The sequence below is a fragment of the Python bivittatus genome, unplaced genomic scaffold, assembly GCF_059951505.1.
Source record: "Python bivittatus isolate LINGU-HERP-01145 unplaced genomic scaffold, Pbiv_v1 ctg000680_np1212, whole genome shotgun sequence".
Lineage (NCBI taxonomy): Eukaryota > Metazoa > Chordata > Lepidosauria > Squamata > Pythonidae > Python > Python bivittatus.
In genome coordinates this window covers 7,481,760-7,533,230 of record NW_028277095.1, presented here as the reverse complement: position 1 = coordinate 7,533,230, position 51,471 = coordinate 7,481,760, and the positions used below count along the sequence as shown (strand labels likewise).

At 45.3% G+C, this 51,471-nt stretch overlaps 1 protein-coding gene across 1 annotated transcript; it reads left to right on the top strand.

Annotated features, from left to right (window-relative positions):
* Window positions 1–8,196: 8,196 nt before the first annotated feature.
* On the top strand, window positions 8,197–50,678 carry PROM2 (prominin 2). The gene is made up of 23 exons (XM_088151974.1): window positions 8,197–8,425; window positions 18,208–18,257; window positions 18,974–19,176; window positions 20,196–20,316; window positions 22,200–22,263; window positions 23,314–23,403; window positions 24,873–25,072; window positions 26,120–26,194; window positions 26,289–26,352; window positions 28,024–28,183; window positions 30,245–30,397; window positions 30,676–30,799; window positions 34,736–34,827; window positions 36,231–36,315; window positions 37,668–37,814; window positions 39,007–39,078; window positions 39,203–39,295; window positions 39,814–39,867; window positions 42,960–43,040; window positions 45,016–45,084; window positions 45,790–45,879; window positions 49,936–50,042; window positions 50,615–50,678. The coding sequence occupies exons 1-23, from the start codon at window positions 8,197–8,199 to the stop codon at window positions 50,676–50,678; spliced, it is 2,487 nt and encodes an 828-aa protein (XP_088008100.1).
* Window positions 50,679–51,471: the final 793 nt, after the last annotated feature.

Genomic DNA, 51,471 nt, shown 5'->3' with positions numbered 1-51,471 from the left:
GCTTCCTAGTGAACTCTGTTGAGGAGATTTCTGCTATTTTTGCATTTGGACGGGCAATTTTTGAAGTTGGGGACATTTTTCTTTCTCCTCTGGGAATGGCAATTCAAAGAATGTCCAGGGAGGGGAGCCCATAACGTCAAGGTAGTAGTTGCAACCAGATGATCAAGGCCTCCTTCTTTGTACATGTGTGCAATGCCAAAGTGCATACAAAAGAGGTAGGGCTGTGTTGCGTGGTTGTGACTACCATCTTGACTTTTTTGACCCCCTGCAGACACCGCTGTATCTCTGTGTGTGTGTTTGTCAGCTGGACAATGACATTTCCCTGTAGAAGTGTTGTGTGATCATTTGAACAAGCTCAGATATTTTGGTCACCTAATGCGAAGAGAGATCTCTTTGGAGAAGACCCTGATGCTGGGAAAGATTGAAGGCAAAAGGAGAAGAGGACGGCAGAGGATGAGATGGTTAGATAGCATCACTGAAGCAATGAGCATGAAACTGAGCAAACTCAGGGAGGCAGTGAAGGACAGGAAGGCCTGGCGCAATATGGTTCATGGGGTCACGAAGAGTCGGACACGACTTAACGACTAAACAACAACAACAACAACAAACAGACATTGAACCTGAAACTGCTATCGCAGTACAGCTGGCACATCTCATCATATTGTAGAGAAAAATGTGCTTCCTAGCATGTGGGAGTGCTCACCTGTCTCCTTAAGGCAGCTGCGTTTTTTTCTGGATCGTGCAGCCGTCCTCTTCCAAAGTAGCCTGATTACAGGAAAAGCCACACACGGATTAAGGACCGGCAGAAAGGCACGACTTGCTCATCCGTGTGCTCCAAAGAAGACATCTGCCTTCAAGCCCGAAGCACTCAGGGGCCATAATAGTCATCAAAAACACAACCCAGAGATGCAGACACAACATGAGACATAGATGGTCTGGGTTCTCCTCAAGTTATCTCCAAACTCTTACAGGATCTCATAAAGTCCTGCACAATCTCAGTGGAACAGATCCTCATCCTCCAGGTCGGTAGATGCCACCATTCATCACCAAGGCCCACTGTACTTTACACTGGCCCAGGAGTGTCCTCAGGCTCTGGTCAAAAACATCAAGATGGTGCCTATGACAAGTATGATGGAAGCACCACCTGTTTTTTTGTGTGTGTGTGTCACACATATATAAGCGGAGCTTCAATTGCACTGTTGTAGCCACCTTCTTGACTTTTTTCACCACACCCTGATGACCCAAAGGACATCACAAAAGAATCGTCAGACACAACGCGGGCATCAGAAAGGTGATGTTCAAAAGTGGAGTGAAGCTCTCGCGAACCTCAAGGCAACAGCCCTTGAGGAACAGAATGGCAGGGATGGATTTCATGTAAAACAAGGGACTTACAGTTCATTAAAATGTTTTTCGTGAATGGCACTAAGATTGGTCACACTATGTATGTGAACCAGCCACAACTATGTGAGTCCCTCCCACCTACTGTTTGAATGCTGGTTTCCTTTTTTGTGGTATTTTCTACCCTCACTTGCTTTCTTCCCAACAACAGGTATCTCTAGCCATAGTTAATACTCAGGACTATACTGTATAACGGTGTTTCTCAACCTTGGCAACTTTAAGAAGAATGGACTTCAACTCCCAGAATTCCCCAGCCAGCATGGCTGGCTGGGGAATTCTGGGAGTTGAAGTCCATTCATCTTAAAGTTGCTAAGGGAGTTGAAGTCCATTCATCTTAAAGTTGCTAAGGGAGTTGAAGTCCATTCATCTTAAAGTTGCTAAGGTTGAGAAACAGTGCTCTGTGAAGTAGATGGGGATCCAGAAGCTCCAACCTTAACAAAATTATTCATCTCATGGTCATCCAGATTTCTGCACCCCAGTTGTGTTAGTTCTAATCTAAATGTTGATGGACAGAAGAGAAGCAGATTCAAATGTTGAAAACATCTTTGGGATACAGATTAACGTTCTCCATCTAGAAATCCGATGGGGTAGAAGTGAATTTTGGAAACATCTGTTGAAGGTGTCTATCCCATTACATCTATATATCTCAGCAAGTTAAATCTTGGAAAATGTATATTTATGTGTCTGTCTGTCTGTCCCTGGGCAATGTCCACCTGCCTGAAGGTCAGGCTTATTGGAGGCTTCTCGGGAACTGAAGCCCTTTAGAGCTGCCCCAAATGTCAGTCTCCATGTGCTGTGAAAATCAGTGTCAGCTTCTCGGGGGGAGCTAGTTAGTGCTCGGCAGTTTCTGAACATGTGGTAGAACCTGATCAGAACATCAGTTTGGAAATAAGAAATGCAGTTTAGGCAGATGTTTATTCAATAAGGTACAATCTGTAAGTTGCATAAAATGACATTGGAATAAAGTTCTTAAATAATTTCTGGCTGGCCTGTAAAAATCTGTGGAAATTGTCCTGTAGGATAATACTGTATATGAACGTCCATATCTTAAGTGGCTTTAAAAAAAAATCCTTTTCTTCCCTTGCAATTAAGAGAAATCGTGTTTCCTAGAATTTGCATTGCCTGTTTGAAATGCTTACAGCTGTTCCTAGGTGCTACCTCACAGAGGCATCTGTAGGGGGCAGGCAGAAAAGTCAAGATGGTGGCTGCAACCACCTGATTGAACCCCTGCCCCTTACAACAACATAAAAAAGCGATGGGGCTTCATTTGCATGATTGTGGACGCCAGCCTTGACTTTTTTGACTCCCTTCCATGGATGCTCATGAAATCACCAACTTCCCCTCCCCTCCCTCAGGAAATTAACAACTTCAACCTTCAAAACTCATGCTTCTCTTGCATCCATCTCATGAGAAATGCCTTTTGATTCTTGTAACTATTTACATAATTCCCCCTCCCCTGCCTAAGACACTTATTATTATAGATTGACACCTCCACATTTTACAGCCTCCAAACTTTGCAATTTTTATTGATTCTGCTATGGAGAGAGAATCAAGCAACGGTAGCAGCTGCAATGTTTGAGAGAATGAGCATTTTTTCACTCTGGAGATTCCTGCATTGTATACATATACATATGTATATGTATATGTACATACACACATACATATACATATACATTCTATACATACATACGCCCTGGAGATTCATGCATTGTATACATATTTAGAAATCGGAGGGTGGTGACCCAGGTTTGGAACGAAAAAGTCTTTGTAAATGGTCAGAGTCCGCCACCTTTAATAAAATATGCAGATGTACAATTAAAAACTAGCTTTTGACCTGGAAAAACAAAACTCTAGGCAGGTTACCAACTTTCTCTTCATAGCTGGCAATGCTGGGAAAAATGGGAATTGGAATAGAATGGGCCAGATGTAGACATGACACAAATCCGCTGTCCCAATGGCATTGCACCACAACCCAGGGTGTGAAGCCGTTAACTGCAGGGCACCATCATGATTTGCTCTGACTTCCTGTAATGCCTTTTAATGCCAAGAATTAGGACTGGCGTTCTGAATTTGGAAAGAGGAGCCCGCCTCCAGCCCTCCTTTATTAGTAAGTTCATTAAGGTAGGATGTCTTTGAATCTCTTTTTCTCATAATGTTTCCATGATGGCCTAAGAATCGGCTTATTTGATAAACTTGTAACAGGATCTCTCATCTGCTGATGGTTCATGCGTAGAGATGTTCCTCTTTCTTTCCCCTCAGTGGACTCTCTTATACTATGATTGTGTTTGTCCAACACACTCTGATTATTGGATTGATTTATTTTCTGGGTCGCACAATACATTGAATCATACACTAACTGAACTGGTGGGGTCACACTGTACACGAGCACAATTAAAACTAATCACATTTTGCACATTGGACAAATGTACCGCTGGGACTTGGTTAATCTGCATTAAGCAATCGTAGCTCTCATGATGTCTAATTCAAAACATGATTTCAGTAGGATGTTTTCTCCAATACATGTTTAGGACCCCAGATAACAGGATCATGATACAAAGGCTTTTTTGTCAGAGGCCTTTTTTCATTCACATTTCTAGGGCAATTTATACCCCTCAGCCTTCTTTCCTCACTGATGAGGACTGCTGTTGACTCTTAATGACCACACAGATTTTTGTCCATGATGATCTGTCCCCAACCTGGTCCTTCAGGTCTTCCAGTGGTGCCCCCATCGCCGCTGCAACTGAGTCCGTCCCCCTTGCTGCTGGTCGTCTGCTTCTCCTCTTTCCTTCTCCCTTTCCCGGCATTATAGACTCCTCCGGAGAGCTAGATGTTTGCAGAAAGTGTCCAGAATATGATAGTTTGAGCCTGGTCCTTTGTGGTTTGAGTGAGAACTCTGTGTTGGTTTGTTTGATGATCCATTTATTGGTCAGGTTCTGTCTGACCATAAAGGTACTGCTTTTGATTAGTTAAAAATTATTGTTACTTGTTATTTTATTCTTATAAATTGGAGTGAAAATGCTATCATCTTGACCATCCTCGTCAATTTCTGGATTTTAATATTAGTTCTTAGGGCTAAACTGATAAATGATTTTCCTTATATCTGTTCCAATTCAATGTTACTTGCAAGAAAAATGGTGGTGTGTTTTTTCCTTTTCCTTTTAACATCTTACGTCATGTTTACATTTTGTAAATTCTTAATATATTCCTTCTTTTCTCTTTCTTTTCTGTCTTACAATAGACGCTGTTAAAAAATAAAAACACAAAAATGTAAAAAGCAGTTAAATATCCTTGTAGGGAACTCCCCCCACCCAATCATGACAATTAGCAACCAAATATTACACTCCCTTCTTTCTTTTTTTCCCTCCCTCTGTTGTAGCTGTTTCTAGCCATTAGAGGAAGCCAAAGAGCTACAGATTAAGAAAAACAGCAGTTTCTTTTAAGCTGGGTTCCAAAAATGGACCGGATGGGGAACCTCATTGATTCCTTCCCGTGCCATAGAAATAGCAGAGCAGTGAAGCAGAAACCCAAGAAGCGTTTTGCAAGGCTTCATCAAAACACGATGAGGAATCCCTGAGGATCAACCCTTTTAAGGAAGATATTGGCAACTGGGCTAGCTTGAGGATTACAACAGCCCTTTGGGGGGGAAATTAATAGGCTGCTGAAGGGTTTCAGAGTTTTGTCAACCCATGCAAAGCTTTTAGCTCCTCTTTTTCTGTCTTCCTTTAAAAAAAAAAAAAAATTTGAACCAGATATTGGATGCTTCAGTGTAGAAGTAGCAGGGATATGGTGCTGACACAGAAGGGACAAGTGAGGGCATCTTTTTTCTCCTGATTCTTAAATATCAGCATCTAAACACAATGGTAGAGAGCCAGCTTGGTGTCGCGGTGAAGGCATCAGGCTAGAAACCCAGAGACTGTTCTGTTCCTGCCTGAGGCACGATGCCAGCTGGGTGACCTTGGGCCAGTCTCTCTTTCTCAGCCCTAGGAAGCAGGCAGTGGCAAGTCCCTTCTGAAACCTTTCCAGGAAATCTTGCCAACTGCAAGATGCAGTTACGAGGAGTCAAAACCTGACTTGAAGGCGCACACACACACACACACACACACACACAATGGTAGAAAAACTCAGGAGCTTCTATCTCCAGATGTACCCAAGTGGGCGATATCACCAGGACAGACAAACGCTTTGCTACAAGCCTCCTGATTCGTAAGAACTTAACTGGCAAGTCTGTACTGGCTTTCAGGAATGTTGGCATCTCACCTGCATTTTCTGGTTTAGCTGCAGTGGCACCGGGTTTCCGTTCCTAGGATGTGGCTGGCCCATTTTGCATAGGTGGAAGACAAGATCGGAATTGTGCAAGCCCTGTGACACTCTGCGGGAGCGAAAGTTGGACTTTGAAGAAGCAGGATAGGAAGAGCGTTGACACTTTTGAATTTTGGTGTTGGAGAAGACTCCTGAGAATACCGTGGACAGCCAAGAAGACAAGCCAATGGATCATCAAACACATCAACCCAGAGTTCTCACTCGAGGCACAAATGACCAGGCTCAAATTATCCTACTTTGGACACATTGTGCAAAGACCAGCTCCCTGGAGAAGGCTCTGATGCTGGGAAGGGTGGAAGGAGGGAGAAGAAAAAGACAGCCAGCTGCAAGGGGGAGGGACTCAGTTATAGCAAGACCTGAAGGGTCTATAGATCATCCTGGAGAAGGTCTAGCTATGTGGCCTCTAAGAATCACCACCAACTTGATGGCATATAATCAGTCAATCAATCAATCAATCAATCTGAATACCTAGCTCCACTGAGAAGTCTATAATGCTGGGAAAGGTGCAAGGAAAGAGAAGAAGAGGAGGACCAGCAGCAGGGTGGGTGGACTCAGTTGCAGTGGCAATGGGGGCACCATTGGAAGACCCGAAGGACCAGGTTAGGTACAGATCATCATGGAAAAAATCTATTTGCGTGATCACGAGGAGTCGAAAACAACTTGATGACACGTGATAAATTGCTTCAGCAACAAAAGCATATGCAACCTGGAGCCCGAATTTAGAAACAGCATTATTCTAATTAAGATGTGTTTTGAGGGTTACAGTTCCAATAATTTGAACAAGCGTGTTGGGTAAAATTGCCTGCCTGTTTTGGTTTCCCTCTTTAACACGTAACATTTAATTTTGTCAACGGGTGGAAATAGGGTTAAAAACAAGAGATTTTTTAGAAGGGAATGGGATTTCTTGAATTAATTGTTGAATGATTGAGGCCAGACCATTTGATTGGTCACTAATTTTTCAGCAGGAAGACCTCATTACAGGCTCTGATAGACATTTTCCACAAAAAAGGCTGGTAGTAATTTATCCAAGGAAATCCATAAACTGTTCTACTTTTCAGTCCCAATCCCAAGCCACTTTTACACAGAGAAAAAGAGTAGTAACACCACCTTTAATGAGCTCTTGTTGGTGGCAAGCCTAAAACTTAGTTTGGAAACCCTTAAAACTGAATGTTCTTAGCGTTAGTTCAGAGGGGTGCTGGCCCAGGGCCCCACTTGGCTCCCAAGTCTCCTTTGGGGGCTTTTGTGCTCCCCTCTGATTAGAGCTGCTGTGCAAACTGACAGTGCTGCATCGCTGCCTTCCATTTTGAAGTAGGAAAGATAACAGCTGTAGAGTGAATCTTAAATCAAGCCTATCAGCGTTAAAAAAGGAGAAAAGCATTCAGCTCCACTCAAACACCAACCCTACTCGCGTATGTCATGTGGCTCCACCCACTTTGCAACCCTCAGCCCCCCCCTTTTGACCACCCAAAGGTTGCCCACCCCTGCAGTAAAAGCATCCATGTTTTGGGGCATGTGCGGAGTTCCCTCTTTTCCCCTGTGACTCTGACTTTAGCCCTTGTGGGGAGGGAGGGAGGAAGGAAGGGAGGAGGAAAAGAAGGAAGGAAGGGAGGAAGGAAGGAAGGAAGGAAAAGGGAAGGAGGGAGGGAGGGAGGAAGATGGACCTGTTTGGCAGTTTTCTGTAGGAATGCCATTCCCTATTTCCTACATGCCCCCTTTGTATAACCTGGGGGAAAAAAGCCGGAGTACCAATTTGGCATTTACTGTATGAGACGTACAGAAGTTCTGGAGACTGGCTCTCCCACTCTTTTCCACGTACTTTTCCTCTGTGGCCCCAGCGCTGCTGGGTGTGATATGGGAGATCTGAGCCATCCCAGCTCATCCCCCCCCCCCCGGTTCCTCTTCTCTCTCTCAACTGAGTCGGCTGCTGCTATATTCCTGACAACCCACTTAGCCCGTGGGACCCGTGGGGATGAGTGCAGCAGAGGGGCAGAGACACAAACTGGGGACAAGCCCTTGAATGGCTCCTGGGGAAAAACCCCAGCTTCGCTCTTTCCTCCCTTCCACCTAGCGTGGCTGCCCCACCCTGCTCCATCCCACAAGCTGGAAAGCAGCAAGAAGGGCCTTGTCATCAGGAGGCATCAAACTTGTCCGGCCGGTTTTTGTGTCTCCCCCCCCTCCCCCCATACTTCCCTGGAAGTGCTTCAGCAGGAGGCAGACTTGCTCAGCTGACGGTGGAGAAGCACCCGGCAGAAGAGGTCCTGAGCTCTCTTCTTCTTGCTGTCTTCTCCTGCGCGAGCTGGACTTGGGGCTTGGCGAAGAAGATCTACGGGCTGGAGAGGGCTGCTCATCCAATTGGCAGGAAGGAAGACAAAGGCCGTGCTGTCGCCAGGGTCCTCTGCGTGGCTGGAGCGTCTGGGGACCAGGCCCACTTGTGAACCAAAGCTAGCCTTAGACCCTGCTGGAGTCTGGGACTCTGGAATGGGACATGTGCTCCTCTTCTTCCTGGCCTTTGCCTTTGTCCACCCAGATTCGGTCCACTCACAGCAATGCTCTGCAGGAGGAAACCCTCCGTTGATTCTCCAGTTTGCCGATGTGGGTGCTGACCAGAGGATTCCTGCTCAACACCAAGCCCCCAGACCTCTGGATCCCCTCTATCACCTTGTCCAGAGTTACCTGGATGTGGTCCAACAGAACCCTTTCCCCACAGGTAAGCCACCATTCTTCTTGTTGATAAGCCCGGTATGAATGCTGTGAATTGGGGAGAAACAAATGAACATGGCTTTGTGCCCTCACGAGCGGCTTAATGAAAACAAATGGGCAAGTAAAGCTCTTCCTAGCATGGAGATAAACATTTGTCACCTGCTAGAACCTGGAAATTGCTGGTCTGAAAGGTACAAGAGGAAGATCCCTCTTCCTTCTTTGCTGGGGAGGTGACAGGGGCCAGAATGTATCTACAAACCCTTTGAGAAGCCATTTCTGTGGGCACCTTCTTGATCAGATCCAGCTTGCTAGCCAGTTCTTCCCTACCTCGGAGAAGACCATTCTAGACCAATTCCTTCTCAGACTGGCTTGTACTTTGCTCTACCTTGCTATCTTACAGTTTCCCAAATAAGCCACAAATGCCTGGGTTCAAATGTCAGGATGAGCCAAAACCTTACAGATCACATTAGGGCTGAGTGCAGTGTGTGAAATCAACCTGAGAATCCTTTGTCCGGGTGGTTTTCAAGATTTTCCTCCAAACCCCCCAAAGTGATATTTGTATTCTTTCTCCCCCAAAACACAAGCATTCTGCAGACTTCATTATAGGATTTTACCCCTAGGAAGCAGTGGGAAATTTTTAACTCATTTAAATGTAGCTAAGCTTCCTTCACTCGTTCCTAGCGCTTATCAACCATCTTTCTTTTCTTAGTTTTGACACTGGGCAGAGTTATGTGTGCAATTATAATCAAATATATATTACAAATTAATATTGCAAGTATTTAATGATATACTTTTTAAGTCATACCTAAGCCAGCGGCCTGTAATGATAGACTTGGCAGGACAGATATGGGTTAATTAATGAAATATTTCAGAATATTTAAAAAAAATATTATGTTCCCAGACAGTTTGGGAAATATATTATATTTGCACATCTAAAAGTTTTTGCAACATTTTGTGTTAAGGATAGAGCATGAGGCGTTAAATAATTCAGTCTGATTTTTTTTAATGATTGGGGGAAGAAGAAAACTTGGATCTGTATTGTATATTAATATCCATATTATATTGTGTCCACACACACAAAACAAATTATTTTTCATTCTCTTTCTATATTCCCAACATCATGGGGCTGAGGGACCATGAAAAGTGATAGCCTGGGAGCATCACCATGCTATAAGTTCTCATGTATTCATTTAACAGATGTTTTAACTGGCTTTTCAGAATAAAATAAAACCCAGCACAAAATACTTTAAAATGCAAATAATCAACATATGAAAATAATGAAGTGGGGATGGGTAATCCTTAGAAATCAGAAGGTGTGCCAGTCATCCTTGGGGAGGGCAAGGGACACCATGAGTGGGACAATCATGCCAAGTCACACACACTGAGGGGTCAAGGTTTCTGGGCTCTTTGTGAAGCAGTCCTGCTCTCCCACTCCAACTTTTCAAGGGTGCTGCCATGTTACTCACCTTTGTTATGTAACTTGTGGGGTGACCTCCATGACCTCCAGTTGCTGGAAGAGTTTCTGCAGCCAGAGGAGGCCCCAGAAATGTACTGACATGTTTTGATGAGCTGAAAGGAGTCACTGTGTCCCTCCATGAGGCAAGCAGCATTGCCTCCACAAAAGAAAGACCTTCTTGAGATAAAGTAGAGCAACCTACGATTTAGGTCTTGGTTGGAGGGACCTCTGAAGTCCTCAGAAAAGGGGATCTGAGGACCACAGGAGGTCCTGGTGTCTCAGGTTGTCTAGCTTAGATAAACATCTTAGGTAATTAACTCTGACAATAGTTGCCTTCTGCCACTCCATCTGCTACTGTCTCATCCTCATTTCCATATTGAAGTCTTACTTAAGAGTAGAACTTGCACAAGGGCTCCAGAGAGGTTTGGAGAGAAGCCCAATATCCTGCCCCAATCTTCCATTGCCCCTTCCATGGTGAACTTACAATCACAACAGAAGGTGGATCTCTGCTTTGAAGGAAGCCTCGTTCATCTCTGTCTCAGAAGAAGCAGCAGTCAAGTTTGCTCTTGGAAGCCCCTAGGAGATTGTCCTCGCCTTCCTTGAGCCAGGCTAACCTTTGGCTTCCTTCTCAGATGGGAAACTGGAGGAGGAAACATTCACAGGGAGATGCCGTATCAAGTTTGGTTTAATGAAAGGGTGGGCAACTTGGGGATGGGGCGGAGGCTGGAACTGTGCTGAAAATTTGGCGGGGGGAGGGCCAAGGCTGCAAGGCACAGGACAGTGAGGCAAAAAGGATGGGTTTGTATCATAGATATGGCCAGGGCTGGGGCCATTCACGCTAGGGAGGTCGAAAATGTCAAGATGGCAGTTGTAGCTGTGCCATCAAAGTCCTGCCCCTTCATTGTTATGGGCTGTATTGCTCTACAGCAGTGTTTCTCAACCTCAGCAACGTTAAGATGTATGGACTTCAACTCCCAGAATTCCCCAGCCAGTATCCTGCTGGCTGGGGAATTCTGGGAGTTGAAGTCCATACATCTTAACGTTCCTGAGGTTGAGAAACAATGCTGTAGAGTCATAGATGTGAGATGGGCAGCCATAGGAATCATTTCATTACAAAAATATTGCATGCATTGTGATGCCCATAAAAAGGGAGGGGCTTCAATTGCATAGTTGCAGATGCCATATCGGCTTTTTGTTCACCCCTCCCTCCATCATGGATGCTTTCTATGCCCAGGGTGGGGGCAGCATTATCACCTGTGCCTCTCCAAGGAACCTGAGATGCAACCAAGAAAGATCATCCAAGCTTCTTCTTTCTTCCATGTAACCTTGACCTTATATTCTCTTTCCATCCTCTGGAGCACCCTGAAGATGCTCTTAGCTACACCGATCTTAGGGAATCAGCTGAGATGGCCCTGCTTCCTCCTCCCCATTTCCTTTGCGCTGTCCTCCAGGGCTTTGGGCAATGGGAAGGTCCAGTTCTTCCGAAGCGGGCTCTGCTCCCGTACCCACAACTCGCTAATCGGATCTGGCTTGGAAATGTGGCTTGGAAAGAAGGATCAGCCCAATGAACGGCTGCCAGGAGTGAGCTTCCCCGGGTCATGGCGCAGCCCTGCTACCTTATCAGCTGTTAGGCAGGCTTTTTCAGTGACAGGTTTAGCACCCTTTGGAAAGAACGCTAAACTTGTGAATAAACAAGTTATTAATTTATTTTTGAAGCGTAGACGGATGCCCAATTGCGCGGATCTGACTCTGGGCAGTGCAGCTTGACAAAACAGTGGAAAATTCAGATACATTAAAATCACAACAACTACCGTTAACAGGTGACTGTGAATCGCCATATGCACAACACTTTGCCAGGTGGGATCTCCTATCATCCCTGAGAAGCTTTTGTGTGGTGCAGGGGGAGTTTGTTTATTTATTTATTTATTTATAAATCAAATTGATATCACCGCCCAACTCCCCCACAAGGAGGGACTCTGGGCGGTTCACAACCCAACAATTTAAAACCAATAAAAACATAAATAATACAGCATAAAATACAATGATTAAATATGATAAAACCCAAGCGATGGTGATATTATTTCAGCCTGTGACCAGATAATATTGGTCAAAGGTAAGACTAGGGAACCAGCCATCCCCAAAACTGACCATTCCCATCCCCACCCCATGCGTGATGACAAAACCAGGTCTTCAGTTTTTTTCTGAAGTCTAAGAGGGAGGGGGCCAAGCTCACTTCTGGCGGAAGGGTGCTCCAAAGGGCAGGGGCTGCTGCAGAGAAGGCTCGCCTCCTGGACCCCGTCAGATGAAATGCTCTTGCAGACGGGGTCCGTAGCATGCCCTCTCTGCAGGACCAGGCGGGACGGGTTGATGTAACGGGGATGAGATGGTCCTTCAGTTCCCGCTTGGCCCAATGCGCAATCTTGCCTTTGCATGCACCTTCCAGCTCTTCAGTCATGGACTGTGCAATGCACCCCTCTTGTACAATGTGCAACCACCTTTGCACATCATCAGCTGTTGGGCCTGAATATAAGGGGCTAAAACCTGGAGTCTCTGGGTCAGGCCTAGAGAGGGGGTAATCCTTGGTCGGGAGATGTATAAAGAAGAGAATCCTGGATTCCAATATGCATCCAGCATTGGCACGCACATTTCAAATGGGGCTTAGCATTTTTCTCTTTCCCTGCAACTAAGGTCGAAGTCAGATGATATGCTGAGATAGCCGGACCCTCACAGGTGTTTTTTTTTTTTGTAGAATGGAATCCATCAGTTTTTCTTGAGTCAGGTTTACCAATAACAAGCAACCAAGTCTTGCCAGCTCTTGCTTGTTGTTTTTCTAGCATTTGTTCCAAAATCAAAATATTTATCCACTCTGTTTGCCTCTCCCTCACACCCACTTCAGTCAGACTGGAAACCCCTAGGTTGTGATCACGTAACACAGGTAAGCAGGTTGGCTACAAACCTCTTGCTGTAGGTGGTGCATCAGCTGCTAAGCTGGATTTGTTTTAACCGGGGTGTGTGGGTGTGGGTGCGTAGGTGTGTGGGTGGGTTTTAGCATGTTCTGCAAACCCAGTTAGTCTCTTTAGCTAGTTAATGGTACAATGTGCTTTCTGAACCTAGAAAGTGGGTTAACTCAGGAATGTTGTGTGAATGCCACTATTCTTAGGCAGGACTTTACGGCAGCAGGTCTGAATCCAAAAGGGGGTCAGGTTTGGAAGCAAGAAAAGTCATCCATGCTCTAGCCCCAGCCGTCCCGGGACCCATCGCTCCCTCCTCCTCGGACTATTCTCTCTTTTTTGCTGTCCTGTCGTTGCAAGGAAGAGCCCCTTTCTCCCAACTCAGCATGGGAGTGAATGAAATTACAGAGGGGGTGGGAGGGGTGTCATTAACCTCCTGGGGGCCACATCTGGAATTTTGGGAGGATGTGATGGGTGCCACCACAAAATGGCTGCTGCAGGAAGCGTGGCGATTCACGCAGAGGCTGCCCTTACGGGCACGGGTAGTTCCCAAATTCTCCAGCAAACCGGGACCCAGCAGGCCAGGGGGTCTGCAGAGAGGGGGTCTGCAACACACCTACAAAATGGGCAGGGCTTGTATTGCACGGTTGTGGTCGTCATCTGGACTTTTTTGACCTCCTCTCTCCAGACAGCCCCAGGAAAGGGGTCTCTACCATGCAGTGGGAACTTGGTGAGGCCCAAAGGCCTGGAGGTGAATCAATATGATTGTGCGTCTTTGCAGCATAGGTGCTTCCTATTTCTTTGGATTTCTTTTCTTTTTGGAAAGTTACTTAAGGCAGAGAGCCAGGTAAGCTGCAGAAGAGAGATCCAGGGGCATACGGGCTCTAGTGTCACACGCTTCCCTACCCAGTCTTTCCTCTCCCCCTTGAACCTCCAATGAAGGCCATCTCTGGTGCTGGATATGGAGCGTTTCTGGACTAGAGGGCAGGGGTATTGTACATTACAACTTTTGTGGGTCCTAGGCCCTTTTGCCCCTTCATGGATCACTGCCTTGTTGTGGCGAAGGGGCTTGTGTAACTCAGTGAAGCCATGAGCTATACCGTGCAGGGCCACCCAAGACGGACAGGTCATGACAGAGAGTTCTGACAAAACGTGGTCCACTGGAGAAGAAAATGGCAACCCACTCCAGGATCCTTGCCAAGAAAACCCCATGGACAATGTTAAAAGGCTAAAAGATATGACACCGGAAGATGAGCCCCTCAGGTCGGAAGGTGTCCAATATGCTACTGGGGAAGAGCGGAGGGCAATTCCAAGTAGCTCCAGAAAGAGTGAAGCGGCTGGGCCAAAGCCGAAAGGACATTCAGCTGTGGATGTATCTGGAAGCGAAAAGAAGGTCCGATGCTGTAAAGAACAATATTGTATAGGTACCTGGAATGTAAGATCTATGAACCAAGGCAAGCTGGATGTGGTCAAACATGAGATGACAAGATTGAACATCGACATCTTGGGAATCAGCGAACTGAAATGGACAGGAATGGGTGAATTTAATTCGGGTGACCATTATATCTACTACTGTGGGCAAGAAACCCTTAGAAGAAATGGAGTTGCACTCATTGTCAATAAGAGAGTGGGAAAGGCAGTAATGGGGTACAACCTCAAAAACGACAGAATGATCTCAGTGCATATCCAAGGCAAACCATTCAATATCACAGTCATCCAAGTCTATGCCCCAACCACTGATGCTGAAGAAGCTGAAGTTGACCGCTTCTATGAAGACCTACAACACCTTCTAGAACTAGCACCAAAAAGATGTCCTTTTCATCATAGGGGATTGGAATGCTAAAGTAGGAAGTCAAGGAGTAATTGGAATAACAGGCAAGTTTGGCCTTGGAGTACAAAATGAAGCAGGGCAAAGGCTAATAGAGTCCTGTCAAGAGAACAAGCTAGTCATAGCAAACACTCTTTTCCAACAACACAAGAGACGACTCTACACATGGACATCACCAGATGGTCAATACCGAAACCAGATTGATTATATACTTTGCAGCCAAAGATGGAGAAGCTCTATACAGACAACAAAAACAAGACCAGGAGCTGACTGTGGCTCAGATCATGAGCTTCTTACTGCAAAGTTTAGGCTTAAATTGAAGAATGTAGGGAAAACCACTAGACCACTCAGGTATGACTTAGATCATATTCCTTGTGAGTACACAGTGAAGGTGATGAATAGATTTAGAGGATTAGATTTGGTAGACAGAGTGCCTGAAGAACTATGGATGGAGGTCTGTAACATTGTACAGGAGGCAGCAACTAAAACCATCCCAAGGAAAAAGAAATACAAGAAAGCAAAATGGCTGTTTGATGAGGCTTTACAAATAGCTGTGGAAAGAAGGAATGTGAACAGCAAGGGTGAAAGGGAAAGATATAAGCAACTGAATGCAGATTTCCAGAGAATAGCAAGGAGAGATAAGAAGGCCTTCTTAAATGAACAATGCAAAGAAATTGAGGAAAACAATAGAATGGGGAAGACTAGAGATCTCTTCAAGAAAATTGGAGATATCAAAGGAACGTTTAGTGCAAAGATGGGCATGATAAAGGACAAAAAAGGCAGGGACCTAACAGAAGCAGAAGAGATTAAGAAGAGGTGGCAAGAATACACAGAAGAACTATACAAGAAAGATCTTAATGTCCCCGATGTCCATGCTGGTGTGGTCACGGACCTTGAGCCAGACATCCCAGAGAGTGAAGTCAAGTGGGCCTTAGGAAGCATTGCTAACAACAAAGCTAGTGGAGATGACAGTATTCCAGCTGAGTTATTTAAAATACTAAAAGACGATGGTGTTAAAGTGCTGCACTCAATATGCCAGCAAGTTTGGAAAACGCAACAGTGGCCACGGGATTGGAAAAGGTCAGTTTATGTTCCAATTCCAAAGAAGGGCAACGCCAAAGAATGCTCAAACTATCGCACAATTGCACTCATTTCACATGCTAGCAAGGTTATGCTCAAAATCCTACAAGCTAGGCTTCAGCAGTACGTGAACCGAGAACTACCGGATGTACAAGCTGGGTTTCGAAGAGGCAGAGGAACTAGAGATCAAATCGCCAACATTCGCTGGATCATGGAGAAAGCACGAGATTCCAGAAAAATATCTACTTCTGCTTCATTGACTATGCAAAAGCCTTTGATTGTGTGGATCACAACAAACTGTGGCAAATTCTTAAAGAGATGGGAGTACCAGACCACCTTACCTGTCTCCTGAGAAATCTGTATGTGGGCCAAGAAGCAACAGTCAGAACCAGTCACGGAACAACCGATTGGTTCAAAATAGGGAAAGGAGTACGACAAGGCTGTATACTGTCACCCTGCTTATTTAACCTATATGCAGAGTACATCATGAGAAATGCCAGGCTGGAAGAATCACAAGCCGGAATTAAGATTGCAGGGAGAATCATCAACAACCTCAGATATGCGGACGATACCACCCTAATGGCAGAAAGTGAAGAAGAACTAAAGAGCCTCTTGATGAGGGTGAAAGAGGAGAGTGCAAAAGCTGGCTTGAAACTCAACATTAAAAAAACTAAGATCATGGCATCTGGACCCATCAATTCCTGGCAAATAGAAGGGGTAGAAATGGAAGCAGTAACAGACTTCATTTATTTGGGCTCCAAGATCACCGCAGACGGAGACTGCAGCCATGAAATTAAAAGATGCTTGCTCCTTGGGAGGAAAGCTACAGCAAACCTAGATAGCATATTAAAAAGCAGAGATGTCACCTTGCCGACAAAGATCCGCATAGTCAAAGCTATGGTTTTTCCAGTAGAAATGTATGGCTGTGAGAGCTGGACCATAAAGAAGGCTGAGCGCCAAAGAATTGATGCCTTTGAACTGTGGTGCTGGAGAAGTCCCCTGGACTGCTAGGAGGTCAAACCAGTCAATCTTAAAGGAAATCAACCCTGATTGTTCATTGGAAGGACTGATAATGAAGCTCAAGCTCAGATACTTTGGTCACCTAATGCGAAGAGAGGAGTCTTTGGAAAAGACCCTGATGCTGGGAAAGATGGAAGGCAAAAGGAGAAGAGGATGGCAGAGGATGAGATGGTCAGATAGCATCACTGAAGCAATGAGCATGAAACTGAGCAAACTCAGGGAGGCAGTGAAGGACAGGAAGGCCTGGCGCGATGTGGTTCATGGGTTCACGAAGAGTCGGACACGACTTAATGACTGAACAACAACAAAGGCCCTTTTGCCATCATGGGCCCCTCCTTTCCTAAAAATAATAGTATTTAAAACCATATTTTATATGATTTTCAATATGTTCTTCGTATTTCGACAGGGAAAGAGGGAGCAGTACAGTAAATAACAGATGATATGTATATTCTGTAATAGTGGTCAGTTGTGGCCCATTCATTATAATACCTGTTGTGTGTCATCACAGTTCTTAAATTTCAGAACGCACCCAACACCTGTAGGTGACAAACAAGATCAAGAGTCTGATGTTCTCATGTTGTGTGTGTCTTGCCTGTTTTTTTACGAAAAGGCCCAGAAATCAATAAAGACTTCTTAAAAGGCATGGAAATCAATGCATATTTCTTAAAAGGCAAGGAATTAAATAAAGACTTCTTAAAAGGCATGGAAATCAATCAATCAATACTTCCTAAAAGGCATGGGAATAAATAACGTCTACCTTTTGTGGCCCTCGGTGCTGTGCCTCATGGATAAGTCAGTCCTGCTAGAGGACCCAGCAGCTGATCCTGTGGTCTAGCCTGGATGCAGAACTTCCACGTGGACCTCAAGAGCCACCAAGCTACGGAAACCGAAAGAAGCCCTGAACTAGGACAACCTACCACCCCTTCAAAGATCATTATATTCAAAGTCCTACAGGAGGAAGGATACATTGCAGGCTGGATGGGTGTGTGTGTGGTTTTGTGTGTGTGTGTGTGTAAAAAAGGAGGTTTCTCTTCTTCTCCACAACGTAGAAAGATGCTGCTCTGGCTGGTTTGGTGCAAGATGCTAGACTAGCCTCAACAGGGCAGGAATCCAAAGCAAGGTATTAATTAAAGCCTAATGACAAGATTTTCAAAGCTCGTAATTATGGGGGAAGTGGAACAATTGATCCCCCAAATCAATGTCTGGGATGTGACCCTGCACAGGAAAGGGTCCTCCGCTCCTGATGTGAGGCATCCCTCCCCCAGATAATGAAGTCTAAGTTCCAGCTTATTAGATTGCAGTTTTAAACACAGACTGATTAGAGAGTTAATCCAGCTGAATTCTGTTTGACTCTTTCTGCCATCATAAATAACCGCTACTGCTCCATCTACTGTGACAATATTTAATTCTTCTGCAAAAATAATAATAACAATAATAATTGTCTTATTCCACAGAGCTGTTGAAGGATGTCCTGGCTGAGCCACCAACTGCTACAACTTCTCAGGTGAAAAAGTGGGCTGGGGCAGTGGAATTTCCCATTCTCCTTCTTCATGGGTCTGTGTTGGCCAGTGTTTGTCAACCTTGGCAACTTGAAGCTGCGTGTTGAAGTTGAAGCCCACACATCTTCAAGCTGCCAAGGTCGAGAAACGCCGGTGTTGGCTGTCACAGCTCAGCATCTACAACAGTCCTCCCTAATCTCTCCAAGTGCTGGGTTGCATCTCCCAGAATTCCTGGATAGATGTTTGGAAATTCTGCAAAATATACGTTCAGCACACCTGGGAATCTCCCAACTTGGCTGTCTAAGAATTTTATTTGCAAAAAATGACTTGGGCCTGAATGCTGGGAAACAGATGAATGGGAAATATCTGACTGTGTTGATATTTAGCAAGCATTAATAGTGGGTGTGGGCTGGGTAAGGGATAGTAATTGAGGAAATTGGCAGGAAAATATTATAATGCAAGGCCTGGAATCAGCCCTCAAATTCTATTTAATGAAGTCCTTTCTGGCAGAACTGGATGAGTATTTATCCTTCCGCTTGTCCCCTACGCTAACAAAATGCAAGGCATTTGCGTATCCTTTTTCTCCAGGATGGACTTTTTGCAATTAAAAAAAAAATAGGGATGTGATTTTAGATCCACAGCATTTAAAGAAACAGGTTGGGGAGAGGGGCAAGAGAAACCACTCTCTGAAGACCTTTTTTTCATTGTCCTTGCCCATCAGATCCTTAAGTACCAAGCAGGATATGTTGCTTGTGCTGCAATTGCGGTTCTCTATTTTGTGATGGTGCCCCTGGTCGGACTGAGCATTTGCTGCTTCCAGAAACACCGGCGCTGCGGCGGACGGATCAAGGCCTATCGTCGCTCCCTGCTCTGCCAGAGGAATCTTCTCATGGTCTGTCTGCTCTTCACCACCCTTGTGATCCTGTAAGTGAGAGGCTGGGCCAGATCCTGGCATCAGGGCCCCATGGTGGGATGCTGTTGTCCCCATAGAGATGGGGGCAACAGGAAGGTGAACCAGTACATGAATCCTACAGAGATGCTACAGCTATAAATTCAAAGCCAAGACATGCTATTCTGGATACAGGAAGAGCCAAGCTAAATAGAGGTCATGGTGTAAAGTTTGTGTATATAGTTTTTTTTAATATATTTTTGATTTTTTAACTAAATCCATGTGGATATTTATATTTTTAACTGTTTTTGAGGTTTGATTTTAATGGTGAGCCACCCAGAGTCACCCTCTGGGGGAGATGGGTGGCATATAAATTTAATGAATGAATGAATGAATGAATGAATGAATGAATGAATGAATGAATAAATAAAGCAGTGTTTCTCACACTCCGTAACTTTAAGACATGTGGACTTCAACTCCCAGAATTCCCCAGCCAGCATAGCAAGATTTTGGATGATCTCAAAAGCATGCTGGCTGGGGAATTCTGGGAGTTGAAGTCCACATGTCTTAATAGCAGCATCTTTCTTTAGGGGCTGCAGGTCGGAGACTGGAGCTACAGAGTTTGAAAATGTCCCAGGGTTTAGCTCGGCCTTAGCCGGATTTGAACCCAAAGCAACAAGATGGAGTTTCCTGTTTTGGACCTTTGAGGTCTAGGTGCTATGGGCTTCTGAAGACCAAGACTGCCATTTATTTATACAAAAAATTGTTTGCCACCTGCTTCAGAGGCAAAGATGGTTTACACTACCACCCCCCCCCCGAGCAAAACATATATATGTTAAAAATACTGGGTGATTACTCTGATTGAGGACCTCTACCCTAGAACATCTCTGACAGATGACCAACCAGCCTCTGAAGACCTCTGGCTCTGGGTCTAGGGTTTAATGGCTGTACCAGCTCCCATGCAAGGGGATCTAGTGGCATGTAGTCTCGATTTCCTACTCGTGTGTAAAACCAGTCCTCTGTTTCCTGCAACGTCTATCCCATTTTCCATCAGGGGAGGTGTTATCTGTGCTTTTGCTGCCAACCAGACGGTGAAAGAAGAGATGGACCCTGGTGCCCGAGATGCACTCAACACCTTGCAGGCTTTGAGGAACCATCTGAATGGGATTCCACGAGTGAGTTGACTCTGAAAAACCCGGGGGGGGCAATGTGTTCAAGGACACGGCACACGTTTTCCACTGCATGCCACAACTCAGGGCTGTGAAGCTGTGTTCACATCTCGTGGCTAACCAGGTCAAACGAGACTGGAAGGCACCGGGTTGGGAAAAGGGCCACTGACTGGCACTGGCAAGTACAATTTTTTTAATCAGGAAAAAAAAAATCATTTGGGAAAGTTGGGAGGATTTTTTAAAAAATGTTTTTACCCTTTGTTAAATTTTAATGGGAATATTATCGTTTCTTGTTTGAGCTGGGCTTTATAAAGTTATCTTTAGAAAATGGATGTTTTCTAAAGATAACTTTATAAAGTTATCATGCATCTTTCGTGAAAAAAAGATCTACAAATGGTCATTAAAATTGTGGATTTTCATTTGGGCTCCAACATTAAGCTGGAAACAGGCATTTGCCAGGGAGGTCAATGAAGTCAAGATGTCAGCCGCAGTAGCACAGTTTTACTCTGGATGTGTAAAAAAGGGGTGAAGTTTCAGTTGTGTAGTTGCAGCTGACATCTTGACTTTTTTGACTCCCCCCTCCCCTGCTTTGCTGATGACACCAACTTATTCAGGTTGGTTAAATTAGAAAGTGTCAAGAAAGATCTCTAAAATATTCCCCGGGATCCACCCTGGAGAATCAGGAGTCAATACTAATTGACGCAACTAGGTTAAAGCCAACAATCCTGGCCCCCTATATGGTGATCTGGTGGAAACTGACCAGGATCTGTGACCAAGTGTGACGTTGTGGTTTTGGAAAAAGCAGATTCCAGGCTGAAGATAACTGGGAAAGGGTTCAGTCGTAAAACTGAAAGGATGAAACTGCCTTGGGCTGAGTGTAATCATTCACTCCATTTATCATCAAGTAACTTCAAGGCTTCGAGGCAAACCATTCCAGAGCAGAAAGGATCAGGGGTGTCCATGGTGGTCAAAAAAGTCAAGATGGTGGCTGTTTTCATCCCCTAAAAACCAAGCAGAGCTTTGACAGCTACCTGGCCACACGTTTCGCACACCCGTGAGAAAGCCCACTTCCAGATCATTCCTAAGTTCGGGGATCCAAAAACGAAGCTTGTTCCCCCACGCACAGAGCTTCAGGGCTGTGCTGAGCATTTCTCCAGCCCTTATTCCCAGCGTCACATTGTCGCCATGACAATCCCTTCTCTTGGCAGCGTTTTCCAGGCTGCACCCCCCTGGCAGCTGCAAAGCATGGGGAGGGGGGGGCAGCGGGTCGGGACAGAGCCTCATTATGCCAGCCGCTCTTTCAGTCTTTGCTGCAAGAGTTTTATTGCACAAAGGAAGGCTTTGAGAGGGGAAGAACGGGGGGGGGGGGGGGGAGGGCTCAGGGGCTGCCAACTTCTGTTTCTCCACGTCAGGACATGCTGCCTCTGGGGGAAGAAAAGGGGTCAGCCCCACGGCTCCAGGAGCTCCCATTCTGCCTCCCAGTTTCCCATCTAAAAAGGCTGGGATGGGAAGGGTGTATAAGGGGGCAGCCATGAGCCACCAACTAGCGCATTGTTTTTCAACCTTGGTGACTTTAAGATGGGTAGACTTCAACTCCCAGAATTCCCCATCCAGCATGCTTTTGAGATCATCCAAAATCAGCTAGCGGTGTCCCTTGCTGTAGGCCACACAGGTAATAAATGGAGCTAGATGTCCAAGTGTGGACCCTTCCCAGAAATGCCTCAGTTTGGGGGAACATCAGGCCAAGCTGCCTTTTGCAAGAATCCAAACCAAACACCCAGCGTGGTCTCACTACAGCTCAAGGCTTGTGCTGACCGGGGGCTGATCTGGGCCCTTTCTGGCTTTCCCTTTGGCTGTTGGCAATTGACTCTGCTCTCCTTCTGCAACAGGGGCTTCGGCTGACTGTGGAGCAGTTCAGGGTCCCCCAAGGGCAGATCCTCAGTGACCTGAACAGTAAGTCCTGTCCTCTTCTGCTGTAGGTGCTCGGCGAGAGGCTCAGCACCTCTTCGCCTTTGTGTTTCCGAGTTAATCGCCTAAATGTCCCACACGTGCAGGGCAACCCAACTGCGTCTGCAAAGAGAAGTTCAGGTGCCTTCAGAAGGGAGCTGCTTACGTTTGGCCTTGAGGGAATACATCTGGGCCGAATGGGGAGAATGGTGATATGGGCGCTCGAGAGGATGAATAACTGCAATTTGCCCTTTCCCAACTCTCAGCTTGTACTGAAAGGCAGCAGCTTTTATGAGCTGCAGCTGACGCAGCTGGTGAAGAGAGCCCCGGCTCACGACGGCTTGTGCCTTTCAATAAAACGCCTTGTGTAGCTGGGAAAGGTACTAGCAGGCTCTTTCCGACGTTTTGCTACCCCAGACTAGCACGGCTCTCCTCCCGCAATGTAGTTCATCAAGACCGCAGCAGACGCCCCGCCCCAGAATACTTTTCCAATCCTGCTTGTACCTGCCTAAAAGCGCCTTCGAAAAAGAAAGTCTGCTTAACTCCAGTCAGACAAGTCCACACTCTGCCACCGCATAGTATGTTAAGAGAAAAAGAAAAGAGTCATTTCGGTGGAGGGATCTGCTTCTCTCGGTAGGAACAACGGATCAGATTCCCAGGCTTAAAAACAAAGCAGGAAGCCGTCGCTTTTTTCAGGACTGGCAGAATTTTATCTCTTTTAGGAATGCCCCAATTAACGTTCATCAGGATGTATGGAAAATGTAAATGGCCTGCTGTAAGATTGCTTCAGGGAGTACAATGTAAAGTAATAGCACTAAACTAAAAACAAAAAGTTGTGTAATTTCAGGCAATAGCTACAATCTTAAAGGCTGGAAACCTGGAACCTTTTTAGAAACATGAAAACGGATGTTCACTATGTATGCCGTGTCTCATCTGCCCGATACTCCAGAGATGAGCGTCTGTTTGGGGCAGGGGCTCCTCTCCCAGAGGGGAGACGGGTGGGAGGTACGTTTTTCCCTGGGGATGTCCCTGGGATTTCACGGCTGTGCCTTGCAGATGTTAGCTGGAACATCGGCAGCACCATCCACTTTCTGCTCAAGGAAACTGTGTATTCGGCCATGGCTGCCATAAAGGGTAGGGTGCAAGGTAAGGAAAAGTTTTACCTCCTGCCGCTTTCTTTCTCTGTCTCTGTCTCTGTCTCTGTCTCTGTCTCTGTGCAACACTGTATTCTGTGACAACTGTAATGGGAAGAAGGAATAACCTTGAGGGACAGGAGGGAGAGCCGCAACCAAGACAGCAGCCAGATAAAAGAAACCTGAGTCCGGGCCAGAACTGTAACCTGAGAAAGTGACTCAGATGAGCCCCTCCCCAGTTCTCATGAAGATGAAGGGAGGGAAGGGGGAGGTGCATTCAGACTTGCAAGATTCGGCTGCCATAACCTTATAATAAAAGTAGGATTAACCTGCATGACTTTGGTTTCCTAGTCTGGTCTACTTTGGAGGGCTGACAGCAACCTAGCCTAACCCAATGCCTCTAACTGGGATGGGTTGAACAGCTCATTAGGTGGGCTAGGAACTCTGGGACTTGTAGTTCAACACATCTGGTGAGCACCAGGCCAAGGAAAGCTGGTCTGAGGTGTCCGTACAAGAGATCACTCATTGCAGCACCTTCTGCTATCTTATTTGATCGGGACGCATCCCAACCTGTGTGTTGAGCAGTGGAGAAATTTCAGAAAAATGGATGAAGGGGCTTGAGCAGCTTCTAATGGGAAAATATTGTAGCATCTTAGATACTTCTTGGAAGGAGGACAAAAGGAGATGTTGTACGGGGATATAAAATCTTACACACTTTGGAAAATGTGGGCAGAGAGCCCGTTTTCAAGTCTCTGTCTCATTTGCCACTTGGAGGCATTCATTAAAACTCTAAGGAGAGATTCCAGACAGATAAATGGGAGGACAACTCAGAGTTAAGTTATGGAGTCTGCTACCATTAAATGTGGTGATAGCCTGGGGTGGTGTTGTCAGTAGCTATTAGTCTGGATCAGGGCTGCATATTACCTACTAAATCACAGGCCCACCCACGAAGAGCCAGATGGTAGGGAGTCAGGATGCCTTTCACCTGCCATCCCGTGCTGGTCAGATTCTTTTAATCCATCTGGCAGTGCCCCTGGGCCAGAGGTGTCCAAAAGGGAGTAAAACGTGCCAAGTGGCAGCTGTGGCCATGCCGCCAGAACTCTGCCCCCTTTTAGTACTTTGAAAACCAGAAGAGTGTGAGCATATGAATCAGGCCAGAAGCTTACCTGGTTCCACGCTGATCGTGAACTGGTCAAGAGAAGATCAGAACCAAGGGATGTATATGGTGGCATCAGGGGCTGGCAGGCTGCTTTGATATGGACACCGTGAGTAGCACCACTGTTTCTCCATGAATTTTGTAAACCTCGTTGGGTAATTGACCATCATTACAGATCATGGTAGCAAATTCTACAGGTGAGCCATAAACAACGTGGCCCTAAGAAGTAAAAAGTAGTAGAGGTTAGTTTGCTAGCATGGAATTTATTATAGTTTTGCATGAAAACATGAGGACATCCCAACGACTGTGTGACTTTTCTCTTTAAGACCTAGAGGACTCCCTGCACCACTTACACATGATCCACAGGACTGTCCAGACACTGATCCAGGACCAGGGTGAGCTGGCGTCAACGCTGAAAGATCAGAAGCAAAGCCTCACCTCTCTTCTGGAAGAGCCACGCTGCACTTACTGCACGGGGGCCCTAAGCAGAGCTCAAAATTTGAAGTTGGGGACTGACTTCCAAAAAGTAAGCTAATCCAGACCCTGGTTGCACCAGAATGGAAATGGTGCATCAGTCCAAAACCTCCTTGGAAAAATTAACCTGTTAAGGAGCGTGCTTCTGATATGAAACGGGCCCTGTTGTACCACTTCCTCGCCAACCTGGTGCCTCCTGAGCCTGTGGAAGCCCCATGAAGCTCCAGGGAGAGAGTCACTTGTCCAAATTGCAAAAAGTCATCAGATGCAGTGCAAGATGGCATGCTTGCTCCATGCTCCTAGTCCCAAATTTTGGTCCTGTTTCTTTTTTCTTGGACTACCTCTGCATCAAGCACTATGGTGTCCTACTCTTATTGGGAAGTGCAATTCCTGCCTCCCCACTTTTTCCAGGGTAGAAAATGGTAGAAGACTTCTGCCTAACAGCAGCACCTCCATAACAAGGTCCATGTTGTCACCTCCAACAATAACTGTTCCCTGGATGCAACTTGGATAAGAGCTCCCATCCCACAACTGTCAGTAGCAGAGGATATCTAAACTACTATTCTGTAAAACTAGGGCACAATTAGACAAGGTGGTTGGTGATTTTTTGAATGTGTGTTAAGGAGAAAGTGAGTCTCCAGTTAACACTGGGCAGTGCATTGTGGGTATGGTGGAGGAAGATGGTGGTTAACCCTTTTCCATCTTTTGAAATCCACTTGGTATGTGTCTCCTCATGGACCAAATAACTGTGCCGGGTGTGGATATGTAGAGGGTTAACATATCTGGGCTGCAAAGCTGCAGGTGACCACTAGAGGTCAGCAAAGAGACACAGAAAAACTCTATTTGCTGCCACCTAGTGGGCATCCAGAGTATTGTGCCAGATATGGCAACTCTAGATTTAATAGTGTGATTTACGCAGCTACATTTATCATTTAAAAAGAAACCTAAGACATTTTTGCTAAGCTTTATCTTAGGACCACCTTTGTTGTAACCATGAATGAAGCTCTGATTGCTTTCCAGGTCTATGCCATCTTATATATTGTTTGCTTTGATCTTGGGGCCCAGGGATTAGTCTTTTACAAATAATTTCTTTCTTCAGGTGCCTTCTGTTGAAAAAGTTCTGAAAAATTTGCATGGGCTACCTCAGACTAATTTCTCGGAAATGATTCAAAAAGTAAGTGAAGAAAAATTCTCAGGGGGATCTCCTTTGAGCAAAATGCACATTTTTCCTCTGATTTGGTTATTAAATATTTTTTTTACACTTCTAGGCCAATAACAGTTTCAACACAATTCCAGAGTTTACAGTAATGAAAATGGATGAAGTTGTTCAAGGTGAGTGAAGCCTTTCCAGGAAAATATGAGCTGCATTCACACAAGGGCATCCAGAAGGTATCAAAAAAGTCAAGATGGTGGCCAGGAGCACAGAATTTGAAGCCTTTCCCCTTTCTTCTGTACACTGCACTGCCTGTAGAAAGGGGCAGGGCTATTTTCTGCAGTTGTATTTGTTAATCTAGATTTAGGGTTTGTAATGTGAACAGTTAGTCCTTGTTTAGTGACCACAACTGGGACCAGCAACTCAGTCATTAAGCGAAGCGGTCGCTAAGTGAAACCACAACTGTGCTTACAATCTTCCCTCAACTTTCCTTTGCTTTACAGACCTGTAAAGGTTGTAAATACTAGGATTGGTTGCAAAATTACTTTCTCATCACTATCATAACTGTGAACAGTCGCTGTACAAAGCAGTTGCTAAAAGAGGATTGCCTGTATTCTTACATCTGATAGAGTACTATTTAGATCAGACAATTAGAGTAAGAACCAGCATGGGACCAAAATCTCATTTCAGTGCTAGTGCCCACACAATGCAGGCAATACAATAGTGTAGCATAGTAGCCAGTGGAGATCCAGATCCAAGTCCATCCTCAACTACAGAAGCCCACTTGGTGACTTTGGGCCAGACTTAATTTTCCAGCCTACCCATCTCACAGGATTATTGTCCCGGGTTTAAAGGAAGGAATGGAGTGCTGAGTATGCTGCCTTGAGCTTCTGAGGAAGGATTGGATTTAAATATCTAGCACGTAAATAAATCAGATAGGAAGACTCAACAATGTACCACCATAAGACCCCCGCATGGTCACTCACGCCCTGGTCACCTCTGGGTTGGACTACTGTAATGCGCTCTACATGGGGCTACCCTTGAAGAGTATCCGGAAGCTACAGCTGGTGCAGAATGCAGTGGCGCGGACAGTTCTTAATGCCCCTAGGAGGGCACATATAACACCGCTGTTGCGCGAGCTGCATTGGTTACCGGTTTGTTTCCAGGTCCAATTCAAGGTGTTGGTCATCACCTTTAAAGCCCTTCATGGCACAGGGCCAGGCTATCTGAGGAACCGCCTCGCCCTGGTCACTTCAGCCCGTCCCACTCGGTCCAGCAGAAGGGGCAGGTTGCAGACCCCACCGGTCAGGGAATTTCGATTGGTGGGGTCTAGGCAGAGAGCCTTTTCTGCTGCAGCGCCCGCCCTATGGAACATCCTGCCGCCTGAGGTGTGGTGTGCCCCCTCCCTCATGGCCTTCAGGAAAGGTATTAAATCCTGGCTTTGCCAGAAGGCCTGGGGGCCAGAGGGGGGCCCGCACCTGTGGAGATGGCTGGTGGGATGATGGGTTGCCCCCCCCCCCCAGCATCTTACAGATTTTTATAGGGCCAAAATTAGAGGAGGTTTTTTAGGGTATTTTTAATATGTTTTTAAATTATTTATGGTTTTTAGCCATCTTGGAGAGAACTGTATTTCTTCTTTTTTATTGTGAGCCGCCCAGAGTCACCCGTGGGGGAGATGGGCGGCATACAAGCCAAATAAATAAATAAGTAAGTAAGTAAGTGTAGGTGCTTGGTGGATGATATGGTGATCATGACCCCTGTGCATCATTTATGTGATGGCATGAGGACCGTGATGTCACTTGCCTGCCATGGTGGAGGCCACTGATCGTAACCCTTCACTTTCCTTGCAGACCTCAAGACGGACATTGAGAAAGCTGCCCAAAAGGTCCAGTTTGTTGCAGAGGACTTCCCCATCTCTGATCAGACCCGTCCCATGCATGATGCCCTGGTGAAGGCAGAGAACGTTAGCCGCCCTTACCTGAAGGAGGTGAAGCATTATGAGAAATACAGGTAAAACAGAGAACTGGGCAGAGCAGATATTTGGCAGGCAAATTCTCAGGGGCATCATTTGCTTAAAGAGGATCAGGGCGGGTGACGGAAAGGTGCTTCTGGAGAGTGCTGGCCATCAGTCACATTCAAAACAGTGGTCTCAGCAGAAAAATGACTGAAGGAAATTTAAAAACCCAGAAAAAAGGAAGGGAGGGAGGCAGGGAGGCGGGCAGGCTCAGGTAGAAGCCTTTAAATGGCATTGTAAGTCTTAAAAATTATGCACTGACTTGCATAATTGCACCACATAATTTTAGAGGGGCAAGAGGTGGGGCCTTCAGGAGTTCCATGCAAGGTTATTTGTCTGCTTAACAACTGGAGCATCCTGCTGCTTTCTCGTGGCATTCCAGCCGGCCTTCTCCAACCTGGTGTCCTCCACAGGGCTTAGATTTCAACTCCCCAAATTCTCAGCCAAGGAAGTAGAAGGACTTTAAGAAGCAACAGCTTCTGAATTTGAGCATTCCCCAACTGGTGTCCTCCCAGTCTGCTGGATCTGCCATTTGTGGCCAGCTTAGGAAGCCCAGGAGAAATGGAGATGCTTGGCTGGAGAAGGTGACCTATGCCAACCCTAAAACAACCAATGTGCAAGAATCAGCCAAACAATGATAGGCAGCAGGAGAGAATAAAGATACCTCTAGAGCAGGGTTTCTCAACTCTGTCAACTTTAAGATGTGTGGACTTCAACTCCCAGAATTCCCCAGCCTGGGGAATTCTGGGAGTTGAAGTCCACACATCTTAAAGTTGACAGAGTTGAGAAACCCTGCTCTAGAGCAACACATATCCCTTGAGAAGCAGTTCTACTCAACCTGGAGCCTTCCAGATGACTTCAGATGACTGGATAGGAATGATGGGAATTATAATCCAAGAGGTGTGGGGAGCAGAAGGCTGGGGAAACATGTCTATAGGCCATCTATCCATGCAGTGAAAAAAGCCATTTTTCCTGGAAAACATGATGGCCGGTCCTGACCCTATTTAGGTTTTATAGGTGAAGAAAGTCGCAGTCAGCCTTCTCAATCATTATTGCAACCTCTGATGCCTAAAGGAACCTCACTCCTAACATTTGAGGACCCCAGTGGGCGGAGCGGTAATAGAATATGGGCAGAGCCACAGCACACATCTGGCCAGCCTGGATAAAGAATGTCCTCTTCCCCTGGTGTTGGAGGAAAGGGGGAAATTTAGGAGGACTCCTTAATGTTTAAAGCAGATGCTATGCTTTTCTTGTGTTCCTTCCCTTAACCTGAAAACAGGCTTACAGAAATCATGATTGGACCAGGACTTTGGGCACTGCAGAAAGGGGGTTGGAGGATCAGGCTGGTCCTCCCTGTCCTAGGAGAAGGGCCAGGATTGAACAAACCATCCTGAGAACTTGTAGGAGGACCCACTGTCGATGCATAGCTTGTACATGAAAACCTTCTATTGACTACCCCAGTGTTGTCCAAACTTGGCCACTTTAAGAGGAGTGGACTTCAACTCCCAGAATTCCCCAGCCAGCCATGCTGGCTGGGGAATTCTGGGAGTTGAAGTCCACTCCTCTTAAAGTGGCCAAGTTTGGACAACACTGACTACCCCTGTTCCAAATACCTTTATATATGTACAAAGGTTTTGATTGATTGATTCTGTGCCATCAAGTCGTTTTCGACTCCTAGCAACCATGTAGATAGATTTTTGGTCCCTAACCTGGTCTTTCAGGTCTTCCAACATCGCACCAATTGCCAGTGTAACTGAGTACAAATGTTAAAGAGCGTAAATATTTTGCCCAGGGTAGCTAGAAGCAAGAGGGTCAAAAAAGTGAAGCTGGTGGCTTCAACTGTGTGCCCACAGATGCCGTCTAGACTTTTTTGACACACTCACCATGAATGCCATGGCTATATGACACCCCTTGCACCCACCCACCCAATTTAGCTATTTCTGGTTGAACTGAAAGAGAATGCCAAGTTTCTGGTGGATATGCTAAGCGTTGCCTTCAGAGCCATCAGCCTCATCTTATCTCCTGCTGATTCCCCATCCCTTTTTTGTCTTTCTCAGGTGGCTTGCAGGCACAATAGCATGCACAGTTATCCTACTGATTGTCTTCTGTAATGTTCTGGGCCTTTCTTTCGGCACTTACGGGTTGGTTGTGCGGGAGGATCCCAGCGACTACGAGAGCCGGGCTGAAGCTGGAGCCAAATTTCTTATCACGTAAGAACTTCTGGATGCCATCTCTATATCCAGATTTGAGCCACTGAGGAGACGGTTGAGGTTCTTCTACAAAAACAGAACAAAGAAACAAACAAATATGTTGGCAAGGAGGACAGGATGTGGCCATTTCTAGATGCCTGTGCCTAAGCAGAGGTGCCAAACGGTTCGCTCTGCCCAACCTTGCTTCCATGTTCTTTGGAAGGAGCAGCAATCTGGAAGGGGAAGTGGGGTGGTGGCTTTTCTCCCTCCCTGACATGTGTTTATCCATCTGATTACAGTGGTGTCACCTTCAGCTTCCTCTTCTCCTGGGTTCTGATTCTCCTGGTCGTTGGCACCTTTCTGATCGGGGGAAACATCCGAACGCTGGTGTGCAAACCCTGGGCCAATCAAGAGATTTACAAAGTGAGTTCATAGGCATGAAAATGAGCAAGTGTGCTTAGAGGTTGTTGGTGAAAAGGCCTGAGTTCAATGGAGCCTTGCTGGGAAGAACATAAGACATGAGCTAATGTCCAGGCTAAACCCTAAGGCAGCCAGTATGGTTGAGGGTTAAGGTGTCCCTTCCAACTCAGATTCTGTTATTTGTCCCACAGTTTTTGACTTATTTTGCATGACTCATTCTCTGAGTCAGGGAAAATTCAAGACTTCTTGTCTGAGGAGGAAAATCCACTGAGATGGGTCTCCCCTTCTTCTGCATTTCCACAAGGCATGACGCATGGGAATGTTTGCCCACCAGTGGTCTCACAGAAACAAATGCGACTCCGCAGAGCTCCAATTTATTCCAGTAAATTTGGGTCTTGCCCAGGGAGGATCAGTCATCAGGACTGAGCTTGACATGCGCCTGAGCATCAGACGGGCAGGTTTTAAAAAATGTAAAAAATGTAAATAACATCAGGTAGTGGGTGGTATTTAATGGGAGCAGGTTAAATATTCAGAAAAACCCACCCCTGAATCCCAGTTTATGGACAGGCCTGTCAGTGGGGAAAATTCACCAAGTATCTTTCACTTGGAAAAGCTCTGCTGAAGAGGAATTAATTAAAAAAAATTTTTTTTTAACAACCCTGTGTCTTAACATTTAACATTCTGCCTGATTTGGCCATCATTTTTTTCTTCACCTGCCACTGGTGTACATATTCTTTCTCCCATTTCCAAATTTCTGGCTGCAATCCTGACCCAATATCCAGGTCCATGCAGAAAGAGAGAGAGGAAAAAAGGGAATTTCAGGGGTGAGAAGGTCTGCTGTTTTTTCATTGCGGGAAAGGGACTTCAGAGAAGCCTCAAGGGGTGTCAGAACTATAGGTAGTCCTCGCTTGACGACCACAATAGGAACCAGAAAATTTGTTGTTAAGCAGGGCAGTTGTTTAAGCGAGTCGTGCCTGATTTTACAACCTTTTTTGCAGTGGTCATTAAGCAAATCACCATGGCCATTAAGCAAATTGTGTGGTCATTAAGTGAATCACACAATTCCCCATTGATTTTGCTTGCTGGAAGCCAGCTGGGAAGGTCTCAAATGGTGATCACATGACCCCGGGACGCTGCAACCGTCATAAGTGCAAGCTTGTTGCCAAGTGCCTGAATTGTGATCACGTGACTGTGGGGGTGCTGCGACAGTTGTAAGTGTGAGGACTGGTTGTAAGTCCCTTTGTTCAGCATCATTGTAACTTTGAATAGTCGCTAAATGAATGGTTGTTAAGTGAGAACTATCTGTACAGTTCCCAGAGTTCTCAGCCAGCCCACCCAGAAGGAGATGTAATCCCAATACATCTGAAGGATGTCTGGCTGCTATAGATGTCTTCGTGAGGCTGTGCAAGGGCTCAGAGGTGACCACAAGTTGTGACCAAATGTCCAGATGGTCAGAGCTCCACTGTTTTTATGCACATTCAATCATGCTGTTGTGGGTAACCGTGTTGACACCCCAGGACCTCAGCATTCTTGTCTGTGCCCAAGCCATTCTTGTGTTTGCCCCTTGGACGGTGAGATTCATCAGCAGATAGAAGATTATTCCCAATGCTCTGCATTAGCGGAGTTAGTTGCATTCCCCCATAGCTAGCTCCAAAAATCTGTTTGTTTGTTTATTTATCAAATTTATACGCCGCCCATTTCGCTTCCCTATTTTGCATCTGTCCTGGTTGAAAAGTTCCCTTTAAGAGATGGTGACCACACGTCCTTTATTATAAAGGACGGTCCTTTATTTCAGAAAGCTGTCCTTTAGATTGATTTCATTTAATTATTCATTTTTTTGGTTTTGCTCTTGAATTTTCCTTTGTTATAAACATGAACAATTTATACTTTTTCCTTTGTTTTTCCTTTAACAATTTTTCCTTTGTTATAAACATAAACAAGTTATAAACGTAAACAATTAAAACAGCGTTTCTCAAGCTTGGCCACTTTAAGATGTGTGGACTTCAACTCCCAGAATTCTGGAAGTTGAAGTCCACACATCTTATAGTGGCCAAGTTTGAGAAACACTGAATTATTATATTTTAATCCTTGTGAAACCCTTTCAGGTTTGCCCTTTTTTCAGCTTCATCCTTTATTTTTTTCCCAAGAAAATATGGTCACTGTACTTTAAGAGCTCCTGGACCTTTTCCTTCCTTCCTTCTCAGTAGAAGTTGCACAGACCAGTCGTGATGATGAATTAATTAAGTCTCCTTGGAGAACAGTTAACGCTTGTCCTTCACTGAGGGTGGGAGGGCCCAGTCGCTGCACGCTGCCTTTCAGACAACCCTGTTTAGAAACAGGCGGGTGCAGCGAGATGTAGGCCAGCTCATTTTATTTACTGATAAATATTTTGTGTATTGATTAGAATTACCTCCTGCCTTTCAGTCAGCAGGACTGAAAGCAGCGTGTGCGATGCTCCCTCCTGCAGTTTTCTCACAACAACCTGGTGAGGTTGGCTGGGGTGAGAGAGCAGGATGGGCTCAAAGTCCTCCAGGGAGTTCCCATGGCTGAGGGGGGCTTCAACCTGGACCTCCCCCCTCCTAGTCCAGCACCTTCCCCAAGGGGCCACATCGGCCCCCAGTACAGATGTTGGATTATTCTTTCATCTTGGCCAACTCTGGTCCAGACAAGCTCCAAAACCCTTTACCCTTGTAAAAACCACTGTCGAAATTGTTAAAGTTGGGTGTATCAGTAAGCAAGTGTGGGTGGGCACTCCCCCCCTTTCTTTCTGTGTCACACACCCACATGCACACACACATATTGTGAAAACCCATTTCCAGGTGCATAAAACTGTTACCTTCTTTTCTGGAGTGACAGCTTGCCCCTTTCTTTTAAAGAAGCTTCTGGGGCAAAGGTAAAACAGGGAGAGGACCTTTTTGAAGGTGAGGGTCTCTTTGCGAAGGGGGGTGTCCAACGCTGCAGCGGCCCAGGAACTCTTGTAATGAAGGCATCAGAGAGAGGTGGGAGTGGGATATCCTGGCCAGAAAGCAGAGATCAACTAGGCAAAATCAGAGCAGGCTAATAGTTGGATGGGAGACCACCAGGAAATCATGTGGCAGTCAGCTAGAGTGAGAAATTGAAAAACAGGCTCTAGAAAGGACCAACAGCAAACTAAGACTGAAGCTCAACTTGAAGAAGACTTCATCTGTGGAAGGGAGAGAATTGTGTATACTACATAGATACTTTAAGTTAATCTTTGGATCCCTTGCGTCTTCCAAGCCTCTCCATTCTTGCTTGTTTTCTGTTCCCCTTCCCACCTTAAGTGCCACCGAGTACTCGGTTTTCACTTGGGGTCTTTAGGGAATGTCCTCTGGAGGTGTTGGACCCGTGTGATATCTTTCTTCCTGCCTGTGGATAAGGATGTATTTTCCACCTCAGCTCTCCCCGTGTTCAGAGAAAGATGGTCCCATCAGGATCTTCCCACTGGCTTAGCCTGACACCCTCCAAGTGGAATATCGGCTTCCATAACTCTGAGCCAGCGTGGGCTCTCTGGGATGGGGGGTGGGATGGGGGACCATCCCTTCTGGTGTGAACCAGACTGAAAGGCTGTTTTGCTCCTCATTCAGAGTCGCTGGGAGTTGGGCAGCATATAAATTTAATAAATTATTATGATGATGGTTGGTTGCACAGTCAGCCAGATGTTTAGACTGGATTTGGCATTTTTGTCCACCTATCGAGCCCTTCCCAAGGACCTGGGATAGGCAGATGTTGTTGTCTGATGGGGTTAAAGGTATCGTCGCAGGATGGAAGCTGTTCCAAGTAAAGCTGCCTTTTGCAATGAGCTGATGGTGATTTTGTCAATGCTGATGGTCTTCAAGTGGTGCTCCAGATGTTGCTGCTGCTGCTGCTGCTGCTATTATTATTATTATTATTATTATTATTATTATTATTATTATTAAGTTCATCGACACCCCTGGGAACCTCCCTCCTTCCATGAACGTCTCTCAATACCTGGGCTTAAAGCAGAATCTCAACCTCACCTCCGCATATCAGTGAGTACCCCCTTGTCCGAGGGCCCCTCCTGCCAAAGGGTTGGACTGCCCGGCTTCCTCCAGGGCAACCCTCCACGAGGTTGGCCAGCATCTGGAACCAGCCAGAAGGTTGCTAGAGAGCCCAACAGGCAAAGGAGGACAAGGACAATTGGAAAGGAGGACCCACTAACTGTTTCACTGTCTTGCCATCTGCGACAAAAATTACAGTGAAAAACTGCAAAAAAGAACAAAAATAAACTTAGGCCTACAAGGATAGACATCACTTTTCCCAGCCTCAGAGAGGCTGGTGTTTCAATCCTGGAAATGTCCTGTGGCCCATTAGGAGGCAAAAGCCTTCAGAGTGGAACTGATTAAGGTCTGGTCAATTTCAGGCAGCAACTGAAGCTGTTAATCAACTGATTAAGCTCACAGAGCACAGCTGGTTAACTTGTGGTTAGCACTTTTTAGGGACCTCCCACTGGGGAGAAAAGCTGCTCAGGAAGAGAGACTGAACAAGCCAGACAATATTTGATTTTTTAAATTGTTATATTTATAGAGTTTTTCAATAGAATAAAAGACAAATCAAAAGGAAAAGAGGGAGGGAGGGAGGGAGGGGGGGAGAGAAGGAGAAAAAAAGGGAAGGAGGGAGAAAAAGAAAGAAAGAAAGAAAGAAAGAGAGAGAGAGAGAAAGAAGGGAAGGAAGGAAGGAAGGAAGGAAGGGAAAGAGAGAAAGAAATAGAAAGAAAGGAAGGAAGGAAGGAAGGAAGGAAGGAAGGAAGGAAGGAAGGAAGGAAGGAAGGAAGGGAGGGAAAGAGAGAAAGAAACAGAAAGAAGGGAAGGAAGGAAGGAAGGAAGGAAGGAAGGAAGGAAGGAAGGGAGGGAGGGAGGGAGGGAAGGGAAAGAGAGAAAGGAAGAGAAATAGAAAGGAAGGAAGGGAAAGAGAGAAAGAAACAGAAAGAAGGGAAGGAAGGAAGGAAGGAAGGAAGGAAGGAAGGAAGGAGGGAAGGGAAGGGAAAGAGAGAAAGGAAGAGAAATAGGAAGGAAGGAAGGAAGGAAGGAAGGAAGGAAGGAAGGAAGGAAGGAAGGAAGGAAGGAAGGAGTGCAAGAAATGAAAAAGATAGAAGAAACAAAAATTTTAAAAAACCATATGAGTGACTTTGAACCTGCTTTTCAACCGATAATTACAGTACTATTGTCCCGAAAGTATTTGACTTTAAGGCTATGCCTGCTGGTCGGGGGACACATGGCCAGAAAGGGGGCCCTGTCCTCCTTTGGCCCAACGTCTGGTAGCCCTAAGCTGGCAGAGCCAACAGCTGGGAGGCCAGGTGTTGTGGGTCAGTGCTGTCTAGAGATCCTGCCCAGAGCAGGCAGCGGGGGATCGCAGGCTGGCCGGGCCGGCTTTGCTCCTTTCCGTCTCCTTTCAGGCGGTGCAAGAACGGCGCAGGCCTCTGGGACGTGCTGCGGCTGGAGGACCACTACAGCCTCGGCGAGCATCTCAGCGTTGCCAAGGTAACAGGCCTCGGGCTGCATCCTCCGTCACCCCCTTTGGCAAAGCCAGGCTCGATTCCCCTGGGAGGCTTCAGGAGGGTCCTCCGAGACAAGAGCGCCCGCCCAGACGCAGCCATCTTCGATCACAGTTGGCTTCCAGACGTTCTCAGAACCAAAACCCGAAGGAACCCACTGAATTACAGCATCCTATTCTCTTTTTTCTTAAAAAAAGGAATAAATTAAGTAGCTGCCAATGGGCAGGGCCGCTCCAGTAGCTTCAGCCTAAGACAGAGCCAGAGAACTTAGTCTGCAATATCGGCTGCGGTGGGGCTTGGATTAGGCAACGCTCCTCCCCGTTATGCTTAAATTTCCTCAGCGTGGGGGCAGGAAGGGCGCTGGCCTCAATACCCTTGATTTAAACTATAAAAGTGCACATCCTTACGGTATTTGTGGGGACTTTTGCATTCCTGTCTCTTAAAGAACACTGGTCACCTTTTCTTGGAGAATCGTGGATGATTATCTTGCTTTCACCACAAAAAAACAATTTTAGTATGATCTTTTCCTGTTCTCTGCACATGCTTTCAGGTTCAGTGAGGCTACTCCCCTGAACCTTAGCTACTAATTACAGGTTATGTGGAGGGCTATACAGTTTTCCTCCTTTATAAAATGTAAAATCTAAAGCTGCTGGTACATTTTACGTGGATGAAAGACTGGCTGGGAGATGCAGTTCTACCCTTTCAACGTTTTTTCATTGTTGAGGACAGTTCTCCACAGAAAGGGGTCAAAAAAGTCAAGATGGTGGCCACAGCCATGCAGTCGAAGCCCTGCCCCTTTTTAAGGTGCATAACAAAGGGATGGGGCTTCGTTCCTTTGGTCGTAGCCACGATCTTGACTTTTTTGACCACCTTACTAGAGACATCCCTGATTGGGGAAGATAATAGGGATCTATTTTTTTTTTTATTTATTATTAAACTTGTATGCCGCCCATCTCCCCCAATGGGAGAGATTATCTTCTCTGATGTTTTTTCTCCTCGGTAAAAAAAAAATAGGTTGAAAAAGCAGTTATCGGAAGCAGGAAACTGCATGGAAGCGAATGATTAAATAGCCTACCTACCTATTTTCCAGCCAAAATTTCAGCCTATTGAAGCTTGAAAAGTAGGTCAAGTGAGGACGGGGGTCTCAAATGAGCAGAAAAAAAAAAAAGAAAAGAAACAGGGTGCCCTTCCAGCTCTTATTCTATCTCTTGAATTTGAAAATTGGAGTTGGGCAGCTCACGCATTCAGAAAATAAATACATTTATTAAAAGTAAATGAATTAAAATGTAATTTAAACCATCACGACAGCCTGCATCCCCCCCCCCCCTTCTGCTCCAGTACACTGCAGAGTTTCAGAAACGTCTCGGTGACGTCAACATCCGCTTTGAAGACGTTGCTTTGTTAAATGCAGCTGGAAGGCAGGACTTGGAGACTTTCCGAAAGAGCCAGGTTGACTTGGTCAACTACGCTGACTTCACAGCAGAGGTGAGCCTAAAATTGGGGGGAGGAGAGAGAGGGCCTGCTCACCCATTTCTACCCACAACTACAGATGTGGGTGGTGAAGCCCCTCTGTGTCAGCCTGTTGAGGTAGCCCATCCAAGAAACCCAAACCACACTACCTTTATTGTCAGGTTACATCAGTGTTTCTCAACCTTGGGAACTTGAAGATGGGTGGACTTCAACTCCCAGAATTCCCCAGCCAGCCAGGCTGGCTGGGGAATTCTGGGAGTTGAAGTCCACCCATCTTCAAGTTCCCAAGGTTGAGAAACCATGAGTTACAGTAACAGAATCTTGCAAGCTGACTTTCCAGAAAACTAGGGAGGGTCCCTTCTGAGATACTTCCCACACCTCCATTCCTTCTGTGGGCTGAGATACCGCTTGTCTGATCGTTGTCTAGGCTGCGGCTCCTCCTCCTCCTGTCTCCCAAAGATATTCTCACAGCCCATATGCATGTTGGGGGCTCAAAGGGTTGAAGCTGGGGTGCCCAAAGGACCTGCTCACGTCTCAGGGACTGGAGGCAGGGATGTGTCACGTAACTCTGACCTCTGTGGTTAGCAGAATTCAGTAAGGGGCCTGTCACTGGTCATCTCTCAAGAATATGTTTCTGGCCCACCATGGCTTAGCATGATGCTTAAAGCCAGTCAGTTCTGGTTTATTCAACAGACCATAGCTTAGCTCAATGTGGGATCAGCAGAGGTATTTACTGTTGGAATAAAAAAACTATAGAAATCTAAGATAGGTGCCTTGATACATAGAAGTATGTTGTGCATTGCTCTAAAACGTGGAAATACATAAATTCCTTTTATGAATCCCAAAGCTTTTTTATACCAGGGACAAAACAGTCTAGGGAATTAACATTATATACTCCAGGTCTCAGTCTGCTTCCAAGTTGATGTGTTAGATTACAATGTCCTAAACAGAGCGGCTGTTGGTCATGTTAGTTGGGGAACATGGGAGTTGCAAAGTGCAGTAGAAGGCAGGTGTAATCAAGAAGCTAAACTATGAAACAAGTTTAGATATTATTTCTCCTGTAGACACTTTAGGTGGCCTTCCTCGAGCCATTCCTTTTTCCAGTGTTGTTGCTCACCGTTCTGTTGTGTCAGTTTAATATTATGAAGAGATCTCACCAGGGATTGCTGAAATAAGTCCAGGTTAAAGGTGATCATTTCTCTTGCAGATACGCAACCCGGTGGTGAGGACCAATGTTGAAGGATTGGCAGTAGACCTTGAGAGGCTGAGTAATGTTCAGGTAGGGAACCAGAAGAGACGGGTGGCCATGGGGCCTTATGGAGAGGGAAGCAAGTCACCAGAGTCTTTCTCAAATTCCCATCCTTGCTTCCCAGCCAACCCAGAGGTGTTGATGTTTTCTGCAGAGCAACAGAACTCTGGCAGAACGACTGGCTGAGGAAGCCATGAAGCTCAAAAGAATCCAGAACCAGATGGTCTTCCCAATGGAGACCCTTGTGGTAAGCCTTCAGTGAAGCACATCAAGGCACCTCAGCTTGAGATTCAGCAGGACACTTCCTGGCTTTTCAGAGATCATGAAGATCTTCTGGACACTGTAGAGTAACCTTCTCTAACTTGCCACCCTCTAGATGTGGCCATTCTGGTTAGGAATTCTGCAAGGTGCAGTCTGAACAGAGGGGCTCAGAAAACATTCTTAACCAGGTCAATGAAAGACCTGGTGGTCTCATTCATATACCATGCTAAGCGTGGGCCATTTCTCAATGGCTTTGTGTGTTTTGCAAATGCAGCCTCTTAATCATCAGAATCATAATTTCATGACTATGGAAAGTGACATTCTATCAGGCAAACTCCTTTTTTCAGAAGTGCTTCAAGGGAAAGAGCAAGCATCCTATTCAGAGAGTCTAAATTATGGTCTATAAATTTAATTTTAAGTAAAGTGAAGATAGTGTTTCTGGTTCTGTTTGAATGGAAGTTTCACGAAGCCAAATTGATTTGTTTTATTTCATTTTATTTACAGGCAAAGCTGAAAGAAAGTGTCCAGTTTTTAGCAACCATGGCACCTAGCTTCCAGGTATTGTTTGATACCTCTTTGTAGTTGATTATCTATCTATCTTTCTAACTATCTATCTATCTGTCTGTCTGTCTGTCTGTCTGTCTGTCTACCCACCCACCCACCCACCTACCTACCTACCTATCTTCTGGGGTATGATCTCTTTGTGGTTGATCAACCACAAAGAGATCACATCCCAGAAGTTATATATCATTAATTAATTAATTAATTAAATTCATATTCCACCTTTCCTTATATCTCATCAGTACATTAGATGTTAGAACATTAGAAAATTAGAAGTTCCTGAATTTTAAGTTTTAAAATAATACATTCTCTTTCTTTTCACTTCTGCACTGTTATCTTACCTGGGATTCTTATTGGTGATATCTCCTTGAAATTTTTATGTTAATTTTTGGATGTAGACGGGCAAGAAAATCCATCCTTAAATTGGTGGCCCACCACAATGGACGTAGGTAGGTGAGATAATGCTCCTAGGCTTCCACTGTAGCTTGATGTCCCTCAGTTCTGGCTCCTCCAGTGGTTTGGGGAGCTGAAATATTTCTAAACTGTGATTGCACTACTGACTCCTTTGATGAATTACTGATGGTGACCTCAAGATATTTACTCATAAACCAAAGGGAATACACTGGAAATTGCTGCACAGTAAGGTGCTTACTTATACATTACCCATTGCATGCATAGCGATGAGGTTCTGCACCTACGGTTCGCTGGCGTTCTATGCTATGCACGTTAAATTCTTGGACTTCAGGTAGATAAATGCCCTGTTGTGCCCTCTGTGGCATCACAGAATTATGAAGTTGGAAGGGATCACAAAGATCATCTAATGCTGTGTTTTTCAAACTTGGCAACTTTAAGATGTATGGACTTCAACACCCAGTATTCCCCCACCAGCATGGGGGAATTAGCAATTAATTAATTAATTAATTAGGGAATTAATAGTGGAATCAGAATTCCACTAGTAGGGAAATTCTGGGAGTTGAAGTCCACACATCTTAAAGTTGCCACGTTTGAAAAACACTGATCTAGTCCAATCTTTCACAGTGTGCAGAAAAGCCAATTAAATCCTTGTTGAGGGTTTCATTGATTCAGCCTCTTCTTAAAATCCTCCAGAGATGGAGTGCCTACACCCAAGCCAACTGTTGAACTGTTGTGCAGACATTGCTATTAGGAATTTTTTTCCTTGTTTAATGTAGCTGCAATTTATACTGGTTATTTCTGGTTCTCATTTCTATATCAGTGGAAGATTGTTCCTGAACATCTTTCTTAGGGCACTGTTTTATGTGCCTGAACACTGATACCATGTCTCCCACCCGTCTTCTTTTCTCTAGACTGAACCTTCCCAGTTCCTTCAGCCTATCCTTACATGGCAGGTCCTCAAGTCTCTGTATCATCTTTGTCACCCTCCTCTGAACCTGCCCTAGCCTGTCAATACCCCTCTGAAACTGTGGTGCCCAGAATTACACCATCAGAGTAGTCTCATCAGAGTAGAAGGGAATAAGGACTTAAACACACAGTCCTTCTGCATTAGCTTTCTACAGCTAATGAGATAATCCATGGAAATTCTTCGTTTTCGGCATCAAACGTGGACCAGAAGGCCTGTTTGGCCCTTCAAAACCTGCATTGAAAAGGAGGTGTTAACTTTGTTCCTCTCTTGAAGTACTTCTTCCAAATGAAATGTCCCATTGAGGAACATTTCATTCTCTCGCCTATGATAGGATAATGAATGCAAATTCCAGCAGAAACATCTTGCCAAGTTGAACCAGAAAGATTTTGTGGGCTGGAGGAAGGACAGCTAGCTGGGCCATAATTACAGACAAGCAGAAAATACCTTGTTATCAGACACAGAGGAACCAGTTACTCCTTTCCATAAATGTAAAACGCCTTATGCATTTTCTACGTAGAACATTTCCACTTGAAAAATGGAAGGAGACTGATTAGGCATTAATGAAATAAAATAAGTAAAAGCATTAATGTTGCGGTGGGCAACACACACTTGTGGACACCAGGACATGCATAGCAACCCTGGATGCTATCTATGGTACTCTAGAGTTAAATAAAAAATGTAAAACAGACCGCTTGAACACTCTTGCGATTTCAACCAAGAATTCTCATAATTTTGTGCTGAGTGCCTGAAAAGGTGATTAGGCTGCTGCATCCTTGTATAGATAAGGTGATTGTGACCATGAGATCAACTTAGGCAGTCATGCTGATCTACACCAGCTTGTCCCCAGTGAGTTGAATTTCAATATGGCCATGATTCTGAGAGGTGGTCCAAAATATCTGGAGGATTCCACCTTGGGGAAGGCCACTCTCCCCCATCATGGCCTTTCCCACACTGCCCTAGAGGAAGCCTTGTAGGGGGATCATCCAATGGGTTCCTGTCAATTTTGCTTCTGATCTTTGCTGGGTTGGGTGTCAGGGAACTTCAGCAGCATCATACTGCCACAGGGAGCTTGGGTTCAAATGTTTGTGTAGGTGTGTGTGAAACTTGCACACACTGTGATTTATTTTCTTCCAACTCTACTTATAGGGTGTAGGTGACAGCACTAACTTACCTTGGCTGATCTCAAAGATGTAATATTGTTCAACAGAGAGCCAGCTTGGTGTAGTGGTTAAAGCATCAAACTAGAAACCAGGAGATTGTGAGTTCCAGTCCTACCTAAGGCACAAAGCCAACTGGGTGACCTTGGGCCAGTCCCTCTCTCTCAGCCCCAGGGAACAAGATGAAGTCAAGAACAAATTATTTCTGGAAAATCTTGCCAAGAAAACTGCAGGGACTTGTCCAGGCAGTCACCAGGATTCAAGGCTGACTCGAAACCACAATAAAAAATAAAATTCTACAATAACATAATTATCCCCTCTTCCTCCTCCTCCTCCTCCTCCTCCTCCTCCTCCTCCTCCTCCTCCTCCTCCTCCTCCTCCTCTCTTAGTGTTCCAGTGGTGCCCACAAGCCCTGCATTAGATGAATTGGAGTGGAAGAATTCAGTGCAAGCTTGCCATTTTCTGAGGTTGTTCCCTCCTATGATTGCAGCAGCTCTCCCAGCCTTCCCTGATGGCTGAACATCTTGCTTTTTCTTCCTGCTTCCCCCCAGGCTCAATTCAACAACACCGAGTCCCAGACCACCCTTGTGGAGGCCATTCTCCCCTTACAGACTCAGAAGATCCTCAGACAGGTGAGCAAGGAGAAGCCAAGCAACCTCGACAGGCTGTTCCCAAGAGGGACAGGCAGAAGGCTGGCAGAGCGCATCCGTGAACACCAACTAGCAGTCGGAAGACATGATGAAAACTCCTTAATCTCACAACACGTGGACAGACTTAACCATAGTTTCAACTGGGAAACTGTCAGCATCTTAGACCAAGCTGAATCCAAAAATGTGAGGGAATTCTTGGAAGCTTGGTATTCAGACAAGTCAGCCATCCACAGGGACATAGAGAGAAACAACATCTACACATGATTCGAAAGAGACAATAGAAAGGAAAACAAAAGACCAGAACATCTCCTCACCAGCAATCATCACCCAGATAAGCAGAGATTAACACCAAGATTAACACCAGACAGTCAAGCAGTAAACAATACCCTAATCAAGGAACGAGGGGGGGGGGGATAAAACAAAACAAAACCCCCACCCCCACCACCATTGGCAGGGCATGCCACAGTATATAAGCAGAGAGCAAACCCCATGCCACTCTAGCACAGATGTTTCCTAGCTGGGTAACGAAACGTTTGCAAGAAAGCAACCAGGCTCAGAGAGCCCCAAGGACTCCACAGCTCAACCCTGAGCTACACATATTCGCTTCTATTCGTGTTGGCTATTCGAGGAGTAACAGCAGCAGCGAAATCAGATCCCTTCTGCTGCTCTTGAAATACTAGATTTGTCTTCCTCTGTCATAATTCTGGAGGACCCTTTCCCAAGTTGGTGTCAGCCAGATATGACACCAACTCCCATGCTTGCCAACACATCTGGAGGACAGCAACTTGAAGACAGCTGCTTTAGTGAATACACACACACACAGCTAGACCATGCATCTGTCATTACGTATGTTAAATGAACTGGGCTATGCAAGATGCTGCATGCACCAGGAGCTGCATGATGATGATGATGATGATGATGATGCTATCCCATTTGCGAACAATTCTGGACCACCCAGTGGGCCACTGTTGCAAACAGAATTATGGCTGAGCTAGCCATTATGTCTGATCCAGCTTTGGGTTTCCTCTGTTGCCCTTCATCCCTTCCCACAAAGCTTACCTTCTGAAACAAGAAATTCAAGGAAGGCAGGGCTGGGAAGAACAAAGCAGGGTGGAGATGCAAAGGGAAGGAAGAAAGGCTGATGGGAGGGAAAACCCTGGGAAAGTTGCAGGTCAAAAGAGTTGTGTTTCTTTTACCATGTGAACAATAAAAACAAGCTGCAAAGAAGGTGGACCTGCTGCCATCACTTACTTCTTTAGAAAGTTGTCCAGTTCATGTCCCTCACTCAACAGGCACAAGAGCGTGTGCGTGCATGCGCACACACACACACACACATACGAACTATGAATCTATCCAAATGATATATGCCAGTGTTTTTCAAACTTGGCCACTTTAAGATGGGGGGACTTCAACTCCCAGAATTCCCCACCCAGGCTGGGGAATTCTGGGAGTTGGTCCCCCCATCTTAAAGTTGCTGAGGTTGAGAAAGAACAATCTAAAGAACTGTGAAGAAAACAGAACTTTAGAAATAGAAGATGTTTTATTTTGGAAAATTCAGGGCGGCTCTATGACTTGCCCATAGTTCTTCTAAATGTGTGAATTGGTAACTGGGTAAAGATTAGAAGCTGGATGTCCCAGATTTAAATTTGCCCCCTGGACCTTGCTGCCTTTGTTGCCAGACCATTGTGCAAATGAGGGAACTGGGCACTGTAGTCCCATAAAATGGGATGGACAGCCCAGATCTAAAATATGGCTGTTCGTACAATCATTGGCAATAGATTGCTGCTAGTTGGTCTATGTGCCTACAAAATATTTGGATATATTTGCTGTGGAAACTGTCCTCAGTTTGGAAGCTGTTTTATCAAGAGGAGGAGAAACAGACAGCAGGAGAAGATGGGCTTCTGTGACCAATTCCTTTAAAAAATCTGCTTTTAACTCATTTTTCCTTTTCTTTTAGGAGTTGGACTGCTTTGCAAGGAAAGAGTTGGGATACATCTCCCAATACCTGAACTGGATGAGGACTACGGTAAGAATTCCCTTGTTCAGAAGCCCCTCTGGTCAGCAGATTGGGAAGTGCACTGGAGTGATGGGGGCTTCTGGACAGACCCTAGTTGGGGCTGATGGCAGTGATTACACAGACATTTCCATGTAGTTTGCTTGGCAAAAGCATGGAAGTGGTAGGTCATGGTCTTCTTGGGTGCTTCTGGACTTCCCAGTGTAAACTACCCTCCTGGACTTTCCTGTCTCTCCTCCAAATACTAAATGAGTTCAGCCTAGGTGCCACCAGCTAGGTGGGCGTAATCTCAAGCAACGAGGGGCAAAATGCCATAGGGAGGCAAACGTAATGGAGACTGAAGATGGTGGGATATTATGTAGGGGTCAGTATTTAGATCAGTGTTTCTCAGCCTTGGCAACTGAAGACGTGTGGACTTCAACTCCCAGAATTCCCCAGCCAGCCATATATATCGAACCTACTATATTTTGTATAAATGAGTCCCGTATTTCATTATATTTGATGAGAATTCTGGGATTTGAAGGCCACACCCTGGACGTTGCCAAAATTCCTAAGTTGCTAAGGTGTTTAAGCATTGCGAAACAGGGTTCAGCCTCCGATCAATTCTCCCCAAGGGGCCAGAGACCTTTATGGAAGATAGTGACTCCAGACTCTGTTTGAGCAAAGTAACCATGCAAATGAACAATGACACAAAAATATTCCTTTCTTCTGCTCCAGCTGACTGAGGACGTTGCCTCCTGCCAGCCCTTTTCCACTGCTCTGGACAACAGCCGGGTGATCTTGTGCAATCGTGTTGTGGATCCTTGGGTAAATCCTTCTGCCATCTAACTGAAGCCTTCAGCCTTCTCCCTGGCCCACCATATTCCCAGCCTGGTTTTTAAGCAGTATTTTTTTTAAAAATTGAGCACTTCTTTAGGTGGTTCTGAGGAGTGAACGTTGTAGGAGGAGAACCATTTAGGTCTGGGGGAGTCAAAACTTGAAGCAGTCCCATAACGCTTTTCCAGACCATTTTACTGAAAGGCAAAAAGCTGTTCCCTGCATCTGATGGGTGGACTTTAGCTCACAAAAGCTGATGCCTTTTCATAAACTTTGCTAGTTTGAAAAGGCGTTACCAGACTTCTGAACAGCGATGTCTGCAAGTAGGGTCAAGCAGGTCAAGGTGGCCGCCGTGATGATGTGACCAAAACTCTGCCTGTTTTTAATGTGCATCATGATCCTCTCCCTTCATACAAATCCCTTCTCAAAATCCAACATTTCTGTTGGTTTCATTTTTTCCCCATTTTTTGCCCGTGTCTATGTAGGTATAAGGTGAAAGGCAACATCTTCTAGTCAAGCTCAACTCCTGGTGACTTCATGGGCACGTTTGTGGAATTTTCCTGGCCAAAACATTAGAAAAGGTTGCCACTGCCTTCTGGTGGGGCGTTTCTTCAACTTTCCAATCTACCCCACAGTACTGAGATTTTTTGGTGGTGCTCTGTCCACGTACTAACCTGATCCAACCCTGCTTAGCTTTTCTGAGCCACCAACATGGGCCAAGTGCTGAAGGGTGGCCCAAGTAATGACTCTCTATCATTAGAAGGACAAACCTAGAGCTGCTTTGTAATGTTGTAATTCCGATATAGTCTGGCTTCTTCCTGATGATTTTATGGATACATCCATGTAGTTTTCTTAGCAAAAAATATGGAAATTGGTTGTCGCTGGGTTCTTATGACAGGCTTTTTCAACTTTCCAGTGTAGATTATAGTCAAACCACAACTTCAGATAGCTTTAGCTGCTCTGACCAGCTTCCTCTTGAAGCTTGACCACAAATACAATATAACAACTATTCTTACATGTCTGCTCGCATCTAGTGCTTGCTAAATATTTGCTCCTATGGTGTAAAGTTTTACTATGCTCAGGAGCTCCATGGTAAAACATTTATTAATATTCAGATTGCTTAACTTCTTCCACAGCATCGACACTGGGGAAAGCCTCAGTGAAATGTAATGGGGTTGAAAAGAAGCCTTGCTTCACAAGATAGTATTTGGAAAAATGTTTAAAAAGGCAAATCTTAATGATCCTCTTCCATGAGAAGAGGCCAAAGCAGCTTTCCTCAATCCCTCTAGATATGTTGGGACTACAGTGCCCAGAAGTCCCAACACAGCTGATGGGTATCAGGCTGGGGAGGGTGAGTGAAAGCATTTGCCACTTTTTGATTCAGGGAAAACAAGGTCATCCTTTTATCAAAATTAGAGACATGCTGAGGAATTTTGCTCTGAACTACTGGGGATGCTCCAAAACTCTCACTTGAAATTGATAGTGGAATCAGGAGAAGCAAAATAAAATGCTTCTGTGCACGAAGCAAAATGATCTTAATGGCATTTGCGCGCACGGACGCACACACACACACCTGCTTGAGATGCAACAGCAGCTTTGGCTTTAAGCGGCTTGGAAATGAAACAGAGACATTTCAAGGGTGGAGTCCTTGGGGTTCTCTGAGCTTGGTTCTTTTCTTGAAAACGTTTCATTACCCGGCTAGGTAACATCTTCAGTGCCAGAATGGGATGGCGTTTGCTCTCTGTAACTGTGGCATGCCCTGCCAGTGGGGGTGGGGGTCTTGTTTTGTTTTATTTTTTCCCCTCTGGTCATTCCTTGATTAGGGTATTGTTTACTGCTTGATTGTCTGTCTGGTGGTAATCTTGGTGTTAATCTGCTTATCTGGGTGAGGAGATGTTCTGGTCTTTTGTTTTCCTTTCTTTTGTCTCTTTTGAATAGTGTGTAGATGCTGTTTATCTCTATAGGTTTATTTCTATGGGTAACGAAATGTTTGCAAGAAAACAACCAAGCTCAGAGAACCCCAAGGACTCCACAGTTCAACCCTGAGCTACACATATTCACTTCTATTGGTACATTTCAGGGTGTTAGCTGTGACTCAAGGTCTACTAACCATGGGGGGCTTCATGAAACCCCATGTTCAAAAGGAGTGTACTTCTGAACTCCAATTGCCAGAAGATGAATCCCTTTAATCGGTTAATCTGCTAATCAACAGCTTAATAGGTTGAGCTGTTGGCTACATGCCCTGATTGTAGGATTCTTGGCACTGTCTTGCAGGAAGAGGTCAAGGAGCTGGGCAATTTTTATGCTCCTCTATGAAAGTGTCCTGGTGCATTCCTTGATACCTGCGCATCTATTCCTTAGGAGTGTTCTACTGACCACAGTTCAAAGTTAGGAAGTCCCTTGCTTCAGTCCTCCTGATCTGGGGGTCAGTTCCCAGCCAGCCCTGCCCTGATTTGTAGAAAACCATGGGAGTTGTCTGTGGATGCCCCAGGGCCCTCCACAGAGCCACTAAAAATAGAGCCTTGAGGCATCAGGGGCATCAGGGCAAGATTGAGTTCCCTTGTTTCCTTTGCATCAAGGCAGGGAGGACATGCAGCCTTGGGGGAACCAGGAATGTAGGCTTGGGCGGCATCCAGACCTTCATGTCAGGGCAAGCCTCAGTTTGGCTGCCTTGCAATCCACCCAGAGGAGGAGAGCCATGAGCCTCTGGGTGGAAAAGCCTTGGGAAGGACCAAGATCCACCCACATCCTCTTCCTCCATGTGGCTTTGTCTACCTTCTTCCTGAAGTCAACAGTTCGTGACAAAGGAGCCTCTTGGCCTGCAGTAGGTCCAAGCTCCCACACCTAAAAACCTTGGAGAGCCGTAACCAGTCTGTGGACAACCCTGAGCCAGAGGAACTATATTATATTGGGTAGAACAATCCATGCAACATAACAATATAATCAGATGTATATCCATTGTATAGCCATATGAGGCAATTTCCTATACTGTATTCTTACCACTTTTGCCAACTGTCAGCCCTTCAAGATAGACCAGACTAGGAAATCAAAGTCATGAATACTAATCCTACTTTTATTATAAAGCTACAGTAACAGAATCTTGCAAATCTGAATTGGGCCTTTCTCTCCCTCCCTTTATATTCATGAGAACTAGGGAGGATCTTGTCTGAGATGCCTTCTCACATTACAGTTCTGGCCCAGACTCAGGTTTCTCTTATCTGACCCTTGTCTTGGCTCTTCCTTGCGGCTCTTCCTCCTGTTCCTCAAGGTCATTCCTTCTACCCATTCCATCAGTCTATGGCAGCAAATTCCACTTGGGAAATTGATTGGATTAAGAAGAACCAGCCAACTAACTAACTAACCAACCAACCAACCAACCTTCAATATCTTCAAATAAGCAAGATAGGTTTAAAAGAACTGCAAAAATAAGGCAGAACACTTAGAGATGTGACTGAATTTGAAAACCTTACAACACAAAATTTGGAGCATTTCCTAGACTTGATTCATAAGTGGTTGGTGAAATAAGACTCAGAAACTGAACAAGTTAAAGACAGTATGATTAAATAGAAGCAGAATTTAAATGCCACGATTGATATGCAACAATGGGAATTTCAATGGAGGAAAAACATAATACCGAATATTATACTTAGAGATAGTTTAAGATGATTTAATGCATGATGTTGTTCCGTGTTCATTATTGATGTGTCAGTTTTAAAACAATATAGTATATTCAGTTATTTAATCAATGACATGTTGAAAACTTCAACCTAATTCTATCCACTTTGTGCTTTTTTCCCCTTTTTTTCCATCTTTTTTTCTTTCTTTCTTTCTTTTTTCTTAAAGATGTTTAATAAAAAAGAGTGAAGGGTGTGTGTGCTTTCATAGTGCAGCTGTGGCCACTACCTTGACTTTGGGGACCTCCGCAGTGAGATATAGCAGTCTTTGGGGGACACAAAGAGATAGAGAATTTTCCCTCACTGCCAGTAGAAAGAGACTCATCGTTTGTGTGTGTGTCTTTGTGTGACTTATGCCTTTGCTTGTTTCCAGAATGCCTTTTGGTTCAGCCTGGGAGGTTGCACCTTCTTCCTTCTTCCTAGTATTTTTCTCGCCCTCAAGACGATGAAGCATTTTCGTCCAATTCGGCACAGATTAGTGTAAGTGGCATTACTGTAAAACATGGGTTGCCAACAGTTCTTCACATTATTATTATTATTATTATTATTATTATTATTATTATTATTATTATTATTATTATTATTATTATTATTCTCGACTCTTTTCTAGCCTGTCCTTCCTCCCAAGCCCAGAATCCACTTACAAGGGAAGAGCATACAATCCAGAAAAAACACAAAAGCTGCAGCAATAAAAGAGATATTTTTTAAAAAATCAAGCCTAGCTCTAGCCCACATACGGTTAGTTATCTGAATAGCTCGGCAGGCTTCCTCGTTTTCAACAACAGCTGCTAAAATGCCTAACTTTCTCTCTTGCAAAATTCGGCCCACTGGAAAAGATTGGGAAGGCTGGGAACGCTCCTGGTCCCTTCTCTGTCATCTCTGGGGGAGCCACAGAATTGAGTCTCCTCAGTGGTAGCCCCGTTCCTTGGAACATCAATGCGTCATGCACGATGGCACGGGGGTGCCTGCCCTCTTGACTTCTTTGACCACACCGTGCGGGCACCCCTGTTTCCTAAGGAAATAAGATTTGCTTTCTCCTCTGCTGTGTCTAGTTCTACTGGATCAGATGAAACGTTTCCCTTCCACATCCCGCGCGTCACATCTCTGCGGCTGTAAGGATCCGACCTCCAGGATGACCAGGTGAGGGCCAAACGCTTCCTACTGGTGTGTTGTGCTGTTTGCTTTGTCTTTCCAAAATCATCATCATCATCATCATCATCATCGGTCCACAAGCTGCAGCGTTGTCAGTGCCTGGAGGGCATGACCGTATCCAGGAGAGTTTTGCCAGCTTCTGACTCCTTGAGGACACTTGCAGAAATTAGAAGAAAAGTCTCTGGTTAGCGATACTCCTCATGCACGTTGAGTATGAGGTTTGCATGGCCCCGTTCCTGTTGGAGGGCTCAAAAGCCTGGCTTTAGGGCAGGAAGTTAATGGAGTTTGGTTTGTATGTTTTGCTCTGCATTGGATGAGGAATTGGTTCCTTTTATTCCCTTTTTTGTTATATTATTGTAAAGCGTGCATAATCCATTAATGTATATTATTTCGATACATTGGTTTTTGTAGTGTTGACTAAAGATTATTAACACTCTAATGGAGTGTTTCTCAGCCTTGGCAACTTGAAGATGCGTGGACTTCAATTTCAATTCCCATGCTGGCTGGGGAATTCTGGGAGTTGAAGTCCACGTACCCATTCAAGTTGCCAAGGTTGAGAAACACTGCTCTAATGTTCAGATAACTTAGACCAGTATTTCTCAACCTTGGCAACTTTAAGATGGCTGGACTTCAACTCCCAGAGTTCCCCAGGCAGCATGGCTGCCTGGGGAATCCTGGGAGTTGAAGTCCAGCCATCTCAAAGTTGCCAAGGTTGAGAAACACTGACTTAGACCATTGAAGATGGTTCTCTTCACTT

Coding starts and splice junctions, on each gene's coding strand:
- PROM2 (XM_088151974.1), top strand. CDS start 8,197: ATGGGACATGTGCTCCTCTTCTTCCTGGCCTTTGCCTTTGTCCACCCA. Junction 26,353..28,023: donor AATGGATGAAGTTGTTCAAG/GTGAGTGAAGCC, acceptor CTTTCCTTGCAG/ACCTCAAGACGGACATTGAG. Junction 45,085..45,789: donor TGAACTGGATGAGGACTACG/GTAAGAATTCCC, acceptor CTTCTGCTCCAG/CTGACTGAGGACGTTGCCTC.